Source organism: Pristiophorus japonicus, chromosome 10 (genome assembly GCF_044704955.1).
Source record: "Pristiophorus japonicus isolate sPriJap1 chromosome 10, sPriJap1.hap1, whole genome shotgun sequence".
NCBI classification, from domain to species: domain Eukaryota; kingdom Metazoa; phylum Chordata; class Chondrichthyes; family Pristiophoridae; genus Pristiophorus; species Pristiophorus japonicus.
Genome location: NC_091986.1, coordinates 180,941,159 through 181,011,113, shown reverse-complemented (window position 1 = coordinate 181,011,113; position 69,955 = coordinate 180,941,159). Strand labels below are relative to the sequence as shown.

The 69,955-nt window shown below is 47.5% G+C and overlaps 1 long non-coding RNA gene across 1 annotated transcript; it reads left to right on the top strand.

Moving 5' to 3' along the window:
- The first annotated feature begins 9,663 nt into the window (after positions 1-9,663).
- On the top strand, positions 9,664-16,832 carry LOC139274860 (uncharacterized). Its single transcript, XR_011595630.1, has 2 exons — positions 9,664-10,065; positions 15,402-16,832. It is a non-coding gene; the product is annotated as an uncharacterized lncRNA (long non-coding RNA).
- The last annotated feature ends 53,123 nt before the right edge of the window (positions 16,833-69,955 follow it).

Sequence of the window (69,955 nt, the reverse complement as noted above, 5' to 3'; positions counted from 1 at the left end):
TTTCCCGCATCACATACGGCACCGCTCTGGCCTTGTGGTGTACTGGCCTGGCATCCGGGTTTATGTGAATCACTACCTTGGCCCCCATGAAAGTGCCAATGCCGGGTTGAAATAATGAGTCAAATTTGTCCAGGATCTGTGAGCATGATACTCGCTCCACAGAGGAAATTGCATTGACATCGCCCCATTTCCAGTTCATGACAGCAAGCCTCCCCAGTAGTGCGGGACCGTCCACCGGGACAACCCAGAGTGGCAACCTGTTCTCCGAATCTTTGTGAGTCACGACTACCGTGGCGTTGCCTAGCACCGGAATGATCTCCTTTGTGTATGTCCGTAGCTGTGCGTCAATCGGCGATAATTTTGGCCTCCTGGCCTTAGACGCCCACAACCTTTCGAACTGTTTGATACCCATCAGGGACAGACTGGCCCCCGTGTCTAGCTCCATTGATACTGGGATGCCATTGAGGAGCACTTTCATCATTATCGGTGGCGTCCTGGTGTATGAACTGTATACGTGCTCCACATGAACTCGCTGAACTTCAGCTTCCAGCGATTTCCCCCAGCGTTCATTTCTGCAGGTATTTTGCTCATCTCTGCAAACTCCGGCTGAGTGTGTGCCTCCACACCTCCAACATGAGCTGTTGTTGGAAACAAAAGGTCCCTTGCCAGTCGATCGTCCCTGACTGCCCCTGTTATTGTCCTTGAGTGCACCATTAACAGGTGTTGATGGCCCCATTACTGGCCGCATTGTCCCTTGCAATGGCGTGAATCGCCGTTCAGCTTGCTATTGTCTCTGTTGAACTCCCCCTCTGGTTTTGACTACATGTTGGGCCATGCCCGATTGCCCTTGTCTGCCTGGAGAACTGTGTGCTGCTTTAACAATGTTGAATCTCTGTCCCAACCATTCCTTAACACGGTACCTCTCGTCTGTTCTGCTAGTGGCCATGCTCGCGTGGTTTAAATCCCAGTTTCTTGTCGCCATTGATACGTCCTTACTATACAGTATAAATGCACACGAGGCTCATGCTTGAGAGAAGGTCAGCCTGTGACATGTCCTTTATTCCTTAGCACTCAAGTGCAGGAAGTGGGTGGAGCTTCCCCTTTTATATCTGAAGGTCCAGGTTAGGAGTGTCTCCCACAAGTTCACCACCTAGTGGTCATTGTTCTCACAGTGTACAACTTATGTCAGATTATACATGGGTTACATTGCTGGTTGAATACATGACACAGAACACTACTTTAAAATTTGCAGATGACACAAAACTTAGTGAACAGTGAGTAGGATAGTGATAGACTTCAAGAAGATATGGATAGGCTGGTGGAATGGGCGGACATGTGGCAGATGACATTTAACGCAGAAAAGTGCGAAGTGATAGAAAGAACAAGGGGAGGCAATATAAACAAAAGGGAACAATTCTATAGGTGGTTCAGGAAAAGAGAGAGCTGGGGGTATATGTGCATAAATCATTGAGAAAGTGGTTACAAAAGCATACGGGATCCTGGGCTTCATAAATAGAGGTATAGAATACAAAAGCAAGGAAGCTGTGATGAACCTTTATAAAACACTAGCCTGATATCAAGTGGAATATTGTGTCCAATTCTGGGCACCACATTTTATGAAGGATGTGAAGGCCTTAGAGAAGGTGCAGAAAAGATTTTGAAGAATGGTTCCATGGATGAGGGACTTTAGTTACATGGATAGAGTGTTGAAGCTGGGGTTGTTGTCCTTGAAGCAGAGAAGGTTGAGAGGAGATTTCATAGAATCTCAGAAATTTACAGCGCGGAAGGAGGCCATTTCAGCCCATTGTGTCCACACCGGCCGACAAACAGCTATCCAGCCTAATCCCACTTTACAGCTCTTGGTCCGTAGCCCTGCAGGTTATGGCACTTCAAGTTCACATCCAAGTACTTTCTAAATGTGGTGAGGGTTTCCCTCTACCACCCTTTCAAGAAGTAGTTCCAGACCCCCACTAGCCTCTGGGTGAAGAAATCTCCCCTCAAATGCTCGCTAAACCGCCTACCAATTACTTTAAGTCTATGCCCCCTCGTTGTTGACCTCTCTGCTAAGGGAAATAGGTCCTTCCTATCCACTCTATCTAGGCCCCTCATAATTTTATACACCTCAATAAGATCTCCCCTCAGCCTTCACCGTTCCAAAGAAAACAAACCCAGCCTATCCAATCTTTCCTCATAGCTAAAATTCTCCAGTCCAGGCAACATTCTCGTAAATCTCCTCTGAACTTTCTCTAGTGCAATCACAACTTTCCTGTAATGTAGTGACCAAAACTGCATGCAGTACTCTAGGTGTGGCCTAACTAGTGTTTTATACAGTTCGAGTCAAACCTCCCTGCTCTTGTATTCTGTGCCTCGGCTAATGAATGCATGTATTCTGTATGCCTTCTTAACCACCTTATCTACCTGGCCTGCTACCTTCAGGGATCTGTGGACATGCACTCCAAGGTCCCTTTGTTCCTCTACACTTCTCAGTGTCCTACCATTTAATGTGTATGCCCTTGCCTTGTTAGCCCTCCCCAAATGTATTACCTCACACTTCTCTGGATTGAATTCCATTTGCCACTGTTCTACCCACTTGGCCAGTGTTATGTATGCAACATCTTGTAACCAGCCACCAGAGGGCGCATCTGTTGGAGTCCCAAGGGATCCCAGCATCCCTTGGGAGCACTGCATATAAGCAGGCCTCCCATGCTGTGCCAGCACTCTAGAGTCAGAATAAAGAGACTAAGGTCATACTTACTCAAGTCTACAGTACTCAGTCATATTGCTTTATTTGAGACAACAACTGGCGACAAGTAATAGATAACGAACCATCACGCAAAAATGCAGAGAACTGTTGGTATCCTGGAGAAATTCTCAGAAGGTGGCGATTGGGAAGCCTTCGTGGAGCGACTCGACCAATACTTTGTGGCCAATGAGCTGGAAGGGAATGAGAACACTGCCAAATGAATGGCAATCCTCCTCACTGTCTGCAGGGCAACAACCTATGGCCTCATAAGAATCTTCTTGCTCCAGGGAAACCCACAACTAAATCGTATGAAGAACTGTGTACGTTGGTCTGGGAGCACCTAAATCCAAAGGAGAGTGTTCTGATGCTATAGCCAGATCCCATGTGTAGTGGCCCAGTATTGACTCAGATTTGGAGTCTTGCGTGCGTCAATGCAACACTTGCTCTCAACTGAGCAATGCACCCAGGGAGGCACCGCTAAGTTTGTGGTCATGGCCCTCCAAACTGTGGTCTAGGATCCACGTTGACTACGCAGGCCCATTTCTAGGCAAAATGCTTTTGGTTGTTGTGGCTGCCTATTCAAAATGGATTGAGTGTTATAATATCTGTAAGCACGTCCACTGTCACCATCGAAAGCCTACGAGCTCTGTTTGCCATGCACTGATCTCCTTAGAAACATAGAAACATAGAAAATAGGTGCAGGAGTAGGCCATTCGGCCCTTCGAGCCTGTACCGCCATTCAATGAGTTCATGGCTGAACATGCAACTTCAGCGACAGCTCCTTGTCAGTGACAATGGGTCGTGCTTTAGCAGCGCTGAATTCAAGGAATTCATGACCCGCAATGGGATCAAGCACATCACATCTGCCCCGTTCAAACCCACATCTAATGGCCAGGCCGAACGGGCGGTCCAAACCATTAAGCAAGGCTTGAAATGCGTGTCGGAAGGCTCCCTGAAGATCCACCTGTCCCGGGTCCTGCTCAGCTACCACACAAGATCCCACTCACTCACCGGAATTCCCCCTGCCGAACTGCTCATGAAAAGGGCACTCAAAACAATGCTCTCTCTAGTCCACCCTGATCTCCATGATCATGTCGAGGGCAGGCGGCATCAACAAAGCATGTACCATGATCGCGCAAATTTGTCACGTGATATTGAAGTCAATGACCCTGAATTTGTACTCAACTATGGACCTGGTCCCAAATGGCTTGCTGGCACTGTCGTAGCAAAGAAGGGAGTAGGGTGTTTGAGGTCAAACTTGCAAATGGACTAACTTGCTGAAAGTGTTTGGGCGAAACCAAACTGCGATTCACAGACAGCCACGAGCAACCTGAAGAGGACACCACCAACTTTGACCCTCCGATATATACACAAGTGGCAACCAACATCACGGTTGACTACGAAGCTAAACTCATCAGCCCCAGCAGCCCAGCAAGGCCAGCTGCGCAGCAGCCCAGCGAAGGCCCAACCAACTCACATGCACCTGTGTTTGTACCGAGACGATCGACTAGGGAGCGGAAAGCCCCAGATCGTCTCACCCTATAAATAAGTGTACTATTGACTTTGGGGTTGAGTGATGTTATGTATGCAACACCTTGTAATCAGCATTCTACCACCACTAGAGGATGCATCTGTTGGAGTCCCAAGGGATCCCAGCATCCCTTGGGAACACTGCATATAAGCAGGCCTCCCATGCTGTGCCAGCACTCTAGAGTCAGAATAAAGAGACTAAGGTCACACTTACTCAAGTCTACAGTACTCAGTCAAATTGCTTTATTTGAGACATAACAACCAGTTCTTTGATATCTTCCTGCAGTCTGCAGCTTTCCTCTTCAATGTCAACCACACAGCCGATTTTAGTATCATCTGCAAACTTCTTCATCATACCCCCCTACATTCAAGTCTAATTCATTGATATATACCACAAAAAGCAAGGGATCTAGTTCTAGCTCTGCAGAACCCCACTCGCATAAACACCCATCAACCATTACCCTTTGTTTCCTGCCTCTGAGCCAATTTTGGATCCAACTTGCCACTTTGCCCTGGATCCCATGGGCTTTTAGTTTCGTGACCAGTCTATCATGCGGGACGTTATCAAATGCCTTGCTAAAATCCATATACACTGTATCAAACTCACTACCCTCATCGACCCTCCTTGTTACCTCAAAAAATTCAATTAAGTTAGTCAGACACGGCCTTCTCTTAACAAATCCATGCTGACTGTCCTTGATTAATCTGTGTCTTTCTAAATGAAGATTTAACCTGTCCCTCAGAAATTTTTCCTATAATTTTCCCACCACCAAGGTTAGGCTGACTGGCCTGTAATTATTCGGTCTTTCTCCCTTGTTAAACAAAGGTACAACATTAGCAGTCCACCAGTCCTCCGGCACCACAACTGTAGCCAGAGAGGATTGGAAAATGACGGTCAGAGCCTCTGCTATTTCCTCTTTTGCTTCTCTTCACAGCCTCGGATACATTTCATCTGGGCCTTAGGATTTATCCACTTTCAAAACTGATAAGCCCCTTAATACGACCTCTCTCAATATGTTTATTTCATCTAATATTTCACACTCCTGCTCCTGATTGCAAATGTCTGCATTGCCCCTCCCTTTTGTGAAAACAGACGCGAAATATTCATTAAGAACCAGACTCACGTCTTCTGCCTCCACTCACAGATTACCTTTATGGTCTCTAATAGGCTCCGCATCTTTAGTTATCCTCTTGCTCTTAATGTATTTATAAAACATCTTTAGGTTTTCCTTGATTTTAAAGGGCCACATTACGGCAAAATTCTAAAGTGACAAAGTGTGTTAAAAAGACAACCCTGAAGGCTCTGTGCCTCAATGCGCGGAGTATTCGTAATAAGGTGGATGAATTAACTGCGTAGGCAGCTATTAACGAATATGATATAGTTGGGATTATGGAGAAATGGCTCCAGGATGACCAAGGCTGGGAACTCAACATCCAGTGGTATTCAACATTCAGGAAGGATAGACAGAAAGGAAAAGGAGGTGGGGTAGCGTTGCTGGGTAAAGAGGAAATTAACGCAATAGTCAGGAAGGACATTAGCTTGGATGATGTAGAATCTGTATGGGTGGAGCTGCGGAATACCAAAGGGCAGAAAACGGGAGTTGTGTACAGACCACCAAACAATAGTAGTGAGGTTGGGGACAGCATCAAACAAGAAATTAGGGATGCGTGCAATAAAGGTACAGCAGTTATCATGGGCGACTTTAATCTACATATAGTTTGGGCTAACCAAACTGGTAGCAATGTGGTGGAGGAGGATTTCCTGGAGTGTATTAGGGATGGTTTTCAAGACCAATATGTCGAGGAACCAACCAGGGAGCTGGCCATCCTAGACTGGTGATGTGTAATGAGAAGGGACTAATTAGCAATCTTGCTATGCGAGGTCCCTTGGGGAAGAGTGACCATAATATGGTAGAATTCTTTATAAGATGGAGAGTGACACAGTTAATTCAGAGACTAGGGTCCTGAACTTAAAGAACGGTAACTACGATGGTATGAGACGTGAATTGGCTAGAATAGACTGGCGAATGATACTTAAAGGGTTGATGGTGGATAGGCAATGGCACACATTTAAAGATCACATGGATGAACTTCAACAATTGTATATCCCTGTCTGGAGTAAAAATACAATTGGGAAGGTGGCTCAACTGTGGCTTTAACAAGGGAAATTAGGGATAGTGTTAAATCCAAGGAAGAGGCATATAAATTGGCCGGAAAAAGCAGCAAACCTGAGGACTGGAAGACATTTAGAATTCAGCAGAGGAGGACCAAGGGTTTAATTAGGAGGTGGAAAATAGAGTACGAGAAGAAGCTTGCCGGGAACATAAAAACTGACTGCAAAAGCTTCGATAGATATGTGAAGAGAAAAAGATTAATGAAGACAAAGGTAGGTCCCTTGCAGTCAGAATCAGGTGAATTTATAATGGGGAACAAAGAAATAGCAGACAAATTGAACAAATACTTTGGTTCTGTCTTCACGAAGGAAGATACAAATAATCTTCCGGAAATACGAGGGGACCGAGGGTCGAGCGACAAGGAGGAACTGAAGGAAATCTGTATTACTCAGGAAATTCTGTTAGGGAAATTGATGGGATTGAAGACCGATAAATCCCCAGGGCCCGATAGTATGCATCCTAGAGTACTTAAGGAAATGGTCCTAGAAATAGTGGATGCACTGGTGATCATTTTCCAACAGTCTATCGACTCTGGATCAGTTTTTATGGACTGGAGGGTAGCTAATGTAACACCACTTTTTAAAAAAGGAGGAAGAAAGAAAACGAGTAATTATAGACCGGTTAGCCTGACATCGGTAATGGGGAAAATGTTGGAATCAATTATTAAAGATGAAATTGCAGCACATTTGGAAAGTAGTGACAGGATCGGTCCAAGTCAGCATGGATTTATGAAAGGGAAATCATGCTTGACAAATCTAGAATTTTTTGAGGATGTAACGAGTAGAGTGGACAGGGGAGAACCAGTGGATGTGGTGCATTTGGACTTTCAAAAGGCTTTTGACAAGGTCCCACACAAGAGATTGGTGAGCAAAATTAAAGCACATGGTATTGGGAATAATGTATTGACGTGGATAAAGAACTGATTGGCAGACAGGAAGCAGAGAGTCGGGATAAACGGGTCCTTTTCAGAATGGCAGGCAGTGACTAATGGGGTGCCGCAAGGCTCTGTGCTGGGACCCCAGCTATTTACAATATACATTAATGATTTAGATGAAGGAATTTAGTGTAATATCTCCAAGTTTGCAGATGACACTAAGCTGGGTGGCGGTGTGAGCTGTGAGAAGTATGCTAAAAGGCCGCAGGGTGACTTGGACAGGTTAGGTGAGTGGGCAAATGCATGGCAGATGCAGTATAATGTGGATAAATGTGAGGTTATCCATTTTGGTAGCAAAAACAGGAAGGCAGAATATTATCTGACTGGCGACAGTTTTGGAAAAGGGGAGGTGCAACGAGACCTGGGTGTCATGGTACATCAGTCATTAAAAGTTGGCATGTAGGTGCAGCAGGCGGTGAAGAAGGCAAATGGCATGTTGGCCTTCATAGCTAGGGGATGTGAGTATAGGAGCAGGGAGGTCTTACTGCAGTTGTACAGGGCCTTGGTGAGGCCTCACGTGGAATATTGTGTTCAGTTTTGGTCTCCTAATCTGAGGAAGGATGTTCTTGCTATTGAGGGAGTGCAGCGAAGGTTCACCAGACTGATTCCCGGGATGGCAGGACTGATATTTGAGGAGAGACTGGATCGACTAGGCCTGTATTCACTGGAGTTTAGAAGAATGAGAGGGAATCTCATAGAAACATATAAAATTCTGATGGGACTGGACAGGTTAGATGCAGGAAAAATGTTCCCGATGTTGGGGACGTCCAGAACCAGGGGTCACAGTCAAAGGATAAGGGGTAAGCCATTTAGGACCGAGATGAGGAGAAACTTCTTCACTCAGAGAGTTGTTAACCTGTGGAATTCTCTACCGCAGAGAGTTGTTGATGCCAGTTCGTTAGATATATTCGAGAGGGAGTTAGATATGGCCCTTAGGGATAAAGAGATCAAGGGGTATGGAGAGAAAGCAGGAAAGGGGTACTGAGGTGAATGATCAGCCATGATCTTATTGAATGATGGTGCAGGCTCAAAGGGCCAAATGGCCTACTCCTGCACCTATTTTCTATGTTTCTATGTTTACTTGCAAAAATATTTTCATGCTCTCTCTTTGCTTTCCTAATTTCCTTTTTAATTGCACCCCTGCACTTTCTATACTCCTCCAGAACACCTGTAGTATAGAACCCTCTGTATCTGTTCCCTGACATCCAGGGGGCACAAGATTTCTTCGACCCACCCTTTTTCTTTTCGGGAATATATTTGCTCTGAACCTTTAGGATCTCCTCGTTGAATGCCTCCCACTGCTCTGACACTGATTACCTTCAAGTAGCTGCTTGCAGTCCACTTTGGCTAAATCACATCTCAGCTTAGTAAAATTGGCTTTTCCCCAATGGAGAACTTTCATTCCTGGTCTATATTTGTCCTTTTCCATAACTACCCTAAATCTTACTGAATTATGATCATTCGCACCAAAATGCTCGCCCATTTCCACCTGCCCAGATTCATTCCCTAAAACTAAGTCCAGAACCACCCCCTCCCTTGTTGGGCTTGTTCCATATTATTTAATAAAGTTCTCCTGAATGTATTTTAGGAATTCTGCACCCTCTATACCTTTCACACTAATTCTATCCCAGTTAATATTCGGGTAGTTGAAATCTCCTACTATTACTGCCCTGTCGTTTTTGCCCTCCTCAGAAATCTGCCTACATATTTGCTCTTCTATCTCCCTCTGGCTCCCTTTGGGGCCATGTGGAAGAAAACGATCTATGTCCTATGGTAAAGAAAAGGGTTAAATTCACTTTTTGCTGATTTTGTAGAATTAATGGGGCTAGAAAAACACCCAAACTTCTCAGCCTTGAAACAAAGGATGTTGTAAATATATGACCATCTGGTGTTTGTATAAGTTTCAAGATACCCTGCTTATCAGGATACGGACAGGGAGAAAGTATGCAAGGACAGATAAAGTGTGCCTTCCGGGATGACCTTTGTATTCACAGAGTGAATGATTAATGTTCATGCGTGGTATGTTTAAGAAAAATTCCTGTTTTGACTGTATAAATATAGAGCGGGTTTGCTTATAAAACTCAGAGTATTTGCCTCGGTGCGGACTGAGCAAGCTCTCCGAGATATCTCGCTTGTAAAATAAAATTCTCTCGAAGCACGACTCTGAAAGCCTCCGCCTGAGTTAATTTAAGCTAAAATTTCCTCGACAGATTCTGGCATAGTCGGCAGGATCTCTAAAGACGAGATCCAAAAGAACCAAATTTAACTTTGAAAGAGGAATTTTAAGGACCTTCCTAGCTGAAAGGGGGAAGGTGCCTAGGCCGTCCTAGCTGAAAGGGGGACGAGCCGCTACGATCCCCTGAGGGGGGGGTGAGGCATAAGGTAGCTACCGCAAAGAAGCTAAAATAACAAAAAGGCAAGAGGAGACCCCGAGCTGAGCGGAAAAGAGAACACCGGTGAGCGCTTTGTAAATTACTGTATATTTTGTAGGATTGTCCTAACTCTCATTTCAGAAAAGATCGCGAGACGTTGCACCCAGAAGAATGGGAAACGGCTCTAGTCGAGCAGGGCGCTTGCGCCCAGCTCCTAGAAAAGGAAAGAAAGACGACCTCGCGACTGAAAGAATGAAAGTACATCCTAAGACTGAGAAAAGAATCCGCAAGGTAGCAAAGCAACGAGAGAAGGTAGGAGATCCCATTGTGCCGCCCGGCTCGCCGGCGGACACTGTAATTAAAGAAACAGGAGATGACAGATACGCGGTAACGTTTAGCAGCGATTTGTACGGTTGGTCTGATGGGGATTGGCCATATGGAGGAAGTTTTAAGTTATCTTTGATTGAGGAATGGAGAAAAATGAAAAACCTCCCACTTATAGTCTTCCGGGCCTTCCTATCCCCTCAGCACCAGCAGTAGGACTCTATCCCCGTATAGAACCCCCAAAACAAGATAGTTGGCAGGAAATTATCGAAATAATCGCTGCCCATAGAAATCAAGCTCCGAGGGAATCAGCAGCCTCTCCGGCTCGGTCACCTAATGAAGAAGCCGGTGGAGGAGACCCGGGAACCTCAGAACCAGGGGAAGCCGAAGCGGTAAAGGGAGGGGAAGTAAATCAGGATCCAGGGAGGAGAGATAGGCCCCAAACAAGACAACAAACGGCAAGAGAAGAAGCCGACTCTACTTCTCCCAATACCCTCCAGCAATATCCTAGGGTAATGATAGGAACTACGGCAGTTCTGAAACCATGGTCTCCTGGAGAAGCCAGAGATATGATCTCAGCCGCCCCAAATCCGGTAAAGAAACCGGTAGCATTTCACAACTGGCTTGAGCAAACGTGTACGATTTACAATCCGCTGCCGGGAGATGTTAAATTATTATTGCAAGCAGCCTATGGATCTTCCTGGCAGGGAGTAAAAGATATGTTCCCCATCCCACCAGGGGAAAATGGGGACTGGAGAGTTAATGATGACTTGCTGGCTGACGGCAATGAGTCATTAACCCATTGGCTGCAAAACAGAGGAAAGAACGCAATTCTGCAAGGGTCTAAAAAGCATGGGGATATAGGGGAAGTCACCCGCTGCTTGCAAAAAGCAGAAGAATCAATGATAGATTTTGCAGGCAGATGGAAAAATAGTTGGGACGAACATGCAGGAATACCTATGGATCAAAATGAACCTTTGGCAGTGCAAACCTTGTTAAATTGTATGTTGCCACAACAAGCCAGAACATACAAGATAAAGGTTTTGGACTGGCAAGGAAAAGGTTGGAAAGAGACAATTACAGTACTGGCCAATATGGATAGGGAGGGACTATTCACCTATAAAGACAGCAAGTCTAAAATAACAGATCAATACTATCAGCAAAAGGGAAGAGGACAAGCACAGAATAATAGAGGAGGGTTTGGGGGAAGAGGAAGAGGCAGAGGACAGTGGCCCCAATGCGATCGCTCCCTAGATGAGTGTAGAAATTGCGTAAGGAAAGGGCATTGGGCTCGAGATTGCAGATGCCCACCTAAACAGCTCGGAGGATTACAAGGGGATTTCCCCGAACCTCCACCTTCATTGGCCCCTCAGTTTTCGTTCTCTAACCCCAACCCGCCCCGATCAGCATAGGGATGCCCCGGAGGCTTAGTGGTACAGGCGGCAACCCTCCGCTTATCAGCAGACATAGAAGAAAGCCCTTTAGCAGTAGTAAAAGTGGGAGACACTTATGTGAAATCCCTGGTTGGTACCGGTGCTACTATGTCTTCTGTACCATCCTCTGTGGGATTACCTGTAAGCAACACCACCGTCTTAAGTATGGGTGTGGCCGGTATCCCCATGAAATAATTTTTATCTGAACCTACCAAATTGATAATTGAAGGACAACAAGTTAATAATGAGACTTTGATAGTCTCTAAAACAACACCTCTCCCTTTATTAGGAAGACCGACTTTGTGCAAACTAGGAGCCACAATTTATTGCACAAAGGAAGGGATGTTCATGGAGCTCCCTCCAAATAAAATCCATCAGTTCTTTAATGGGATTGAAGGGGAAAAAAGGGAAGATAACAAGGAAAAGGCTACCCTCTATTGTTGGCAATTGAAGGGCAACTTCTATTCCCCCTGGATACATGAAGTTATACAAAACTTAAAAGCTAAATTTGACTAATACTGAAGAATTGATGTATATAATTTTGACAAGCTTTGAGGCAGTTCAGCTTCACTGTACAGCCTGGTACACTCGACAAAAAGCTGAAACTTACCAGTGTTTGGTACAATCCTTTTTAAATAGAGAAGAAATAGTAGAAGCTACGCCCCGTATTTATTTTGGACCAGAAGGATTGGGGGTAGCCATGGATTTGACACCCTTACAGCAGCAGCGGTTTAGAGAAGAGAACTCGACACCCCATCTGACATTGGCTGTAAAACCGCCAGCGAAACCCAAAGATATGGGTCCGATGATTATAGAAATAGAAAAGGAAAAACAGCAACAAGGCTATCAACCTTGGGCAGTAATAGAATTGCAGAATGTTCAGATAGAATTTATTACCCGCACCAGGGGGATTCTCCAGTGGAAAGGTAAAAATCATGCCTCCACTTTTGAAAAACAGCAACCCCCTGGACAGCCAAGCCCTAAGCTGCCAATGGCATTGAATCAAGTATCTTCTGAACTTTGGGCAAAACATAAGAATCATGTTGGGCAAGTACATTCTGCAGTACCCCATCGGGTACAACTGATAAAGAATGCCATGTTACCAAGCATGAGGCAGTACAGACTGCCTCCAGAGGCAGAAGATGGGATAGAGCCAGTCATTTCTGCATTGTTGGAACAAGGAGTTCTAGAAAAGACACAGAGCCCATGTAACACTCCGATACTGCCCATACCCAAGGTTAATAGGCCGAATGAGTGGAGATTTGTGCAAGATCTGAGAGCTATTAATAAGATAGTAGTCCCTATCGCCCCTGTGGTACCGGACACCAACATTATACTATCTGCTATCCCACCAACAGCAACTGTCTTTACTGTGGTAGATCTGTGTTCAGCCTTTTTCTCCATCCCATTAAATCAAGAGAGTCGGTATCTGTTTGCTTTCACCTACAAGAAACAGCAGAACACATGGACCAGGCTGCCCCAAGGATACACCGAAAGCCCCGCAGTATATGCAGCAGCAGTAAAGAGATACCTCGAAGACTGTTCATTATCGGACCAGTCTGTGCTGTTGCAGTATGCGGACGATTTGCTTGTGGCTTCTAGCCACGGATACAGGTGCATGCAAGATTCCCTGAAACTACTACAACACCGATGTGAAAGAGGGCACCGAGTGTCGTTACAAAAGTTACAATTTTGTCAGACTCAAGTCCAGTACCTGGGTTTTCACATATCTCAAGGGTAGAGGCAGCTAGGACCAGAAAGAATTCAGACAATTATCGAGAATGGGATGCGGTCCTAAGATCAGCTACCCTAAATGATGCCCCACCCAAGGTGGAGTGGACCCCAGAGAGAGAGGAGGCATTTAAACAGTTAAAGAAAGCTATCACTAATGCTCCGGCGTTGGGACTTCCGAATTATGGAAAACCTTTTCAGATGTATGTGAATGAGAAAGAAGGATTTGCAACAGCAGTGCTAACCCAAGAACATGGTGGGGGAAATAGACCAGTTGCTTACTATTCAGTTTTGCTGCCTCCAGTAGTAAGAGGAATGCCAGCATGTCTACGTGCTGTAGCTGCTACTGCGGTCATGGTGGAGAAGTCAGTACCTATTGTTTTGGACTATCCATGTACTGTCATTACAGCCCATGCTGTGTTATTACTTTTGAATTCAGCTGCCACACAACACTTTACAGCTTCTAGAAGAACAGGTTATGAAGTGTTACTGCTGTCACACCCTAATTACACCTTTCGACACGCACCGGTAGTAAACCCAGCCACTTTTCTTCCTACTAAAGAAATAGAGGATCCAGACCAGCATGATTGTCTATTAACAGTGGAAATAGCCACCTTACCAAGACCAGATTTGCTCACAGAGCCCATGGACAATCCAGATCTTATTCTCTATACGGATGGATCATCACATAGGCCGTCGGATGATTTGCTTTTGGCAGGCTATGCTATTGTAAATCCCCACGAAACTGTTGAAGCATTTGTCCTGCCTCCCGGAACCTCGGCTCAGGCTGCTGAATTGTTTGCCCTCACTAGAGCTTGTGTAATAGCTAAAAATCAAACTGCTAATATCTATACTGATTCTAGATATGCATTCGGTGTGGTCCATGATTTTGGACAACTGTGGAGAAACAGAGGCTTTATCACCTCTGGTGGAAAGCATATTAAGCACTCTCAACTGGTGCTTAATCTATTAGACGCCATTCAGTTGCCAAGTAAGGTAGCCGTTATCAAATGTGCAGCTCACAACCGGTGAGGATGAGGTATCAGTAGGAAATAGGAGGGCTGAAGAAGCAGCCAAACAGGCTGCTTCGGCGCAAGTAGATTGCCTTCAAGCAGTCGCAGTCTCCGCTCCACAGATACTAGACATCCAACAACTTAAAACAGCCCAACAACAAGTTACTATACAAGAAAGAAGGACTTGGGAACACTAGGGTTGTTTTCTCAAAAATGACATTTGGTATCACCCTGATGGGCGAACTGTTTGCCCTAGGTCTCTATTCTTGGCCCTGTCTCGCCTAGCACATGATCAGGCTCACATGGGCAAAGGAGGGATGATACATGCTATTAATGCACAGTGGTATGCACCATGAATAACGGTAGTAATTGAAAAGGTTGCTAGAACATGCCAAATTTGTCAACAAAATAACAGAGGTAAAACACCTGCTGAATATGATCATCTACCCCAACCAAGTATGCCCTTTGAAAATTTGCAAATTGATTTTGTCCACATGCCTCCAGTATCAGGTCTTAAGTACCTATTAGTCATAGTAGATATGTTCACAAGGTGGGTAGAAGTGCACGCCACCAGGAGAGATGATGCCCGAACAGTAGTAAAAATTCTATTTAAAGAAATAGTACCAAGATATGGGATACCTATGGGAATCAACAGTGACAGGGGAACACACTTCACTGGAAAGATAGTGCAAAATCTTGCAGAAGCATTAGGTTTCCAGTGGAAGTTACATATACCATATCAACCACAGTCCTCGGGAATGGTAGAGAGAGTAAATGGGATAATAAAATCTACCCTCACCAAGGTATGTCAGGAGACAGGACTAAAGTGGCCAGATGCCTTACCATTGGTACTGTATACAATGAGAAACCAAAAAAAACTAAATACTGGTTTGACACCACATGAAGCCTTGTTGGGACGACCAATGCCTACCAGCGTAAAACCACCACTGGTAGCTGAAAAAATAGCATTAATTTGGAATGATGAAAGATCACTAAGGTATGCTCAGGCCATGTGTGAAATAGCGAGGAGTCTGCACGAACAAATAAAGCAGACACAGGTGCCCCCGTCGGAAGGAAATATGCGCCCTTTCAGGCCTGGAGACCAAGTGTTAGTAAAAACATTAAACAAAGAATCCTTTTCTCCTAGGTGGAAAGGACCGCATCAGATAATTCTCACAACACGAACTGCTTTGAAGTTGGAAAAGCATCCAAACTGGGTGCATGCAACCCGTTGTAAATATTATTTCCCCGACGAATTACAGCCGAAAGGAAAAGCATTGAACCAGGACGTGCTACGGTTGCCCGAATAAGAAAACAGCCACCTTCTCGCTGAAGAACTGTACCTGCTCTTATTTTGTGTTCACTCATAATTGTGTATTTTGGACTTAAAAGTATCTATAATTACCCAAAAGTCCAGGGACGAATATCAGAACTCATTTGTGTGCCAGTCTGGGCCTTTATTATTTGGGTTACTGTTACTATTGTGCTTGCGTGTTGTTATTGTAGCGAATTAGTTCAAGAGTGTTAAAGAAATAAACAGAAAAGGGAAAATGAGGCGGGACTCTTGGAAAAACTATAAGCGGACATTGGGCATTCTGATTATTTTAGCAGTAAAGAAAGTCAGACAGGAAGAAGAATTACTTGAAGAAAAGAAAATATGGAAGGAAGACATGACGTGGGAAAAAAGTAGTAAAATGAGCCACCAAGATAATTTTACATGCCCAGCAGGCCAAAACTGTAAAGTAGGGAATTTTACGGTACGGTGTGAGGCATGTGGAATGAAGGCGGAAAGAGGGGAATTCCAGTTTATATTGGGAAAAGGGTATCGGTTGACCCTAGAACACCAATCGGTTGTGTGGATGAAGTGTACAAGAGACAACGTGACGTGATGGGATATAGGAGGGCCAAAAGAGAGAAAAGTTTTTTCCCGTTATACATATACATCTTTGCTAGAGGGGCAACGGATATTGTGTATGAATAACACCCCTGTGAATGGAGGAGACCCCTTCGTGGTAAGCTGGTCAGTTAAAGAACCAGGCCACAGATGAAGAGGAATGTCTCAAAATGCGACCCTACCCTGAGGGGTATGAACCCCCTTTTGAACAAGAAAAGAATATATAAGAAACTGTGTTGATCTAGCAAAAGATCAACAAGGAGGGAATTGTGGAAGAAAACGATCTATGTCCTATGGTAAAGAAAAGGGTTAAATTCACTTTTTGCTGATTTTGTAGAATTAATGGGGCTAGAAAAAGACCCAAACTTCTCAGCCTTGAAACAAAGGATGTTGTAAATATATGACCATCTGGTGTTTGTATAAGTTTCAAGATACCCTGCTTATCAGGATACGGACAGGGAGAAAGTATGCAAGGACAGATAAAGTGTGCCTTCTGGGATGACCTTTGTATTCACAGAGTGAATGATTAATGTTCATGCGTGGTATGTTTAAGAAAAATTCCTGTTTTGACTGTATAAATATAGAGCGGGTTTGCTTGTAAAACTCAGAGTATTTGCCTCGGTGCGGACTGAGCAAGCTCTCCAAGATATCTCGCTTGTAAAATAAAATTCTCTCGAAGCACGACTCTGAAAGCCTCCGCCTGAGTTAATTTAAGCTAAAATTTCCTCGACAGGCCACCCCAACCTGCGAGAAGACACCACCGCAGGTCGGGAGTATAAGAGCTGGAGCAAGTCACTGCAGCTTCCAGTGCGAGCCAACATAATTTTGCGACGGCTTTGAGGTGGGCAACTGGGTGATGTCATCAGGACCCAGGTTGCCGTTTGGAGTTTGGGGAGGAGCATCGGCGGGGTCCTGGTACAGCGGAGGAGCGGGAAGGTCATGGCGGACTTGTGACAATTGATTGGGGCAGAGGAGTGATGTGGGATCGTGGCTGAGATTTGGTGGGTGATCGTGGCAGAGGTGCGGCGAATGTTTGTGGTGGAGGAGCGGTGAGAGTTTGTGGCGGAGGTGCGACGAGAGTTCGTGACGGAGGTGCGGCGAATGTTTGTGACGGAGGAGCAGCAAAAGTTCGTGGTGGAGGTGCGGCGAGATTTCGTGGCAGAGGTGCGGCAAATGTTTGTGGCGGAGGAGCAGCGAGAGATTGTGGCGGAGGTGCGGCGAATGTTTGTGACGGGGGAGCGGCAAGAGTTCGTGGCGGAGGTGCGGCAAATGTTTGTGGCGGAGGAGCGGCGAGAGATTGTGGCGGAAGTGCGGCGAATGAGGGTACAGGGCCTAGAAGAGCCAAGGGCCCAGGGGCAGCTCGAGCCTGTCCACACTGCGATATGTGTGTGCACTAGGTCCGGGCAGCAGAGCAGGTCTCCAGTCGTCCTGGTTAACCCTTACCCTTGCCACTGGATAAAGGCCTAGCTCTGTCAAGCCCATGTAGTAACTAATATGCAATGGTCACCACACATTAAAAAAATCCACACACAGGCATCTTCCATCCTTCCATTGGAGTTCAGGACTGGAACATCAGGTCCTTCATTAAAACATCTGTGAATTCATGGAAGCAAGTCATCCTCGTTCGAGGGACCGCCTATGATGGGTTCCCTTTGGGGATCTATAGTACACTCCCAGCAGTGTGATCGTCCTTTTTTTGTTCTTCAATTCAACCCATATGGCCTAATTTGATGACCCCTCTAACGTATCATCCTTCCTCACAGCTGCAATTGATTCTTTAATCAATACTGCGACTCCCCTCCTTTTTTATCCCCCTCTCTATCCCATCTGGAAACCCTGTATCCAGCAACATTGAGCTGCCATACCTGCCCTTCTTTCAGCCATGTCTCAGTAATAGCTATAATATCATACTCCCAAATGTCTATCTATGCTCTCAGCTCATCTGCCTTATTCCCTATACTCCTTATATTGAAGTGCACTGCCAACTCACTTATTATCTATTTTCTAGGTCTTGTTTCCTCTGTCCAAATTCATTTTTTACTTTCCTGCTTTCCAATTTCAGCTTTGCTTCCCTTCCTTCTGAATCTATTCTCAGGTTCCAATCCCACTGCCAAGCTAGTTTAAACCTACCCCAACAGCACTAGCAACCCCCGCACCGTGAGGATATTAGTCCCGGCTCTGTTGAGGTGCAACCCGTCCGGTTTGTGGAGGAGGTCCCACCTCCCCCAGAAGCAGTCCCAATACCTCGGGAATCTAAAGCCCTCCCTCCTGCACCATCTCTCCAGCCACGCATCCATCTGCTCTATCCTCCTATTTCTGTACTGACTAGCACGTGGCACTGGGAGCAATCCGGAGATTACTATCTTTGAGGTCCTGCTTTTTAATCTCTCTCCTAGATCCCTAAAATCTTCCTGCAGGACCCTCATCCCTTTTTCTACCTATGTCATTGGTACCGATATGGAGGCATGGTTGGTGGTATTTCTCCAGCGACTTGAGGTGTCTACTGTACATGGTCCATGTCTCTGATCCATACAGGAGGGCGGGTATTACTACAGCCCTGTAGACCATGAGCTTTGGTGGCTCCGCAAGATCCTACAAATCGCCTGGGAGGACAGATGCACCAACATTAGCGTCCTCAACCAGGCCAACATCCCCAGCATTGAAGCACTGACCACACTTGATCAGCTCTGCTGGGCAGGCCACATCATTTGCAGGACATGAGACCTCCAAAGCAAGCATTCTACTCAGAATTCCTTCACGGCAAACGATCCAAAGGCGGGCAGAGGAAACGTTACAAGGACACCCTCAAAGCCTCCCTTAAAAACATGCAACATCCCCACTGACACCTGGGAGTCCTTGGCCTAAGATCGCCCTAAGTGGAGGAAGTGCATCCAGGAGGGGGCTGAACACCTCGAGTCTCATCGCCGAGAGCATGCAGAAATCAAGCACGGGCAGCGGAAAGAGTGCACGGCAAACCTGTCCACCCACCCTTTCCCTCGACGACTATCTGTTCCATCTGTGACAGAGACTGTGGTTCTCGTATTGGACTGTTCCGCCACCTAAGGATTCATTTTAAGAGGGGAAACGAGTCTTCCTCGATTCCAACGGACTGCCTATGATGATGAGACTGATATGGACCATGACCTCTGGCTGTTCACCCTCTTTCTCCCCTCTTCCCCCCCCCCTCCCCCCCACGAATGCCCTGCAGCCACTTGGTGGCATCCTTGACTTTGGCACCAGGGAGGCAACATACCATCCTGGAGTCACGTCTGCGGCTGCAGAAACGCCTGTCAGCTCCCCTGACTATCGAATTCCCTATCACTATTGCTCTACCACTCTTCTTCCTCCTCCCCTGTGCCAGCTGAGCAACCCATGTTGCTGTGGACTTGGCTCTGGCTGCACTCCCAGAGGCACCATCGTCCCCACCAGTACTCAGAACAGAATAAGGTCCCACACAAGAGATTGATGTGCAAAGTTAGAGCACATGGGATTGGGGGTAGTGTACTGACATGGATTGAGAACTGGTTGTCAGACAGGAAGCAAAGAGTAGGAGTAAATGGGTACTTTTCAGAATGGCAGGCAGTGACTAGTGGGGTACCGCAAGGTTCTGTGCTGGGGCCCCAGCTGTTTACACTGTACATTAATGATTTAGATGAGGGGATTAAATGTAGTATCTCCAAATTTGCGGATGACACTAAGTTGGGTGGCAGTGTGAGCTGCGAGGAGGATGCTGTGAGGCTGCAGAGCGACTTGGATAGGTTAGGTGAGTGGGCAAATGCATGGCAGATGAAGTATAATGTGGATAAATGTGAGGTTATCCACTTTGGTGGTAAAAACAGAGAGACAGACTATTATCTGAATGGTGACAGATTAGGAAAAGGGGAGGTGCAAAGAGACCTGGGTGTCATGGTACATCAGTCATTGCAGGTTGGCATGCAGGTGCAGCAGGCGGTTAAGAAAGCAAATGGCATGTTGGCCTTCATAGCAAGGGGATTTGAGTACAGGGGCAGGGAGGTGTTGCTACAGTTGTACAGGGCATTGGTGAGGCCACACCTGGAGTATTGTGTACAGTTTTGGTCTCCTAACCTGAGGAAGGACATTCTTGCTATTGAGGGAGTGCAGCGAAGATTCACCAGACTGATGCCCGGGATGGCGGGACTGACCTATCAAGAAAGACTGGATCAACTGGGCTTGTATTCACTGGAGTTCAGAAGAATGAGAGGGGACCTCATAGAAACATATAAAATTCTGACGGGGTTAGACAGGTTAGATGCAGGAAGAATGTTCCCAATGTTGGGGAAGTCCAGAACCAGAGGTCACAGTCTAAGGATAAGGGGTAAGCCATTTAGGACCGAGATGCGGAGGAACTTCTTCACCCAGAGATTGGTGAACCTGTGGAATTCTCTACCACAGAAAGTTGTTGAGGCCAATTCACTAAATATATTCAAAAAGGAGTTAGATGAGGTCCTTACTACTAGGGGGATCAAGGGGTATGGCGAGAAAGCAGGAATGGGGTACTGAAGTTGCATGTTCAGCCATGAACTCATTGAATGGCAGTGCAGGCTAGAAGGGCCGAATGGCCTACTCCTGCACCTATTTTCTATGTTTCTATGTTTCTATGTAATACTGATTTTAGAGCGAGATGCACTCAGGGGACTCCTGCACTACCTGCCTCGTCCTCCTCCTCTGCCTGGCCTTCACACTCTTAAGCTGCGGGGTGGCCACCTCTAGAAACATGCTATCCATGAAGTTCTCAGCCTCGTGGATGCACCGCAGTGACTCCAGCCGCCGCTCAAGTTCCGGAATCCGGAGATCAAGTTGCTGTAGCTGCCGACACTTCCTGCACATGTGGTCGTACAGGCTACGCGAAGCGTCCAGGACTTCCCACATGGCACAGGATGTGCACTCCACGGGACTGAGCTGCCCTGCCATGCCTTCGGTTATTAGATTAATTAACTAAAGTTTTTAGTATACCCCTCTGCCCTTAGTTAAAGACTAAAATTGTTTGAACTGGAGCACTTTACTCTCCTGTCGTGTGACAGTTTGAACTGGCGCTCTCCACTCTCCCTTATGTCGGAAATGCTATATAAGTGGAAATTGTTGATAGATGGAGCTGTTCAAAATCATGAGGGGTCTAGACATAGTAGATCGAGAGAAACTGCTCCCATTGGTAGAAGGTTCGAGAACCAGAGGACACAGATTTAAGGTGATTGGCAGAAGAACCAAAGGTGACATGATGAAAAACTTTTTAATGCAGCGAGTGGTTATGATCTGGAATGCACTGCTTGAAAGGGTGGTGGAGGCAGATAAGTACCTGAAGAAAAAAAAATTGCAGGGCTACGGGGAAAGGGCAGGGGATTGGGACTAGCTTAAGTGTTCTTGCAGAGAGCCTGCATGGACTCGACAGGCTGAATGGCCTCCTGTGCTGTCACCATTCTATGATTCTGGTATATTTTATTTTAAATTGTAAAATCAAGGTCACCCACATTCCTGCTTTACCTCCTTGTTATCCCCAACTAAGTTCCCATTTTATTTATCATGCTCCATATTTTCTCTCCTATCCTAAACACTTTTTTTGCACAGAGTGGTTAGGATCTGGAATACACTGCCTGAAAGGGTGGTGGAGGCAGACTCAATCATGGCTTTCAAAAGAGAATTGGATAAGTACTTGAAGGAAACAAATTTGCAGGGCTACGGGGAAAGGGCAGGGGAATGGGACTAGCTGAGAGTCGGCACGGGTTCGACGGGCCAAATGTCCTTCTTACATGGTGTCACTTCTATGATTCTATCTTTCCCAACAGGCCAGCACTCATTATACTCAGCCTGGCCACGAGGCCAACTATCTGCCCGTTGATCTTCACCCATCCTAACTCCTGACCATTTAACTTCTTAATCCAATGCTCTCAGATGTCATCAACCTGCCTCTATCCTTCAATCTTGCTACTTCCTTCATGACTGCGATTATCACCCTTCTCCAAAAAAACCCCCCAGCCCCTCCATTACTGCCGTTTCCCTTTTTCTCCAAAGTCCTGCCTAAAACTATGCTTCCAGCATTCCCTGTTTGAGAGTATATAATCTGGTTTTCACCCTGCCAACTGCACTAATCACAGATGTTATGTATTGATTTGTGTATCGTCCTGGTACCTTAAATGTAATATAAGCACAATGGTACACCACAGAGGGCGCTGTGGTGGGAAACCTGGAAGTACCTGCAACAGGCAATATAAAAGGCTGACCACCACACCTGAGAGGCACTCTGGAGCTGAACAATAAAGGACGAAGGTCACAGCAGTTAGACTTACACCAGACCGTGTGGAGTCAGTGATTTGTGTGCTACATACACCACATTGGCGACGAGGAAGCGGACGAACTCCACACAACCATGGCTACTCTGGGCTCGCTAAAGGATTTTACCGTGGGCAATGATTGGGAGGCCTTTACGGAAAGGCTCGAGTACTACTTCACAGCAAACGACCTGACGGAGGACATGGACGCAATGAGAGAGAAGCGTAAGGCGATATTGCTCTCCAGTTGTGGCGATGAGGTTTACTGTCTCGTCAGGGATTTGCTGGCACCCGGGAGCGCCAGGGACAAGTCATACGAGGAGCTGACTGAACTCATTCGTGACCAGTTGAAACCGAAGGAGAGCATCCTCACGACCAGATACAAATTTTACCATCACTGCAGACCTGAGGGCCAGGATGTCACCAAATATGCTGCGGACCTCAGGAGACTCGCGGCGCCGTGTGATTTTGGGGTACACCTTGACGAGGCATTACGGGACGTTTTCGTTATGGGGATTGGCCACGAGGGCCTCCTTCACAAGCTGCTAGCCACGGAACCCACAGTCACTCTGACAAAGGCCATCACCATCAGTCGGGCATATATGACCTCGACTTGCAGCACCAAACAAATGATCCACACAGTCTCGAACCCGGCAGGCACTGTCCACAGGATAGTGCCCACCACGGACAAAACTGCAGAACGTGGCTCTGCCCGGGGCAGAGAGCACGGACCTCGGGGTCCTGGAACTCAGAGTCCGCTGAGGGGGACCAATCAAGCAGCACCATGCTGGCGTTGTGGAGGAAGCGATGTGGCTCACCGGTGCAGGTTTGTGGAGTACACGTGCAATACCTGCCACACGAAAGGCCACCTTCAGCGTATGTGTAAAATAAATCAGACTCACCATGTCGCTGAGGAGATGGGGGATGATCCACCATCCAGCGAGGAGCAGGCAGAAGATGATGAGGTGTTGGGACTGTACACGTGCACCAACGATTCGCCCCCAGTGATGAGGGAAGTAAAAATCAGCGGAGTCCCTGTGAGTATGGAAGTGGACACGGGCTCGGGTCCGTCGTTGATGAGTCGGAGAACTTTTGATAAACTGTGGATTAACCCAGCTGCACGACCCAAGCTGGTCCCGGTCACGGCGAAGCTGCATATCCACACCAGGGAACTAATACCTGTTCTTGGCAGAGCGATGGTGCAGGTATCCCACGGGGACGAGACGCACGGTTTACCTTTGTGGGTCGTTGCAGGCGATGGGCCGACGCTCCTCGGCCGGATGGGGACGGTCCGTGGGAGCTGGGAAGTTTTCACCACTCCACAGGCTGCTGCTCCCCGGGGGGGGGGAGGGTGAGCCGGCGGGGTGCGAGGGATCCAGGATGGCCGGCGGATCAGAGGGGCCCATGCAGAGGGAGAGTCGGGCGGCGGCAGCAGCTGGAGGTTGACGGGCGCAGAGGAGGCCGTTACGGAGGCCGCGGGGGAGGCGGCAAGTGCGGCCGCTGGAGAGACCACGACGGCTGCAGGGGAGGCGGCTACGGTGGCCGCCGGAGAAGCGACGACGACGGCCGCAGGAGAGGCGGCAAGTCAGGTGGCAGCAGAGGGGAGCGGAGGCTGTGGCGGCGGAGGGCATCCGGAGCGGCGGAGAGCAAGATGGCGGCGGCCTCGGTCCAGAGCAGCAGAGCATCAAAGATGGCGGCACCCAAGGAGAAGCCTCGTGGAATCCTCCTGCATCAAAGATGGCGCCTTAAAAAGGAAATGCACTGGGAGTCTTAAAAGGGCTTTACTATGTGGTGGTCCCACAAAGGACTTCTGTAAGGCAGAGCGAGTCTAAAATGAGCTATGTTAATGTGAGATGGCGAATTTATAATAAGAATTAATATTTTAATGCTGAATGGCCACTGTATTTGTGTAAAATAATGTATATGAAGTACAGTCAATGATAAGAGCTAACAAGGAAATCAGGAATCCGTTACCAGTCAATAACTAGTTAATGTACCAGATAACATGTACCATACTAACGCACTGTCTATGCCTACCTGCCTTTCGTTGGACAAGAGTGATGTTATGTATTGATGTGTGTATCGTCGTCCTGATACCTTAAATGTAATATAAGCACAATGGTACGCCACAGAGGGCGCTGTGGTGGGAAACCTGGAAGTACCTGCAACAGGCAATATAAAAGGCTGACCACCCCACCTGAGAGGCACTCTGGAGCTGAACAATAAAGGACGAAGGTCACAGCAGTTAGCTTAACACCAGACCGTGTGGCGTCAGTGATTTGTGTGCTACATACACCACAACAGACACAAATCACATCTTGTGTGATGTGATCGTAGCTTACTGGTTCTCACTTTTCTGTTACCATTGACCACTCCATCCTTTTCCAATGTTTCTCCTCTACAGTCCAGCTCCCTGGTACTGCCTTGTCTTGCAAACACTCAAGCCATTCACATGATTGAAGTATACCTGCTGTAACCACACCTCGAGTGTTCCTAGATCATAGAATGATAAAACATAGGAGGCCACTCGACCCATCGTGCCTGTGCCAGCTCTTTGGAAGAGCTATCCAATTAGTCCCACACCCCTGATCTTTCACCATAGCTTTTCAAATTTTTCCCCATCAAGTATTTATCCAATTCCCTTTTGAAGTTTGCTATTACATCTGCTTCCACCACCCTTTCAGGTCATGCGTTCCACGTCATAACTCCACCCTTTGTCCTTTTCTGTTCATCACTTTATATGCTTACATTACGAAATTCAGGGGGTTGGCTTCCCCATGTATGCTGAAATGCCCAATTCTGCCTCTCTGCCTCCTCAAACAATCATGGCTTTCAAAACGGAATTGGATAAGTACCTGAAAGGAAAAAAGTTGCAGGGCTGTAGGGAAAAGGCAGGGGAATGGGACTAGTTGAGAGTTGGCACGGGCTTGACGGGCCAATTGAGCCGTCTGTGATGCTGCTTTGCTGCTCCCAAGTTGGGTTGTTGTTTAAGGCTCAGAAATGCCCTGTGCTTGCGATCTATTAGCTCTTGGATCTCCTGATCATTATCATCAAACCAGTCCTGGTGTTTCCTGGTTGAGTGACCGAGCATCTCTTTGCAGGCACTGGTTATGGAGGCCTGGAGGGCAGACCAAGCACTCCAGTGCAGCCTTCGGCCGCCTGAGGAAACAAGTGTTTGAAGACCAGGCCCTCAAAACTGCCAGCAAGCTCATGGTCTACAGGGCTGTAGTAATACCCGCCCTCCTGTATGGCTCAGAGACATGGATCATGTTTTGTAGACATCTTAAGTCGCTGGAGAAATACCATCAACGATGAGTCCGCAAGATCCTACAAATTCCCTGGGAGGACAGATGCACAAATATTAGCGTCCTCGACCAGGCCAACATCCCCAGCATTGAATCACTGACCACACTTAATCAGCTCTGCTGGGCAAGCCACATCGTTTGCATGCCAGACATGAGACTCCCAAAGCAAGCGTTCTACTCGGAACTCCTTTACGGCCAACGAGCCAAAAGTGGGCAGAGGAAATGTTACAAGGACGCCCTCAAAACCTTCCTGATAAAGTGCAATATTCCCACTGACACCTGGGAGTCCCTGGCCAAAGACCGCCCTAAGTGGAGGAAGTGCATCCAGGAGGGCACTGAGCACCTCGAGTCTCATCGCCCAGAGCATGCAGAAATCAAGCACAGGCAGTGGAAAGAGCATGCGGCAAACCAGTCCCACCCACCCCTTCCCTCAACGACTATCTGCCTCACCTGTGACAGAGACTGTGGTTCTCATATTGGACTGTTCAACACCTAAGAACTCATTTTAAGAGTGGAAGCAAACCTTCCTCGGTTCCGAGGGACTGCCTATGATGATAATGATGATGACGGGCCAAATGGTGGGGGTTTTGCGGCGGCGCTAACAGGTAGCACCTCGCTCGGCTGCATCCGGCGATGATGGCACCATTGCCGTGCGCAGCGTCCCGTTACTACCTCGGAAGCTAAATTCGGTCGAGTCCCCTGTTTTCCTGCCATCTTTGAAAATAATTTTAGTCGGCCATTACTCTTTGGAGCTTGCTACCATGTAGGCAGACAAGCTGTTTGACAGATTTCAGCAATTTTGAATTGAAGGAGTGCTCTGGCTGTTAAACATTCCTGTCTTTCATTGAGGACAGGTTTGAAACAACATTTATATCGTTTCATGGGGGCTGTGTTGTCATTCGACCTCCTGCTGTGACGTCACCGTCCGAGGCAGCTTAGGCAGGGAGAAGGTGGGGAGAAAGACAAGGAGAAAGACAGCAAGATGTGGCCAGAGGAAAGAAGCCCAATCGGGCTGTCAACAGGAGACCTTACCCTCCACCCGACATGAGCCTCCCAAAGCAAGCACTCTACTTGGAACTCCTACATGGCAAACGAACCCCAGGTGGGCAGAGGAAATGTTTCAAGGACACCCTCAAAATCTCCTTGATAAAGTGCAACATCCCCACCGGCACCTGGGAATCCCTCGCCCAAGACCGCCCTAAGTGGAGGAAGAGCATCCGGGAGGGTGCTGGGCATCTCGAATCTCGTTACCGAGAGCATGCAGAAACAAAACGCAGACAGCAGAAGGAGCATGCGGCAAACCAGACTCCCCATCCACCCTTTCCTTCAACCACTGTCTGTCCCACCCGTGACAGAGTCTGTAATTCCCGTATTGGACTGTACAGTCACCTGAGAACTCACTTTTAGAGTGGAAGCAAGTCATCCTCGATTTTGAGGGACTGCCTATGATGATGATGATTACCCTCCCAGAGTATTCTGGCAGCAGTTCCCTTACATCAATTTCACTGAGGAAAAGTGTGTTTGAAGGCAGCACTTCAGCAAGGACGCGGTCACAGAGCTCTGCCATCTCCTGCAACCAGACCTAGAGCCTCAGACTAGGGTAAGGACGGCTCTCAATGGTCGTCAAGATCACCATCGCGTTCAATTTCTACGCCAGCCGATCCTTCCAGTTTGCAACAGGAGACATCTCTTAACATCTCCCAATTTGACATCCATTGCTCCATCCGCGAGGTCACAGAAGCTCTGTACAGAAGGAGAAGGAAATACATTTCCTTCCCCATGACCAGAGAGAAGGAGCTGGAGCATGCATGTGGCTTTGCCAGCATAGCGGGCTTCCCCATGGTGCAGGATGCCATTGACCGCACCCACGTCGCTTTGCAGACGCCGCATCACAATCCTGACCTATTCCGTAACCGCAAAGGCTACCACACACTGTGCAGTTGGTGGGCACACGCCGAATCCTCACCGTCAATGCTCGTTATCCTGGCAGCAACCATAATGTATTCATCCTGCGCCAGACCGGTGTGTCAGCTCTGTTCCAGCCACCACATCGAGCTCGCAGCTGGCTGGTCGGAGACAAGGGCTGTTCCTTCTCTACCTGGCTCATGACTCCCCTCCGCAACCCCAACACTCCTGCCCAGCACTCATATAATGAGAGCCATGCCATCACCAGGAACATCACTGAACAGACCATCGGAATGCTCCAGCAATAGTTCTGCTGCTTAGAAGGCTTGGGAGGAGCCCTCCAGTACTCGGCTGAGCGGGTGTCCCTTTTTGTCGTCATCTGCTGCATGCTGCGGAACTTGGCCATCGTGAGGGCGCAGCCATTGTCACCAGGCATAGCTCCACCTCCTCAGGAGGAGGAGGACAAGGAGGAGCAGGAGCAGCAACACCAGCAACGGAGGAGGCAGCCACTCAATCGAGATTTTGCAAGGGCAGACGCAACCGTCTCATCAGACTTCGGTTCCAGTGAATTCCATTCCACTTCCCGGTTCCTCTGCACATCCCCATCATAACATCTATTTCCCCTTCCATACCACAGCCCCAAACCTGTAATGAGAGACACCACCAAAGATGCAACATTTCAATTAAAATTTACCTCATAACATTTAACAGTATCATAAACAACAAATATATTTAACAATCATCCTTGTGTAATTCCTTATATCCCCCCTTAACACTCGGTTTAACTAATCTAAAACTCCTCCACAGTGTGTCCCCTGTGACTGCAGCACGCTGGTGGAGGACCAGACTACAGATGGCTTTGCAGGATGCTCTCGACCAGCTCTGGGCCTGGAAGGCCTATCTGTAGACTGCACCACCTCAGGCTGGGCGGCGGCAGTCTGGGCTGGCTGGGCGACAAGCAGCAACAGGTGCAATGGCGGTGGTCGGATCAGGAATGCTGTCATCCTGAGAGAGGACAGCATGTTCCTGCTCCACTGACCCACTGCCATTCCATCAACCATCATCTGCATTACAGCACTAAGATGTTGCGTTGCGTCTGCCTGTGCTGTAGTGGAAGCTGCCACATCGCCCATGACACGCGTCATGCATTCTCGATCCGCACGATCTCTCAGGGAATCCACCATCCTCTGCAGACTGGAAATAATGGACTCCATGGCATGCGCAGAGCTCTGTGCAATGCTGGAGGTGAACTCCAGGCTCCTTACCATAGCGGAGAGGCACTCGGGCGCCTTTAACAATGCACTTATCATGTTGGAGTGCATGTCCATCACCCTTCCTGTGAACGCCTCACCATCGAGGTCCTCATCTGAGTCCTGTGCATCAGAACCCACGCACGAGTTCTCCCTCCGGGGAGCTGGCTCCCAAGGTACTCTTTCCCCTTGACCTTGCTGCAGCCTGCTAGGCCCCAGTGCATCGCCCAATGCAGACTTTTCTGCTAAGCCAACCTCTAAGGACCACATAGTGCCAGTCTCTGTGTAAAGTCCTGTCCCCTCAGTACAGATTCACACGAGGCATGTAGTGAAGTCAAAGGTCACTCTGGACCTGCACCTTTATTTCACAGCTCTGGAATGCTGCACTTGCCTGAGACCTGTGCTTATATACCTGTCTCTTGCAAGTGCACCCCTGGTGGTAAGGTATGCTGGTGGTTACAGGTCATATTTTATTGCAGTCATGTACAACATGTTGGGATACAGTTATATATAATAATGTAAGATACATGACATCACCCTCCCCCAAGGTCTTATTGTCTTTATAGGTTCAGTTTCACAGGTGGTCTACGCTCTCGCGTGGAGCGTCTGAGTTGTGGTTCAGTTGTTTGCCTTGGTGTCTGTTTTCCTTTGGGTGTGGTTGCTGGTATCTCGCCTGGGCTGTCTGTTTAGATTGGTGTGATTGTTGTTGACTCGCCTGGGTTGTCTGTTGGGATTGCCCTTTCCTCAGGTTGTTCTCTCTGTCTGTCCACCAGGTATGGTGCGAGTTCCACATTGTAGTCTGCCTCTGGTTCCACAGTGTTGTTGGTAAATCTGCTTTTGACTTGGTCTACATGCCTCCGGCAGGTTTTGCCATTGTCCATTTGTACTACCAGTAGCCTGTTTCCTTCCTTGCCCGTTACTGTCCCTGCAAGCCATTTGGGACCCCTGCCATAGTTTAGTACAAACACTCTTCCCCTATCTCATTCCATCTCCCCCTCGAATTTCTGTCATGGTACTCAGTCAGCTTACGGCACTTTGCCTCAATGATTTTGTGCATGTCTGGGAGGATTAATGAGAGCCTGGTTTTTAAAGTCCTTTTCATCAACAGTTGCGCAGGGGGGATCCCAGTCAGTGAGTGCGGACGAGATCTGTATGCCAGCAGCAGTCGCGACAGACGACCCTGCAGCGTGGGACCTTGGATTTTAAGCATGCCTTGTTTAATGATTTGCACTGCTCTCTCCGCCTGGCCGTTGGAGGCCGGCTTGAACGGTGCCGTCTTGACGTGATTTATGCCGTGGTCAATTATAAAATCTTGGAATTCTGCTCTGATGAAGCACGGACCATTGTCACTGATCAATATGTCAGGGATTCCGTGCGTTGCAAACATGGTTGCGAGGCTCTCCACAGTGGTGGAGGTTGTGCTCGAGTTTAAAATGGTGCATTCAATCCACTTTGAAAATGCATCTACAACTGCGAGGAACATTTTGCCCGCATAGTCTACGTGCACCCGCGACCACGGTTTGGTAGGCCAGGGCTCAGGGGAGCCTCCCTGGGGGCATTGCTGAGTTGGGCACAAATGGTGCACCTTCGGACGCAGAGCTCCAAGTCCGCTTCAATACCAGGCCACCAGACGTGGAATCTGGCTATGGCCTTCATGAGAACGATCCCCGGGTGCTCGCGGTGGAGCTCCCGGACAAATGCCTCTCTGCCTCGCAGAGGCATGACTACCCGGCTGCCCCACATCAGGCAGTCTGCTTGTAATGATAGCTCATGCATGCGCCTGTGAAAGGGTTTTAATTCCTCGGGGCAGGCATCGCGAGCCTCTGCCCAGTCACCGGTTAGGACACATCTTTTTACTAAGGATAACGTGGGGTCACTGGCCGTCCAGGCTATGATTTGGCGAGCCGTCATGGGTGAACCTGTGGACTCAAAGGCATTGATTGCCATGACTATCTCACAGTCCTGTTCATCAGACCCTTCCGTGGTCGCCAGGGGTAGCCTGCTGAGCATGTCGGCACAGTTGTCTGTGCCTGGTCTGTGCCTTATGGTATAGTCGTAGGACGCCAGCATGAGTGCCCACCGTTGAATTCGCGCTGAGGCGTTGGCATTTATTGCCTTGCTCTCAGAGAGGAGGGACGTGAGGGGCTTGTGGTCGGTTTCTAACACGAACTTGGCCCCGAAAAGGTATTGGTGCTTCTTTTTGACACCATGCACGCACGCGAGCGGCTCCTGCTCTAACATTCCGTACCCGCGCCCCGCCCGCGAAAGTGACCTGGAGGCATAAGCTATGGGTTGTAATTTGCCCGCACTATTGACATGTTGCAAAAAGCATTCAACCCCATACACTGACGCATCGCATGTGAGAACTAGTTTTTTACCTGGATCAAAGAAAGTCAAAACACTGTTGGAACACAGAAGGTTGCGTGCCTTATTGAAGGCGCGTTCCTGGGCATCCCCCCAAAACCAATCGCACCCCTTCCTGAGTAGCACGTGGAAAGGCTCCAGCAGCGTGCTTAAGTTCTGCATAAAGTTCCCAAAGTAATTGAGTAGCCCGAGAAAGGCGCGCAGTTCTGAGACATTCCGGGGCCTGGGTGCCAGGCGAATTGCTTCTGTTTTGGACTCTGTTGGGCGGATTCCATCAGCGGCAATCCTTCTTCCCAAAAATTCAACCTCGGGTGTGAGAAACAGGCACTTGGATTTCTTGACTCGTAGGCCTACCCGATCCAACCGCTTTAGTACTTCCTCCAAATTACAGAGATGGGAGTCGGTGTCCCGGCCCGTGATAAGTATGTCATCTTGAAATACAACCGTCCCCGGGATGGACTTGAGCAGACTCTTCATGTTGCGCTGGAATATGGCAGCTGCCGACCTGATGCCGAATAGGCATCGTTTGTACATGAAAAGGCCTCGATGTGTGTTGATGGTGGTGAGTAACTTGGATTCCTCGGTCAATTCTTGCGTCATATACGCAGATGTGAGGTCTAGTTTTGAGAAAAGTTTACCTCCAGCCAATGTGGCAAATAAGTCCTGCGCTCTGGGCAGCGGGTATTGGTCCTGTAGGGAGACTCTGTTTATGGTAGATTTGTAGTCCCCACAGATTCATATGGATCCATCAGGCTTCATGACTGGGACGATGGGACTTGCCCAGTCGCTAAATTCCACAGGTGATATAATGCCTTCCCGCAGAAGCCTGTGTAGTTCGTGTTCAATCTTTTCTCTCATCACATAGGGTACAGCTCTGACCTTGTGATGGACCGGTCTAGCATCCTGTGTGATGTAGATTTTGACTTTAGCCTCTTTGAAAGTGCTCACACCTGGCTGAAAGAGATGTTCAAATCGCTTTATAACTGTTGAGCAGGAGGTCTGTTCCTCTAATGACATGGCATGGACATCATCCCATTTCCAGTTTAGTTTTGCCAGCCAGCTTCTCCCCAGCAGTGCTGGGGGGTCTCCAGGGACAATCCACAGGGGAAGTCGGTTCACTGCACTGTCCCTTTGTGTGTGACAGAGAGCATGGCGCTGCCGAGGACTGGTACGATTTCTTTGGTATAGGTCCTTAGTTTGGTTTCGACCCTTGAGAGTTTTGGTCTGTCTCTTTTATGCGGCCACAGTTGTTCAAATTGTTGAGCGCCCATGAGAGATTGACTCGCTCCCGTATCCAGCTCCATGTTGACAGGTATCCCGTTGAGTAGGACCCTCATCATTATTGGAGGCATCTTGTTGTAGGAGCAACGGCCATTGATTATGTTGACCCGCTGTACATCGGTGTCCCGGGTACTGTCCCCACCGTCTTCTGGTCTGCTTTCCGACCCATCCGATTCGTAGACCAGCCGAGCTGCTGTTTTTTTGCACATGCGGGCCAAATGCCCTGTATATTCACAGTTCCTGCAAACAGCCTGCTGAAATCGACAACCCATTGACATGTGCCCACCCCCACAACTCCAGCACAGACTGCAAACATTTTTCCCAAAGAATGAGCTGCATCTGGCTGATCTCTCTTGTGCTTCTCTCAGTTTGTAGTTGATTGCTCGCATTGTGGGTTGATGAGGTGTGAACAACCGTTCCTGTGGCCCTTGATGACTTCTGGTGCCACTGCCTGCTGTCGAGAGCCTGTTCTCCCGGTTTTGTCCGTGTGTGGGGGTAGCAACTTGTTTAATGCTGTGAACTTCTTGTTCCGATATTTCGTTAGTTGTCGTACCTGCATCAACCTCGTTTCTTCTTCTCCTACCAAGAATGTCTGTGCAACCAGTGCTGCTGCCTCTCAGATCAGGTTCTTGGTCTCTATGAGCTTTCGGAATATGCCCGCGTGGCCTATTCCTTCAATGAAAAAGTCTCTCAACATTTCTCTCCTCATTCCATTGGAGAACTCACATAAACTAGCCAACCTCCGAAGTTCCGCCACGAAGTCGGGTATGCTCTGGCCCACACAGCGTCTGTAGTTGTAGAACGTGTGTCTGGCCATGTGTAGGCTGCTCACTGGCTTCAGATGGTCTCTTACCAGTGTATTCAATTCTTCAAACGACTTGCTTGCTGGTTTCTCGGGTGCCAGCAGATCCTTCATTAAAGCGTATGTTTTCGAGCCACAGCTGATCAAGAGATGGGCGCTTCTCTTGTCTGCTTTGTCGTCTCCGAACCAGTCTTTGGTTACAAAGCTTTGCTGGAGCCTTTCTATAAAGTCCTCCCAATTGTCTCCCGCATTGTACTTTTCATCTGATCCGTTGTTTGCCATTCTGTGGATTCTGTAATCCCATAACTCGTCGCCACTGTAAAGTCCTGTCCCCTCAGTACAGATTCACATGTAGTGAAGTCAAGGTCACTCTGGACCTGCACCTTTATTTCACAGCTCTGGAATGCTGCACTTGCCTGAGACCTGTCCTTATATACCTGTCTCTTGCAAGTGCACCCCTGGTGGTAGGGTATGCTGGTGGTTACAGCTCATATCTTATTACAGTCATATATAGTATGTTAGGATACAGTTATATATAATAATGTAAGATACATGACACTCTGAGCTGGTGCCTGCAAGTGAGAGATGCAATGATGTAGTGCTTGGATCCTCTTCCTCTTCCTCCTCCTCCTCCTCCTCCTCCTCTTCCTCCTCCTCCTCCTCCTCCTCCTCTTCCTCCTCCTCCTCCTCAGAGTGTACCTGAGCAGGCTGCACATCTGCTTGCTGATTATCTGAAAGCATAAATGGCACAAGACACACGTTAAGGTGAGGGCAGGGGGGCAGGAATGGAGCAAGGAAGGCAGAAATTATCCTGGAAAGTGATAAAGCCTTCTGGTGTGACGGGGAAGTGGGATGAGAAAAGGAGGGGTTAAAGATACCGTTGTTACCCCCAGTGGGGTCGACGTCTCCACCGGCCACGGCACCCACCATCTGCAGGCCAATGAGCCACAGCACTCGCTCCTCCAGGTCAGACAGCTCCTGCAGCTGAGGGTCACCTCCTGCAGTTCTCTGCTGCTCCCTCCTATTATGTGCCATTTTGGCCACAAAAGAAAGGAACTTGTGCGAGTAAGAGTCCAGCTATGGATGTGGGAGATATGCCTGCCATCGTTGAATAGCTGTGAATGTAGGCAAGACATGAGATGAGGATGTGAGTTTGAGTGGCTTCATATGTTTGGTGGGTGAATTGTAGTTTGCTCAGTGTGCACAGAGGTTCAGAGGCTGGTATATAGGAGGTGTGGAAGCATCTACTCACCTTGACCATCTGACTGAGGTCGCTGAACTTCTTGCAGCACTGTGTCATAGTTCGATCGACTATTGTGCTGGCCGACACCTCCTCGGCCACTTCACTCCACATGGCCCTGAAGACCTGTGGCAATGGCCTCTTTCCAGTTGTGGGGGACAGAACATCCCTCCTTCTCTCCACTGCCCCCACCAATGCCTTCATTGCCACATCATTGAATCGTCTTGCCCTCTCCCTTGCAGCAGGATTTCCAACAGCCATCCCAGAAAGCTGTTTCAGTAGCTCATAGCTCTCCCTCAGATGCAGCACTCCTGAAAATGAGCAGGTGCAGCTTGATATAACCTCCCCTTTAAGAGCTGGAATCAGCCAGTGTGAAGAATTGAAGAATGATTGCTGAATATAAGTCATCTGAAATTGGGTAGCACTCTGCCATTAGCACCTCTTCAATGCCCCACTGAGGTAATTAGCACCTCATTTACTACCTCCTTCCTTCCTGGGGCACTATAGCCCAATTTAGCAAAAGTTAGCAAACGTTTGAGCCTGGCGCTAACGTTTCAAAATTTTAAAAGTTAACGTCCCAAACGGGGCACTACCGAACTTTAGCCCATGGACTTACACTGATGGTTTCCTGTTCATTGAATGTGGAATCCATCGATGTAAGGATCTTTTTAAAAATCTTACATGGTGTCAGAATTTAGCTCCTGTTCATTATCGACAAAAGGAAGCTGATAACCTGAGCTGCTAAAGTGTTGACAGCAAGCAAAAACTGAAAATAAACATGAGTCAGTGCAAGCATCAAGCAAGAAAAATCAAATCTATGTGAACTTCAGAGAGACAGTGTTAGGATGTTCCAAAACATGAGTTGATTGTCAAGCGAAACTAAATATGACAGAAGGTCATAATGTTATAACTTCTCCAGATACATTTACTTTTTTCAAGTTTGAGGAATCGACAAGCTGGAAAAAAACATTTGGTACTGCAGGGGAATTATCGCTTCAGTGCATTCGGCACATGACAGGAGGGCATATCAGGAACCTCTGGATCATCAACCCATAATTTTCTGACAAGAAAAGTGCCACATTGCATTAGCAGCTAGCAAATAGAACACAAATTAGACAAGTAATCACATAAATTTATTGAATGAGCAAAAAAGCAAATTACATTCACAGATCACTCCACTGTGAAGAGCCACATATACCCCAGTTAATAGAATCTTCAATTTCTTCCAGACACAGCTCCAAACACAGAATTTATTTAATAATATGTAGGAATAATGGGCCCAAGTTTCCGATATCCGCTAGAACGGCGTACCTCCAAGAGGCCCGCCTATTTTGTGGGATGAAAATTGCGACAAAAACTTACCTCGCGATTCTCCGAGTGTAGCTGACCTGTTCAGCGCAACGCAGCACAACAGTGGGCTGGGGCGGGGTGGGGGGAAGCTACAGCCCTGGGCCAAAAAGAGTGCTGGCAGCTGCATACGTGCGCAGTGGAGTCTGAGCGCATGCGCAATAACTCCTGGCCCCCAGATTCTGTGTGCATGTGCTGCTGGCTGTATGAGAGGGGCCCGAAGCACGTCGATCGAGCCTTGGCCGAATGGGCTCCTGGAGTGCGCAGAGTGCCATTTCCAGCCTAAAGCACGCAGCCCCTAGCCCTGGCCGGGCTCCTAGTGCCCCTGAATGGGTATGTGAGGTCAGAACTTTTTATTTCTTGACTTATTTATCATTTATTATTGATTGTTAGATCTCTTAATTTCCAATGAAATACGAACTACGATGGTAGTTTTAACTTTTTAATCTTGGCAGAGAGCAACAAACTGCTGGCTGATTGCCAGTTTCTTTGTCTTGCTGGAACCACATGGCCAAAATGGCTGTATTTATACCTGGATCAATTTACAGAAAAGAACTCGCCTTCTTTGACCTTATTGGCTCAATTGAAAGTCTTTTAATGTTTTAATTGGCTCGCTAACCAAGGTCCGAAAATGTCAAGTTGATTGATGACTTAATGCAATGTGGCCTGTGTTTTTTCACAGCCTGTCTAAATGCAGCCTGTTTGAATTCTCTATCAATTCCCCCTTTGATTCTTTCACAAACTGAATCATAAAACATCAGGTATCACTGGTTAAACATTCTACAAAATAATTTCATACATGTTAATAGAGTTTCCTTCTAAAATTTGTTGATGTGTTTCGCCACATGTCTGGACTAATAGCTTCCACACAAATTTACACCAACCCGAGTTCCATCATGGCCACAATGGAAGTCTGGTTTTAGTAGGTTAATTAACCTTATTCCAATTTAATTCAAATCAATATCTTAATTCAACCAGTGAACAACCTTTCCTTAAGCATAACATACCCCTCTGCCATGTACAGACGGTCTGCTGGGACCTGCAAGGTGTCTCACCTGCGGGACAGCAGCTACAGCCGCCTGGTCGCAATAACATTTAATCAACATAAACAAACAATATAAAAGTAAAACAATTACAACAAATAGAATTAAACCTTCCACCAATGAAGTTCCTATTGAACCTAACCATTCAGTGGCTCCACTCCACAAAATGAATGATGGGGGTTGCTTGAGTTTTTCTACCTCCTTTTGGATATGCTCCGCTAAGTGGGTAATTTCTTCGGAGCTATCTGGGATATATGTGCAACACTCAGTTCCGAGTAGGGCGCAAGTACCTCCCTTTTCAGCCAGGATGTAATCAAGGGCCAGTCTATTCTGTAGGGCTACTGTGCGGATTGCTACCATTTCTCATTGATTTTAACTAGGGCCTCTGAGGTATCATTGGCTACTCGTTCCACAACGGATGCCATGTTAATGGATTCCCTTGCCAGTTTGGCGGTCCCATACCCAGGGATCAGGATGGCAAAGAACCTCTCTGTTTCTGTGATAGCTCTCTTTGGACGGTGTAAATGTTCCGACAGTGACTTTATATGATACATATAAGGCACAATGTAGGCTAAATAGCAGGATCCCATCCAATTCTGGGGCAGCCAAGGGTAGGCCTTGTGGCCACACACCCAATAGGTGCCATTATATGCAATGAATGTTAGCTGTTTCTTTGTCAGCAACACTCCGGGGCCTGTCCAGGCTTTTCCATCTGTTTTATTCAGAATCCCCGTTACGTTAAAAATTTCCACATCGGCCCAGTTTGGACGGTTCCGTGGCTTGATTATATTATAATTCCGGGATCAGTTACTATACCCCATATTTTGGCCTCCTTTGATGTTTCTAATCAGACAGACCGATTCCCCCGGTCTTCCTATTCCCGTTGTATTAGTGATAACAAAAAATGGGGGCCGTTTGGAATTATCGTAGCACGGTTGGTATCCCCCTTCAAAGGTAGTCAGATTGTAACCTGCTGACTTCCATTTACGTGCCCAGTTTTCCGTATCCTGAAACGCATTGCCTGTTTTGTTTTGATTAATTATCCACTCAGCCATTTCCAAGATATTCAAGGGAACTGGCCTCAAGGGAATCCCTCCCTTTGAGTGAATAGGAATATGCGTACACACCCAACAACTAGAAATGTTACCTTGCTTGGCATAAATGTATGACATATATAAAAAGGTATTTACATGTAATTCCCTTGCTACCCTATTTCCCTTTGGTGCAGAGGGTCGGCTAGTAAGAAGTAGGCCTATGCCTATAATACCTACAATCAATAATACAGTAAATTTATACATTTTCGCAAAAAGTAATTGTCCTTATTAGATTTCAGCTTCAGTTATGGGTGCTCGTTTAACGCGTGAAGCGTGGATCCAGGCTTTCTTTCCTTGGACTTTAACAGCTGCCTGGGTGGTCAATAACACTTGATAAGGTCCCTCCCACTTGGCATCCAAAGGTTCTTTATGCAACTTTTTCACATACACCCAGACTCCCGGGATGATGTCGTGTCCTCCTTCGGGTGGATTACCCCAAGCTGCCGATACCTGTCGGGAAACAGAACTAATAGCATTGGTTAAGTTCTGACAGTATGATAACAAAGTGTCACTCATTAAGTGAACATCAGCTTTCTGTAAATCGATAGTTCCTGGCAGCGACATGGGTCTTCCTGTTATAATTTCAAATGGGCTTAGACCTGTAGTTCTGTTCGGGGTTGCCCTAATGCTACATAGCACTATTGGTAGTGCCTGGGGCCATGGTGTTCCTTCTTGGTGATATCTGGCAAGCCGTTGTTTCAGAGTTCGATTCATTCGCTCTACTTGTCCTGATGATTGTGGATGATAAGGACAGTGTAAATCCCACAGAATGTAAATGACACAGGCTCCATCTGGAGTAGGCCACAATCGTTCTTATCTTTAGCCCATATCGGATGTTCCTTCAATTCTTCTTTCTTCAAAGTTCTAATTGACCATGTCACCCGACCATCCTCGAAATGCAACGATGAGTCTACTTGGATTAGAACGTCCATTCCCAAAAGAGGTTGATCTACTGGGCCTATCCAGACCGGCGTGGTTAGTTCATGTGGACCCAGCCCTACAAGTACCGGTGTTGTCCTTTTAATTTCCATTTTATGGCCTCCAACTCCATAGGCTGTACATGCCCTACCATCCAACGGCAAAAAGTCTCCATATTGTAGGGGTAAGCATGTTAATTCCGCCCCTGTGTCTAAAAGACAGTCCACATCCTTATCGCCCACCCTCACAGTTATATATAGCCCATCTCCCCTTTGTTGTATTAGTGCGAGGAGGTGGGCCAGGGTGGGCTCTAATCGTTTTTTGCTATCCCAAGTAACTCCTTCTGTTGTTGTATTGTCAGTCGCTTAAATGCTTCTATGAGGTCGTTATCTTGTGACAAGCCTGGCTTGTTGGCTGAATTGTATCCCTGGCTGCGTCCTCTTCCCCAGCCATGACCTTTCTGTTTTGCCCTGCACGTCTTGGCCCAATGACCTTCTTTCCCACAATAATGACATTTTCCGGGTAATTTTCCTAATAACTGTTTATCGGAATCCTGGGATTTCCATCCCATAGCCTGTACAGCTCGGACTTTAGCTCCCATATCCCTGTCTAATTGGTTACATCGATCCACCAATGCTGCAAAGGTAGTTCCTCTACCTTCCCAGTCCGGTAACACTGCCTTAAGCATTTTGGACAGTTCTGGCTTTAGACCTGCCATGAAAGCTGCTTTCAGGGGTCCAAACACTTGTTCATCCATTTCCTCATCCGTATTATTCATACCCGAATGTTCTAGCCACGTGCATCGAAACCGCTCGTCATACTCCAGGACCTCCTCTGTTCCTTTCTGTTGGAAAGCTACAATTTTTCCCCAGTCTGTCTTAGCTGGACTGAAGGCTTGCAGCCAGTGTTTAATCGCCTCCCATCCTGCGTCTAATTCTTGCTCATTCTGCCCCAAAGCTTCATCTACCTTGTCGTGCAATTTTCTTCCCTGTGTTTTTGGCACCGTTATGGTCAAAATTTGCACTCCGTCCCAGGGATGAAGTTGATATATATTTCTTAAGCGGTCCAATTGGTCCCACGTTTTTACTCCCCCTTTCTTTGGATTGGGCAATTCCTTGGACCATTTATCAATTTTCTCTGGGTCTGCCGGAGCATGAACTAAATATTCTGCATACACCCTTCTCTTTGTTTTTTTGGTTCTGCCCTCATCCGCAGTCTCTTCTGATTTGACTACAACTCGTCTTTTTTTAAACGGGGCAAAGCGCACCCCTAATTCTTCAACATCCTCCAAACACTGTATTGTCGGAGGATTCAGAATCCGTGTCTATTCCTCGGTCGTGTCTTCGGGTTTGCGCTTTTAATTTATCCAAACATGGGTACCCTGGGAATTGATCAATACATTTTCCTTTTCCTATTACTGTCTCTTGACCTAATGATTTTTTCCATTCTTTAATTTCACCTTTAAGATCTTTAACTTTCGCTTCCAGCTTTTCAAGTTCAAGCTTTTTCTGTCGCAGCTGTGCACAAACTGCTTGCAATTGATCCTTTGTACTGGTCAGTTCTCGATCATGTTGGGAACGCATTATAATTTCATTCCGGTTTCGGATCTGGCCCATAACCGCTAGGGACCATCTAGTTCGCTCTTTATTTTTCATATGGGTCGTTTTTCCCCAGACCCTTTTAATCTTGTCCAAGGACCATTGTCCTTTGAAGGTTCCGTACTTTTGTTCAATCTTAATACAGGTTTTAGATAAGTTGAATTGTTGCTCTATGTATTCTTTCAACTGTTCAAGAATTAAATCTAGCGAAACTTCAGGTGGTGCCTGCCCACCTTTAACAGTTGTAGGCAATTCTTTGCCCTTATCTCCTGCTGCCATTTCTTTACTGAGTTCTTTACTGGGGTCTCGAGTCGTAGGCCTGCTTGCCGATCAATAGGTCGATGATTAATTAACTAACACACCGCCGAAGTTTAGACATCTATGGGACCTCGAGCCGACTACCAACCGGAGGGTTCGCAAACTGGAGGCTTTCGGAATCGCGTAGAAGGAGAGGCGAATTTAGACTTTTGACCGAGGACTTTTTAAAAAGAGGAGTCCTTACCTCAATATGTAGGTCCGATGTCCAAAATTCAGTTTCTTTCCTCAGCGATCCTGTTTGCAGTGCCAAAATTGTTAGATCTCTTAATTTCCAATGAAATACGAACTCCGATGGTAGTTTTAACTTTTTAATCTTGGCAGAGAGCAACAAACTGCTGGCTGATTGCCAGTTTCTTTGTCTTACTGAAACCACATGGCCAAAATGGCTGTATTTATACCTGGATCAATTTACAGAAAAGAACTCGCCATCTTTGACCTTATTGGCTCAATTGAAAGGCTTTTAATGTTTTAATTGGCTCGCTACCCAAGGTCCGAAAATGTCAAGCTGATTGATGACTTAATGCAATGTGGCCTGTGTTTTTTCACAGCCTGTCTAAATGCAGCCTGTTTGAATTCTCTATCATTGATGATGGCTCTTTATTTTTAAAAGTGAAGTGTTTTAATGCTTTGAAAAATCACCTAACTTCCCTCTAACTTCCCTTCCCCTCACCGCCCCCCACCACCCCCCCTCCATCTCTGGATACCTGCGCCTAATTCTAAAGTGTTTTTCTGAGTGTACAAAAGTTGACACTTACTCTGTTCTAAATTAGTTTGGAGTAACTTTTCAGTGCCTAAACTTGAAAAACAGGCATAAGTGGCCGGTAATGCCCCCTTTTGAAAAAAAAACTGAACCAAAACTAAACTAAACTAACTCACCAGAACTGGAGCAAACTAAATGCCGAGAATTGCGATTTCTAACAAACTGCCAACTAAACTAATTGCTCCAAAAAAATAGGAGCAACTCCACCTGAAGCTTGGGCGCAATGATTCTCTCTACATTGTTTTTCTCTCTCTTAATTTTGCCTTAAATATCCAATTCCCCTCTCCCACATACCCTCCCAAGGGGTGGGTGGAGCTACAACACCACCTTCCTTGCAAGTGTCAGCCATGACTCAGTTATTGGCACTCTTGCCTCTGAGTCAGAAGGTTGCAGGTTCAAGTTCCACTCCAAAGACTTGAGCGCAAAAATCTAGGCTGACACTCCAGTGCAGTACTGAGGCAATGCTGCTATGTCAGAGGTGCTGACTTTTGGATGAGATGTTAAACCAAGGTCCCATTTGCTCTCTTGGATAGATGTAAAACAGTCCCATGGCACTATTTTGAAAAAGAGCGTGGAGTTATCCCTGGTGTCCTGGCCTATGTTTATCCCTCAATCAGTATCTGGTCATTGTCACATTGCTGTTTGCTGTTAATATCTATTAAATTGAGTTGAATTGAAAGTCTCCTACATTACAACAGTGACTACACTTCAAAAGTACTTCATTGGCTGTAAAATGCTTTGAGACATCCTGAGGTTGTGAAAGACGCTTTATCAATGCAAATCTTTCTTTTCCTTTTCCTTTCTTCCATAAGCCCAGTCTTTTAAAAATTAATTCTGAGGATGTGGGCATCGCTGCCAAGGCCACCATTTATTGTCCATCCCTAGTTGCCCTGAGAAGGGCCTTTTTCTTGACCACTGCAATCCCCGTGGATTCTTTGTACCTGTAACAGCTTGATACAACTGAGTGGCTGCTGGGCCAGTTCAGAGGGGAGTTAAAAGTCAACCATATTGGTGTGGGCCTGGCACCAAATATAGGCCAGACTGGGTAAGGAAGGTAGGATTACTTCTCTAAAGGGCATTAGTGAACCCGTGGGTATTTACATGATGAAACTAAAAAGCAAAGATATGAGAAAGTTTGGTTGACATTTCAGCATCAAGTGGGTCACTTTTACTGATACCAGTTTTGTTCAAAACTGAATTCAAATGCCATGGTGAGATTTGAACTCACCTTCTTTGGAATAGTAGTCTAGGCGTCTGGATTATTGGTCCAGTAGCATAACCACCTCGCTTCAATACCCACTGTTAGGGTCATGAATCAGCCTGAAAGATGATGAAAATAAAAAGCAAAGTGAAGTGGAAGTTTGACTGACATTTCAGCATCAGGATGTCCCACCACAAACTAAGGTAACCAGAGATGCAATCAAGCACACAGACAAGTAGACAAGTATACAATTACCATCACAAGTAGAACAGTAATAAATCTGGCAAGTGTAATAGATACATTCATCTGCTGTACACCAGGGGAACCTGACCTGTCACCATTGTTAAATGCTAGAAGTCTGATAAAAGCAGAGATTTTGCAAATAAATGTTATTCAAGCAAAAAATGATGTATGATCTGGAAAATGGCTGATTAAAAAATAAAAAGAAAAGAAAGACTTACATTTATATAGCGCCTTTCACGACCACACATCTCAAAGCGCTTTACAGCCAATGAAGTACTTTTGGAGTGTAGTTACTGTTGTAATGTCGGAAACACGGCAGCCAATTTGCACACAGCAAGCTCCCACAAACAGCAGAGTAATAATGACCAAATGGTCTGTTTTAGTGATGTTGATTGAGGAATAGATATGGCCAGGACACCGGAGATAACTCCCTGTGCTTCTTTGAAATAGTGCCAAGGGATATTTTTCATTATTAGAAGAAAGAAAAACTTGCATTTATATAGCAACTTTCAATGACTACCAAACATCGCATAGCCCTATTACAGCCAATGAAGTACTTTTGGAGTGTAGTTACTATTGTAATGTAGGAAATGCGGCAGCCAATTTGCGCACAGCACAAAGAGCAATGTGATAATGACCAGATAATCTGCTTTGGTGATGTTGATTGAGGGATAAATACTGGCCAAGACACTGGGGATAACTACCCTGCTCTTCGAAATAGTGCCATGAGATCTTTTAGGTCCATCTGAGAGCAGACGGGGCCTCGATTTAACATCTCATCAGATAGACCACACCTCTGACAGTTCAGCGCTCCCTCAGCACTGTTCTGGATTGTCAGCTTAGATGGGACTTGAACCCACAACCTTCTTATTCAGAGGCGAGTGTGATACCCACTGAGCCACAGCTGACACTATATGAATGAACTGTGTATCAATACTCTGTTAGAAGTAGTAGTGGTGCAAGGTAATGCTGATTAAGTTGAAGACATCGCGGTCAACAACAATAAAATCAACTTTAAACTCAACAGTGATGCGCAATCCGATATCATAACACAGAAGCAGTATGGCAAAATACAGTTCAAGTACAAGCCATCAGAGGTGTGGCCCATTAAAATGGTACAATTCAACAAATGCATTCTTAAGAGCTGATCAATCATTTTTAGAAATAGCGCAATGCTCTGCTCTGCTCACTGGGTCCTGAAAGGAAATTCATGGGCTGCATTCAAGTATATTCAAGTCTTAATAAATAGTATGGAAATCACTTATTCAAATAGACTCCATGACAGATTACCAGCTCTATTGCACAGGAAGATTAACTAATGAACATGATGATAGCTTTCAAACCGAATTATACACTAAGCGATTCCATGTTGCTGACCATGGGAACCAGATAATTGACAGATCAACACACACCTTTTGTGGTTGGGAAAATTTATCGAGAGGGAAAGAGATTTAATCATTTCTATTATTTTATTGACCAGAAAATTGAAAGGGCTGCAAATTGGTTGCACTGTCCATAATGGCCCATTTGTCCAATCTGCCTTTCTATTGAGCAAGACTCCATGCCGGGTGTGCTAATGTGTAAAGACTTAGCCCAATAATATCTATTATAGTGAGTTGAATTGAAAGTTTAAAAATTACATTGCAAATGAGATTATCCATGTCATTTCTGTGCCACTGCTTTTACACAAAGAGGACATTCATAATATGGATACTGCAACTGTTTTTAGATTTTATTAATTAATAATGAACTTTATGTACCAATGGGCAGTATGTTGAGGAAACAAACCATTTATTTAGTTATTGATAATTGCTATTTTAATTATAGAAAACTCTGACAAGTAGTTAATTGTATTATTGTTCTAATAATTCAAATTCGAAGTTACATGTAATTGTGTTATATATAGGTTATTGGTATTGTTGGATCTCCCATGGCATTAATCACAGCTAGCTGGAGGATATGGTAATTTGTGCTTTGTAATGGACATTATACTATCAAGGACATTCATTTATGGAGATTGAATAAGGCATATTGCATTTATATTACAAACTATTTGAAGGTTCTAATTTCACCCTATAATTCTATGATTAAGTACAGTTTTATGGAACCTTTAAATCAGAGGGCTTCATTACTATTATATGTCAGTTTAACAATGTAGATATTTTTATTTCTTTTTTTTTAATATACAGGAAGGTGGTAGAGAAATTGTGGAAGAGCGAAGCTGTAAAAACTGCATGCAGCAATGGTGGGGACTTGGAAGGACAGTGTGGGTTGATAGTGCTGGGAAATGGTACTGGGGATTGGGAGTGGGAGTCATGGGATGTGGGACGTGAACAGGGCTGCAAGAATGTTGCAGAACCAGAAGGGAGTTGTGGGAAGTAGAAGCACTAGGAGGGGCAGTGATCGCATTTGAGAGCACTGGAAAAAAGATGACTAGGGTCTGGTCAGAGAGAGATGGGACTGTCAAAAACTGAGGGACTGTGTTGATGTGGGAGAAGAGTTACAAAGACGTGGGGATGCCATATGGGGGTCCTGTGAATAGCGCTTGGGTGTGGCGGTACTGACAAGTAGATTGGGTGCAGATGATCATAGGGGTTTTTGGGGTTGGGTTGGCAGTAGGGAGAAAGGTGGGAGAAAGGTTGTGAGGCCCAGTGGGATCGCTGAGAGGTAGCAAAAGGGAATATGTTAGAAATAGATGTGCCCAAAGTTCCCTCCAAGGTGTGCACACGCGTGGCCATGCACCATCATAAATGAACCGCGCATTAAAAGAATAAGGCCGCTCACAACAACTGCAGGGAGCGGGCTTCTATTGGCCAATACCAATACCAACACCTCTACCACTCGAACGTTATTGGCTGCCTCAATACGACCAATCATTGGCCGTTTACAGAACAGGCTCGCTGCTCATTGACACTTATGTATTGTCCATTTACATTAAATGTATAATTACAATGGTGCGCCACAAGGGGCACTGTGGTGGGAGACCCGAAAGTACCTGCGAGACAGTATAAAAGGCTGTCCACCACACCTGAGCGGCACTCTGGAGTTACACAATAAAGGACCAAGTTCACAGCAGTTACTACAACACCAGACTGTGTGGAGTCAGTGATTTGGGTGCTACATACATCACAAATTGGCGACGAGGACACGGACGAGCTCTTCAAGCAACCATGGCTACTTTGGGCACGCTAAAGGATTTCACAGAGGGTAATGACTGGGATGCCTTTACGGAAAGGCTCGAGTACTATTTTATAGCAAACGACCTGACAGGGAACACGAACGCACTGATAGAGAAGCATAAGGTGATATTGCTGTCCAGTTGTGGCGATGAGGTTTACCGTCTCGTCAGGGATTTGCTGGCACCCGCGAACGCCAAGGACAAGTCATATGAGCAACTGATTGAACTCATTTGTAACCAACTAAAACCAAAGGAGAGCATCTTCATGACCAGGCACAAATTCTACCACCACTGCAGACCCGAGGGCCAGGATGTCACAAAATACGCTGCGGACATCAGGAGACTTGCGACACCGTGCGATTTTGGCACACACCTTAACGAGGCGTTGCGAGACGTCTTTGTTATGGGGATTGGCCATGAGGGTCCCCTTCACAAGCTGCTATCTACTGAACCTACAGTCAGCCTGCAGCAAGCCATCAACATCAGCCAGGCATTTATGACCTCGACCTGCAGCACCAAGCAGATGATCCACACGGTCTCGAACCCGGCAGGTACTATTCACAGGATAGCGCCCGTCACGGACAAAACTGCAGAACATAGCTCTGCCCAGGGCAGAGAGCACGGACCTCAGGGTCCTGGAACTCAGAGTCCGCCGAGGGGCGCTAATCGAGTAGCACCATGCTGGCGCTGCGGAGGAAGCCATGGGGCTCACCGGTGCAGGTTTGTGGAGTATACGTGCAATACCTGCCACACGAAAGGCCACCTTCAGCGTATGTGCAAAAGAAACACGACTCACCGTGTGGCTGAGGAGATGGTAGATGATCTGCTATCCAGTGAGGAGCATTGCGGTTTGGCTCGATGGGCATCCCAGCCCCAGGTAGAAGAAGATGATGCGTTTGCACTGTATACGTGTACCGACGATTCGGCCCCAGTGATTATGGAAGTCAAGATTAACGGAATCCCAGTGAGTATGGAAGTGGACACGGGGTCAGGTCAGTCGCTGATGAGTCAGGAAACTTTTGATAAACTGTGGATCAACCAGCTGCATGACCCAAGCTGGTCTCAGTCACGCCGAAGCTGCGCACCTACACCAAGGAACTGATACCTGTTCTTGGCAGAGCGGATGTGCAGGTATCTCACGGGGGCGAGACGCACGGTTTACCTTTGTGGGTCATTGCAGGTGATGGGCCGACACTACTCGGCAGGAGATGGACGGGGAAGGTCCATGGGAGCTGGGAAGACTTCATTCCTCCACAGACCGCTGTCCCCCGTGTTCACAGGCAGAGCAGGCCTCCACCTTCGGATCGGATGGCAGCGAAGGAAGCGTGTGTGGGGTTGGGCAGAGCAGCGGCGGCCGTCGACTCTCCCCTGCAAAGTCTGAGAGTGAGAAAGAGGCGCTGGAACCAGCAGCAGCACCGACCGAGCTGGAGAAGAGAGAAGGGCTTCGACGGGCTGCTCCAGCAGGCACCGTCGGCCCCGCAGGCAGAGGCGGCCGTTCGCGGGGCTTGCAGCGGGAGGAGCGGTGAATCGGCAGTTCCAGGAGCAGGACTCGCTCGGCGACGTTGTGAGGGCCAGTGCTCCGAGGAGCGGGGCTTGTCCAGGATCGGCTGCGGCAGTAAGGAGGTCGGCTCCGGAGGACGTGTGTGTGTGTGTTTGGCGGCTCCCGGGCAAAAAGGTCAGCTGCGTGGGGTGCTCCGGAGGATGCGGCGGTACGGGGGCCGGTGCGTTACAGCTCCCGGTGCATTCAGAGTGTGGCGGCTCGAGAGAGAGAGGGAGAGCAGGCAGCAGCACAGCGAGTTCAAGATGCAGCAGAGTTCTGCAGAGAGAGGCAGGCAGGCACCAGCAGAGCACCTAAAATGGCGGCACCCAGTAGAAACCTCGTGGGAAAAACAAAATGGTGTCTTAAAAGGGAAATTTACCCGGGAGTCTTAAAGAGGCCTTACACCATTGGCGGTCCCCACAAAGAGACTTTTGTAAGGGCAAGAGTGAGTCAAAATGATTACTGTGATTTGTATGATGACGTGATTTATGACAAGAGTTAATATTTTGATGCTAAAATGATTACTGTGATTAAAATGATTGATATGATTGGTAAAAAGAGTTAATATCACAATGCACAGTTAAAAGGGTTAATGGATCTGTGACTAACATGACTAATGGATTCATGCGATTTCTGATTTTATGTGATTTATGCAATTGTTCAGCGGCTGCAGACAAGCCGCAAAGGCAACTATTTTCTGAGAACAGAGGCAACGCACTAGTTGCGATACCCTGTCTCAGAGCAGCCCATTACCTCGGGCAAAAAGGGGCAGTATGCCACCACCATACCTCACCCAGTGGAGCTGGGATTTAATAACTGTTCAGTGTACCTGCAACCTTTTCATATAACTCTTCAATGCATCTATATGTATCATACAAATGTACTGTCTGTGTACCTGCTTTCTACTGGAGATTATGTTTGTCTATGTATCACCCATGTAAGGACTGTAAATACCACATGCTTGCACTGGATCGCAAGCATAATCTCTACATGGGGGGGGAGGAGGGAGGTGGATGGTCATGGACTCACACTCACAAATCAACCAGGATGAACAAGGCCGAGGTTACCGGCAATTTGCTTTTGGAATTGCGGGGGGAGGAGTGAGATATTATGTATTGTCCATGTACATTAAATGTATAGTTATAATGGTGCGCCACAAGGGGCACTGTGGTGGGAGACCCGAAAGTACCTGCGAGACAGAGTATAAAAGGCTGCCCACCATACCTGAGCGGCACTCTGGAGTTACACAATAAAGGACCAAGGTCACAGCAGTTACTACAACACCAGAGTGTGTGGAGTCAGTGATTTGAGTGCTACATACATCACAGACACGATGCAGACTCTGGAGGGAGCATTGAAAAGGACGAGGCTCACAGTGAGAGAGCAGGGCAAGACCCACAGTGGGAGAGCAAGGTGAGGCCCACAGTGAGTGAGCAGGATGAGGCCCACAGTGAGAGAGCAGCGCAGAGCGAGGCCCACAGTGAGAGAGTAGAGCGAGGCCCACAACGAGAGAGCAGGGCGAGGCCCACAACGAGAGAGCAGGGCGAGGCCCACAATGAGAGAGCAGGGCGAGGCCATATTGAGAGAGCAGGGCGAGGCCATATTGAGAGCAGACTGAGCCCCACAGTGAGAGAGCAGGGCAGAGCGAGGCCCACAGTGAGAGAGCAGGGCAGAGCGAGGCCCACAGTGAGAGAGCAGGGCAGAGCGAGGCCCACAGTGAGAGAGCAGGGCGAGGCCCACAGTGAGAGAGCAGGGCAGAGCGAGGTCCACAGTGAGAGAGCAGGGCAGAGCGAGGCCCACAGTGACAGAGCAGGGCGAGGCCATAGTGAGAGCAGACTGAGCCCCACAGTGAGAGAGCAGGGCAGAGCGAGGCCCACAGTGAGAGAGCAGAGTGAGGCCCACAGTGACAGAGCAGAGTGAGGCCCATAGTGAGAGAGCAGGGCAGAGCGAGGCCCACAGTGACAGAGCAGAGTGAGGCCCACAGTGAGAGAGCAGAGTGAGGCCCACAGTGAGAGAGCAGAGTGAGGCCCATAGTGAGAGAGCAGGGCAGAGCGAGGCCCACAGTGAGAGAGCAGAGTGAGGCCCATAGTGACAGAGCAGAGTGAGGCCCACAGTGAGAGAGCAGAGTGAGGCCCACAGTGAGAGAGCAGAGTGAGGCCCACAGTGAGAGAGCAGAGTGAGGCCCACAGTGACAGAGCAGAGTGAGGCCCATAGTGAGAGAGCAGGGCAGAGCGAGGCCCACAGTGAGAGAGCAGAGCAAGGCCCACAGTGACAGAGCAGAGTGAGGCCCACAGTGAGAGAGCAGAGTGAGGCCCACAGTGAGAGAGCAGGGCAGAGCAAGGCCCACAGTGGGAGGGCAGAGCGAGGTCCACAGCAGAGTGGACAACTTTGAGGCAGGGGACACTAAAAAAGGGTGCAGCTGGGGGCGGAGCCTTGAAAGGGGCGAGGCCGGAAGTGGAGCACTGAAAAGGGTGAGGCTGATAGTTCACTGTGTTTGCATTTCCGCCTAATCAATTACCATGTCCAATTGCAAGGCAGAAACCCAGGTACCACCAGTGTCTCAGTAAAAATGCTGTTCAACATTTAAAGAGGATTGTTTTTTGGAAATTGTGGAAACCTAAACAACCAATGTTTCTGGTAGGTGCTTTTTGAAACTGGGAGACATGTTTCAGTATTCAGTGAATGACGGGCTGTGTTTAAATTATGTTCTGAAGCCAAAGTTAATGGAGAATTTGCAAATGGTAAAAAAGGGACTGAATGCAAACTGGACTATCTGAAACGTCACTTTGTTCAAAAAGCTCCTGTTGATATAGTTAAAAGTTTATGCGACCGGAAACCTGGGCTGGAATTTTGCCTACCTGGGTGGGTCCGGTGTGGGCGGTGTCTGTGGTGGGTCCGGACCCCGCTGCTGGCTCTATCCCGTTGCTGAAAATGAACTTACTTTAATGGGGCCTATTAAGCTTGTCCACCGCACTACCTGGCCTAATTAGATGGAGCGTGTCAGGTGACGTCATTCATGATGCGTTTTTAGCCGGATCTTTAAAGGGACCATGGCCACATTACATTTGAAGTTTAATCTAATGAAGTGGGTATTGAATCTTTACTCTACATTAATATAATAAAAGTTATATATTTGTGACAAAGAAATATTTAGGTAATAGTATCATTAAGTAATATGATACCGTCTACAAATACAATCAAGAACTTAATTTTAAAAAGTACATTAATTGGGAAGTTATTGGTGCTTAAGTCACAAATCTATAGGCTAGAATTTCCACTATTATCGCTATCGCCCAAAAATGGGTGATATTTCCGGCCTTAGTGCTTTTTTTATTTTTCAGGATCGCTGGAATATCGGCCATTTTAAAAACTGCTAGTTTCGCCTCTTTAATTTGGGCAATAGCATTAGCGATGTGAAATGGGCGATAGCGATGTATTCAGTTTTGCAAGGCTGGCGTCCATAGCAACGGCCGTTCTGCGCATGCGCGGTTTTTTTCAGGCAAATAAGTTTTCCCGCGATTCGGGAGGTCAGGGGTCATCTGCGCATGCTCAGAGGCAAAGGGAGGGAGCGAGAGAAAGAAACTTTTCAGCGAGGATGCATTTTGAAGGAATGCTGAACATACTACATGATGGAGATATCCCATGAGGATTAGGGAGAGAGTCTGCAGGAGATTGCAGGGAGGAGGGCACAAGCCTTCTCAGACGAGGCTAATGAAGCATTAGTCAACGAGGTCACGACTCGGTGGGGACAATTAACCCGGGGTGGGCACGAGAAACCTCCACCCCGGAATTACCAAACTATATGCGCGGATATCGCCGCTCTCGTCTCATAAGCGTGAGGCAGATCAGTGCCGCAAGCGCTGGAACAGTCTTGTTGCATCGGCAAGAGTAAGTATTACATTTGTAATTGTAATGATGCACTGACTCATTAATTAGAAAGTAAATCTGCTGGATTGTAATTAAGCTCAGTAATCTTGGGTAGCTTGCCTGTTAAGTTTTGGACTGTGGTCGGGACCTGCGCATTTTAACTCGAATTTTGCTGAGATGCCTTAAACTTAATCGACAATATTAATGATTATTTAAAGGCTTTAATCAAAAATTGGGGCCAAAGGAATGACCGGAAACAGACAGACTGCAAACACTTGACATTTCTACCACTTTAGTTTAGAAGGAGAATTATTAAATTATATCGCTGCTTGTGTGCTGTGAGCAACTCTTTAACTTGGGCACCGTCTCCTTTTTGGTTAGGTTGGTGGATGGGGGCACTACTGAGCACTGAGGGGTCCGGTCAACTTTACCCAGACTGTGTGAATCTCTCCGGCTGCTGTCAGTCACACAGTGACCCAGCCTGGACTGGGGGAGAGCTGCCCTGGCTCACTGTAAGCCCTGGGACACTTTGGGACACACAGAGGTATCCGAGCACAAGCCCAGGGACACGGTGCCCCCTCCTATTATGGTCCTGTCATTGCCGAACTCATCAGGGATTCTGATTTCCCCCCATCCCCCCCCCGGGGACCATCATCGATTCCAATAAACCACCTCCCTTCCCTCAGGCGCCAAATGGCACGGCCCGTGGATGGGGCCTTTCCTGGAGATTGTACGCGAGATGTTTGGTGTCAAACATTAGTTCCTAAACACGATCCTATTAAATATTTTCTTTGAACGTAGATGTTATAACCATGCATCCATTGGATACAAACCGTATTAGCATATAACGTTAATGATGAATAGCATGTGGGGTGACTAATTGTGGATTACAATATCTGTTGTGTTTCTGTAATAGTACCTAGTCAATTAGCTTATACCTTGTTCTCATCACATTTGCAGAGGAAGATATCTAAGAATTAGGTGGAGCGGAGGCGGACCGGAGGAGGGCCTGCTGACCTGCACCCTCTCACTGACCTGTAGGAGTGTGCTGCAGCCTTAGTGGGCCGACATAATCGTTCTGCCACCCGTGGTGGTGCAGATCCTGTTGTTGCACCACGTGAGCAGTGGTAAACCAGTGGTAATTTAAAGTAATTTAATGTCATTTGATTATAATATATGAATGAAGTAATGTTATGCATGCAGCTTCTGTATTCTTCTGTACTCTCACGTTAATCATATGTAATGTCTCTCGTTCACATTTATTGCAGTAGATATGCTCGTACATATGCCTGCGCAGCGCAAGCATTCTCATGTCTCCCCTTCTCTTCTACTAATCTCAATTATGTTTTCCAGCTCCCCGGGCGCAACGGGAGACGCTTGAAGCAACACCAGTGCTGCTGGAGATCATACTCACCACGGGTGATGAAGAGCAAAGTGAGGAGGAGGAGGATTTTGAGCCCGAACTGTCATCTGTGGTACCTGCGGCCATCTCATCCTCAACGGATGAAGTAGCAGGGCCAAGCGGCTTGCAGCAGACCAGTCATCCAGTGCCAACGCTGACCCCGCGGAGATTGAGTCAGCGAGGTAGGCATGTGCTGCGACAGACAGATGTCAACAAGGACATGGTGTCATTGTCGAGGGCGAGCGTCGACATAGGTCAAGAGCTCCACCAGGCGCTTGTTGGGTTAACCGGCAACATTGCCACACTGACTGCCAGACTATCTGAGGGCATGGGGCGGATAGTTGCGGCAATGGGGTGAGCGACCGACTCTGTCGATGCCTTGCGGCACGCAATAGTCTCAGGATGCAGCATTGCCCCTCAAGGTGCCGTACCACCAACCAGCACGACAGATGCGAGACAGGAGGAAGAACTTCCTTCTGACTCAGAAGATGTTTCTTCGCAAACGTCTTCTCCTCGATCCACTGAGGTCATTCTGCTGACATCACTCGCCCCTTCTCCCACAGCAGCAGCCCTGAGGTGCTCTGCTGCAAGATGCCTTGGTCCCGTTACTAAGGGATTACGTGGGAAACTGGGGGTTACAACGAGGGGGAGTAAAATTGGAGGAGGGAAGTGTGGCCGCAGATAGGGAGGTGGGGGGGGCGCGTATGTTATTGTTTTGTTATTTTAAAAACATTTTGATTATTGACTGTTGGAGATGGTGGGAGGGTGTTCTCGTTATTTTGCTGTGGAATAAATTTTGTTCACTGTTGGGGTTGGGGGGTGTTATATATATTTGTTAAAAATAAATTAAAACCAGCTGTTAGGTTAAATAACATTTTTAAATAATTTAACAATTGTTGTGAAGTGTCTTCTAATAACGTAAAGTAAAACATTAATACAAGGTTTGAAAACAATGGCCATGGCCAGGCCAGGCAAGGATGAAACGTAATGCAACTGTAACTGTCACCAACATAACTTCATGCAAAGTGTTAATTTATGAGCTGCTCACGCAAGAGTTTTGCAGCTGTGTAACTACCACGGGGCTTTTCCAGTGGTGGTGGTGGGGGTGGGGGGAGGGGGCCCATATGGGTCCATCGCCAGGCTGATCGTCCTCCCTGAGGTCCTCATCCTCCTCTTCGTCCTCCTCTTCCGCCTCCCCTCTCTCCTGATGTGGTGGACCGGCAGCCCCATTTGGCAATTGTTGTCTTCTCCTGATAGCTGGGTTATGCAACATGCAACACACCACAATGAACTCAGCGACCTGCTCAGGGTGGTATTGTAGGTTGCCTCCTGAGTGGTCCAGGCATCTGAAGCGCTGCTTCAGAACTTGTCTTTTCGATGATATTTCCTGTGGCTATATGGCTTTCGTTGTACCGCTTCTTGGCTTCTGTCTGGGGCTTACACAGGGGGGTCATGAGTCAGCTGGCAAGGGCATATCCTTTATCCCCCAGCATCCAATCGTGACCTTGTGGCTGACTCTTATACAGGTCAGAGACAATGCTCTCAAACAAGATATGCGCATCATGGATGCTCCCTGGAAAATTTGCATTTACTGCCATGATTATTTGCTTGTGGTTGACAACGAACTGCAAATTCAGGGAGTGGAATCCCTTTCGGTTCCGAAACACCTCTGCATCCTGTAAAGGTGCTCGCAGGGTGATGAGCGTACAGTTTATTGCTCCCTGCACCTTGGCGAAGTTTGCTATTCTGGAGAACCCAAAAGCCCCCTCACTCTGTGCCTCCCTGGTCATAGGGAAGTTTCTAATCCATCCTGCATGCGTAAAGGGCTTCAGTCACCTGTCGAATGCAGCAATGTGTAGCGTGCTGAGAGATACCGCAAATGTCGCCAGCTGAGACCTGAAAGGAGCCCAATGCGTAGAAGGAAAGTGCCACAGTAACCTGAACCTCAACAGGCAGTGCGGTCCTGATGGTTCTGGTAGGCTGCAGATCTCCATTAATTAGCTGGCATATCTCACTGATGACCTCCTTTCGGAATCGCAGCCTTCTAATGCACGTGTTATCGGACAAGTCCAGGTATGATCACTTATCCCTGTAAATACGTTGGGTGTAACGTCTCCTCCTCCTCAGCCAACCTCTTTGATTGTGCACACTCTTCAATTAATCTTCTCCCATCTCTATTCTGCAGCATGCGAGTAGTCATCAGTACTGGTTGAGAAATTACAGGCCCCGTCACTATAAATCTATAAATGCCCTAATCTGTCTTCTTAAATTGTCCTGAACAAATACAGTGATTAGATGATTAGCAAGATTCAAAAACGCCCTTAAAATCACTTACAAATTACTTCTCCCAACCACTTCAAGCAGCCTTTTATAAAAGATCCTCTGTGGCATCCATAGTGCCATTAAGATCACGTGAGTGCAGCTTTTCTTGAGCGTCTTTTTGGGCAAGCGATCATTTGGGCGAATTATGAGCGAAATGCGCTCGGCGATAATCTGGGCTATAATCGGGCGCTAGTTTCCATTTTTCATCAAATATGGACGATAGCCTGAATCTCAGCGCTTATATGAGCGCTAAATAGGCGATGATGTGCTGAAAGTCTAGATTTTTTATCAGTAACTGGTACAAATAAAAGATGTGTGTGTATAGGTAATGTATAAAATTAAGCAGATTTTAAATGTAATTGTAAAGGGGTGGATTTACAATCTTGTGCAAGTTCAACAGAAGAGTTGCGGAATCCCTGACAACCAGTGTATGTGGTGCTTACAATGTGTTTCTGGGATTTCTGCAGCTCTTCCGTTGAAGTTAACAATGGACAAATGAGAGAAACTCCGTAGAAATTCATCCCCAAAGTCTCAGACTGAAAAAATAAATAGTCATATTCAGGGTCTGAAAGCAAATTGAACCAATGGAATGAGTGATGAGAATGAAATTGTTATGGTTGATGACTTGATTTAATGTGTAACTGGATAATCACAGCATACTGTGAGAAAACCTGACCAGAAACAGCACAAAAATGTACTTAAATGGTATATGTCATTGTTGTAGTGCGGATCAATTACTGTTGAGTTTGGAAAGCAAAAGTCGAAAATGGCCAGTGAAAAATATATTTTCCTCACCATCCAGGGTAGGATGGGAGCCTTCAGCACTCCTATCCCTTCAAGAATTTCTGAATTAACATTTACCAGTAGCTTTTCAAGTAGAACAGATTATCCAACATCTGTTAGCTGATGTAATCACTTTGTTTTTATTTTGGTTTGTTTTCCATGCTGTCAAGTAATCAGCTGGAACAGTGGCCACAGAACTCATGCCTCAGGTTGACAGGTGTGATTCCTGAGCTGTGTGAATCCCGTGGTCCTGCAGGGAAATTTAAAAACTATGCAAAAAAAGGCTCTTCAGTACCTGTAAAGTACCTGATAATCATCTCAATTGTGTCGCCCACGCTTCCGGTCGGATTGGCTCTGCGATGACAGATGCACCTGTGGGAAAGGCACATGGGAATGAGATGTTAGCGGGTTCCCGACTTGCTGTCAAAAATATCAACTTTCCCAGCCGACCTGCCACCAATCTTTCCTGCTACCACTCCGGAAAATTCAGCCCATGGATTTGGAATTCAGTGTTTATTTGCTAAAAACTGACAGAAGCGCATTGAAATGGGGAACATCAGCAAGAAAATCCGGACAAAATAAAAATTTTGATTGACAATGTGCTTCTTGCTATAAAAATAAACGCATCGGTGCAGAAAATTAATGATCACGTAACAAAATATGTTGATGTTCCTACTAACTGGAGAAGCATGAACTACGCCTTTGAATTTGTACAGTCTAATAACACTGGGCAGGCCACATAGTTCGCATGCCAGACACGAGACTCCTAAAGCAAGCATTCTACTCGGAACTCCTTCATGGCAAATGAGCCAAAGGTGGGCAGCGGAAACGTTGCAAGGACATCCTCAAAGCCTCCCTGATGAAGTGCAACATCCCCACTGACACCTGGGAGACCCTGGCCAAAGACCGCCCTAAGTGGAGGAAGCGCATCCGGGAGGGCGCTGAGCACCTTGAGTCTCGTCGCCGAGAGCGTGCAGAAATCAAGCGCAGGCAGCGGAAAGAGCATGCGGCAAACCTGTCCCGCCCACCCTTTCCCTCAATGACTATCTGCCCCACCTGTGACAGGGACTGTGGTTCTCGTATTTGACTGTACAGCCAGCTAAGAACTCATGTTAAGAGTGGAAGCAAGTCTTCCTCGATTCGGAGGGACTACCTATGATGATGATAAAACCAAAATGAAGTAATGGCAGCTGTACGCAATTCCCGAGTTCATCTGTTAGTTGATGAGAGCACCGACACTGCTGTGCATAAAATGTTAATTCTGTACATCAAGTTTTGAGAGCAGATCAATGTCACCCACAAGGCTGTGTTTGCTGGCATTATCCAGTTAACTAGATATAATGCTCAGAACATTACAGATACTATCAAGCAATTCTACATGGATCACAATCTGGATCTACAGAGAATGGTGATTCTGACTTCAGATGGCGCATCTGTCATGCTAGGTAGGAACTGTGCAGCTGCTCAGCTTAGAGAACAAGACTGTGTTGCCCATAGACAAGATTGTTGACGCTTGGAAAGATGTACCAATAATGAGAGAAGTGGAAACACTATTACGAACTGTATGTGCAATATTTAGCCAATCATCAGTTAAGAAAGCTAAGTGTGAGAATTTAGCCAGTGTTTTGGAAGTTGATGCATTGTCATTCAGGCCTTTGGATGAATTGCACTGGTTATCATGTAAATTTTCTGTAAATGCCCTTCTGAGAAAGATGATGTACTAGCAGACTACTGCAAGGTGGAAGCCAATGATAATACTGGTCCGATAACGAAGTACTCTCTCAAAAAGCTTACAGATCCGTTGTATCATATGGCACTTTCGAAGAAGTAAGCCTGGATTTTCCTGGGTCCCACCTGCATGGTACGGTGGGGGACTCGGGAGACAGCGGTAAACACAGATCGGGTTTCCCGGCACAATGTAATCCCACAGCGTACGTGGGACTTCAGGGGCAGACACCAAGTTTGGTCCCCTGGCTTGATGGTAATGGTAGAGTGAGGGATTTGCTATGCCATGAGGTTACAGATTGTGGTGGCATACAGTTCTGCTGCTGCTGATGACCCGCAGATGGATCGTTGGTCCATGTCATGTATTTAACTGTCATTGTAACCCATGTATAAACTGACCTAAGTTGTACACCGTGAGAACACTGACCACTAGGTGATGAACTTGTGGAAGACACTCCTAACCTGGACTCTCAGGTATAAAAGGGGAAGCTCCATCCACCTTCATCATTTCAGTGCTGGCTAATAAAGGTTACTGGTCACAGAGTGACCTTCTCTCAAGTATGGGCCTCGTGCGCATTTATATTGTATAATAAGGACATATTATTTTGTGGGCCGATGCATTTGCATTTATGGCCTTGTTGTCGGCCAAAAGGGATGTTAGGGGTTTGTGATCTGTCTCCAGCTCAAATTTCCTGTCAAACAGGTACTGGTGCATTTTTTTTACAGTATATACACATGCAAGCTCTTCCTTTTCTACCATCCCATAGCCCCGTTCTGCCTGGGACAGACTTCTGGAGGCATAAGCTACCGGCTGTAACTGACCCTTGGCATTAACATGCTGCAACACACACCCGACCCCATAGGACGACGCGTTGCGCGTTAAAACGAGTTTCTTACATGGGTCATATAGCGTTAACAGATTGTTGGAGCACAACAAATTGCGTGCTCTATCAAAAGCCCTTTCCTGGCTGTCCCCCCAGACCCATTCACAACCTTTGCGTAGGAACACGTGTAGCGGCTCTAACAGCATGCTCAATGTGGGAAGAAAGTTACCAAAATAGTTCAGGAGCCACAGGAACGAATGCAGCTGCATCATGTTTTGGGGTCTGGGTGCTCTCTGGATTGCTTCTGTTTTGGACGCATAGGTTTGATCCCGTCTGCTGCTACCCTCATCTCCAGGAATTCTACCTCTCGAGCTAGCAAGACGCACTTCACCTTTTTCAGTCGCAGACCTACCCGGTCCAGTCTGCGTAGCACCTCCTCCAGGTTGCGGAGGTGTTCTTCAGTATCACAACCCGTGATGAGAATGTCGTCTTGAAAAACCACTGAACTTGGAATCGACTTGAGGAGGCTTTCCATATTTTGTTGAAAGATCGCGGCGGCCGAGCGAATCCCGAACGGACATCTGTTGTACTCAAACAACCCCTTGTGTGTCGTGATGGTGGTCAGCTTCTTTGACTCACTCGCCAGCTCCTGGGTCACGTAAGCTGAGGTCAAGTCCAATTTTGAAAAAAGTTTGCCACCGGATAGCGTCGCAAAGAGGTCCACCGCTCTCGGTAGTGGGTACTGGTCTTGGAGTGACACCCGATTGATTGTGGCCTTGTAATCACCACATATCCTGACCGACCCATCCGCCTTGAGCACCGGCACAATCGGGCTCGCCCAGTCACTGAATTCCACTGGCGAGATGATGCCTTCCCTCAGCAGGCGGTCCAATTCGCCTTCTATTTTTTTCCGCATCACGTACGGCACCGCTCTGGCCTTGTGGTGTACTGGCCTGGCGACCGGGTTTATGTGAATCACTACCTTGGTCCCCATGAAAGTGCCAATGCCGGGTTGAAATAGTGAAACAAATTTGTCCAGGACCTGTGAGCATGATATTCGCTCCACAGAAGAAATTGCATTGACATCACCCCATTTCCAGTTCATGACAGCCAGCCAACTCCTCCCCAGCAGTGCGGGACCGTCCCCCAGGACAATCCAGAGTGGCAAACTGTTCTCCGAATCTTTGTGGGTCATGACTACTGTGGCGCTGCCTAGCACCGGAATGATCTCCTTTGCATATGTCCGTAGTTGTGCGTCCATTGGCAATAGTTTTGGCCTCCTTGCCTTGGACGCCCACAACTTGTCGAACTGTTTGATACTCATCAGGGACTGGCTGGTCCCTGTGTCTAGCTCCATTGATACTGGGATACCATTGAGGAGCACTTTCATCATTATCGGTGGCGTCCTGGTGTATGAACTATATACATGATCCACATGAACTCGCTGAACTTCAGCTTCCAGCGATTTCCCCCAGTGTCCATTTGGCCTCGTAGGGCTTACATCGTTCCTGTCCTCCTCATATATAAACCTGGCTGAAGGCTTCCACACATCCTGCACATACGTGCCAACTGACATTTCTGCAGGTATATTGCTGATACCTGCAAGCTCTGGCTGTGTGTTTGCCTCCACACCTCCAACATGAGCCGTTGTTGGAAACAAAAGGTCCATTACCAGTCGATCGTCTCTGACTGTTTCTGTAACTGTCCTTAAGTACACCATTGACAGGTGTTGATGGCCCCATTACTGGCCGCATTGTCCCTTGCGATGGCATGAATCGCCGTTCAGCTAGCCATTGAATTCCCCCTTTGGGTTCGACTACATGCTCAGGCATGTCCGATTGCCCCCGTCTGCCTGGAGAACTGTGTGCCGCGTTAACAATGTTGACTCCCTGTCCATTTGCTGCATTTAAACCAAGATTTTTGTCAAACATCATTCTGGTCTCTTCCTCCCCTGAGATAAATGTCTGGGCCATCAAAGCCGCCGTTTCCAGGGTCAAGTCTTTGGTCGCAATCAGTTTCCTGAAAACCCCAGCGTGCCCGATGCCCTCAATAAAAAAGTCTCGCAGCATCTCCGCTCTGCATGCATCTGGGAACTTACATAGGCTCGTCAGTCACATGAGGTCTGCCACGAAGTCTGGAACGCTTTGCCCTTCTCACCGCCGGTGCGTGTAAAACCAGTGTCTCGCCATGTGCATGCGGCTCACCAGTTTAAAGTGTTCCCCGATCGACTTACTGTGCTCTTCAAAGGTCTTGTCCGCCGGCTTCTTTGGCACTAGAAGATCCTTCATCAGGGAGTACGTCCTGGATCCACAAACCGTCAGGAGATGAGCCCTGCGTTTGTCGGCCGAATCCTGTCCCAGCCATTCCTTAGTGACCGAAACTTTGCTGTAGTGTCTCAATAAAGTCGTCCCAATCATCACCAACACAGTACCTCTCGTCTGTGCTGCTAGTGGCCATGCTCGCGTCGTTTAAATCCCAGTTTCTCGTCGCCAATAATATGTCCTTAATATACAGTATAAATGCACACGAGGCCCATACTTGCGAGAAGGTCACTCTGTGACCTTTAGCCAGCACTGAAATGATGAAGATGGGTGGAGCTTCCACTTTTATACCTGAAAGTCCAGGTTAGGAGTGTGTCCTACAAGTTCACCACCTCATGGTCAGTGTTCTCACGGTGTACAACTTAGGTCAGTTTATACATGGGTACAATGACAGTTAAATACATGACAGTCCAGACCTCTGGATTACTAGACTAGTAACATAACCGCTATGCTACCGTACCCCCTAAATTCATTATTGAAACACATATTTTATAACATAGAGTCATGTTCCTCTTTAAATATGCAGTTAACAAGGCCCTACCCTTGTCTACATAATTGACCATAATTTGCTGTTGCTTATAAAATTTGGTTCAGCTATAAGCTGTTTGGCCTTTGGCCAAATGCTCCATAATAATGTTTATGAGATAATAAATTACATGTCTAAGGGCACAAAAATTGCTGTTGAAAACCAAAGCGTACCAACCCTGGCTATGAAAATTAATTGTGCAGCTAAATTGTTACCAATCATATCTGTTGTTTGGTTCCAATGTGTTTTCTCGTGGCCACCTCAAACCTCCACTAAAGTAATTGGAGCTGGCAGTTTGATGTTGCCACGGCGTTCATGATTATTTATACTCTCCATCTGATGCTACAGTCAACATTTCTTTGAATTTCAAAAAAGGATGCCCCTCAGAAAATTCAGCAGAAATCAATTGAGCAAAAAAGAAGAGCTTAGCTTCGGTAATAAATTACTGATTTATAGTCAACTTGTTAATCCTTTCTTTGGTTCCCAGAATCAATAAGGAGTTCAGCTGGATTTGCTTTGTCCACCTCACACTAACATAAGACCTAATTGAGAAAAGAGACTTTATAATAAATTCTGCACTACAGCACAGAACAAATTGGAACTGTGTATAGTTTTTACCAAATTATCTGTTTACCTTCATTATGAACATTGACATCTACTTATATCATTAGAGCATTCAAAATAGATAACAATTGTACTTCAACCAGATAAGTTATTCACTAAAATGGTAATGCTGCAATTTGCAACTGTGTTATAGCGTGGGATTTATCAGGACTAATTTTCTTGTCTTGCCACCTAACTTGGTGCGGGACAGAAGCAGCACTATTTCGGATCCTGAGCCATTAATATCGAGAGATCATCATCATAGGCAGTTCCTCGGAATCGAGGAAGTCTTGCTTCCACTCTAAAAGTGAGTTCTCAGGTAGCTGTACAGTCCAATGTGGGAATTACAGTCTCTGTCACAAGTGGGGCAGACAGTGGTTGAAAGAAAGAATGGTTGGGGAGTCTGGTTTGCTGCACGTTCCTTCCGTTGTCTGCGCTTGATTTCTGCATGCTCTCGGCGATGAGACTCAAGGTGCTTAGCGCCCTCCCGGATGCTCTTCCTCCATTTTGGGCGTTTTTTGGCCAGGGATTTCCAGATGCCGGTGGGGATGTTGCACTTTATCAAGAAGGTTTTGAGGGTGTCTTTGAAACGTTTCATCTGCCCACTTGGGGCTCGCTTGCCGTGTAGCAGTTACGAGTAGAGCGCCTGCTTAGGGAGTCTCGTTTTGGGCATGCAGATGATCTGGCCCACCCAACGGAGCTGGTCAAGTGTGGTCAGTGCTTTGATGCTGGGGATGTTGGCCTGAACGAGAACACTGACGTTGGTGCCTCTGTCCTCCTAGTGGATTTACAGGATCTTGCGGAGGCAGCCTTGGTGGTACTTCTCCAGCACTTTGAAATGTCTGCTGTATATGATCCACGTTTCTGAGCCATATAAGAGGGCGGGTATCACTACTGCCCTGTAGACCATAAGCTTGGTGCCAGATTTGAGGTCCTGGTCTTCAAACACTCTCTTCCTCAGGCGACCAAAGGCTGCGCTGGCACACTGGAGGCGATGTTGGACCTCGTCAGCGATGTCTGCCCTTGCTGATAGTAGGCTCCCGAGGTATGGAAAATCGTCCATGTTGTCCAAGACCGCGCCGTTGATTTTGATGAATAGGGGGGCAGTGCTGTGTGGTGGGTTCAGGTTGGTGGAGGACCTTTGTCTTACAGATGTTTAGCGTAAGACCCATGTTTTCGTATGCCTCAGTGAAGGTGTTGATGATGGCTTGGAGTTCGGCTTCTGAGTGTGCGCAGACGCAAGCGTCATCTGCATACTTTAGTTCGATGACAGAGGACGGGAAGACCTTGGATCTAGCCTGGAGGTGGCAAAGATCGAACAGGTTCCCATTGGTTCTACAGTTTAGTTCCACTCCAGCAGGGAGCTTGTTGAGAATGGTATGAAGCATTGCAGCAAGGAAGATCGAGAAAAGCTTTGGTGCGATGACGCAGCCCTGCTTGACCCCGGTCCGGACGTGGATTGGGTCTGTGGTGGATCCGTTGGTCAGGATCACAACTTGCATGTCATCGTGGAGCAAGCGGAGCATGGTGACAAACTTTTAGGGGTAGCCGAAACGGCGGAGGACGCTCCATAGTCCCTCGCGGTTGACAGTCAAAGGCCTTTGTGAGGTCAAAGAAGACTATATACAAGGGTTAATGCTGTTCCCTGCATTTCTCTTGTAGTTGTCGTGCAGTGAAGATCATGTCCGTTGTACCCCTTCATGGACGGAATCCGCATTGCAACTCTGGGAGGAGCTCTTCAGCCACGGGGAGAAGATGATTGGGCACTTTCCCAGTAGGGAGATTCCTCTGTAGTTACCGCAGTCGACTTGTCCCCTTTTTTGAAGGTCACATTTGTGGCATCTCTGAGATCTCATGGCATGCTCTCCTCGTTCCAGCTAAGAGAGATGAGGTAATGCATTTGTGCCAATAGTGCTTCTCCACCATACTTTAATGCCTCGGCAAGGATTCCATCTGCTCCCAATGCCTTGTTGTTCTTGAGCTGACGGATGGCTTTTTATACCATGTGCAAGAGTGGGGTTTTGCTGAGATGATGGCGGGTAGCATGCTGCGGGATGGAATCAAGGGCACTCGCGTCAAAGGCAGAGTCTCGGTTAAGGAGATCTTCAAAGTGTTCCTTCCAGTGGGCCCTGACTGCCTCGGTGTCTTTAATGGGTGTCTCTCCATTCTTGGCCAGCACTGGGGTGGGGCCTTGGGTGCTTGGGCGGTAGGTGGTCTTGACTGCGCTAAAGAATCCTCGCATGTCGTGGTTGTCAGCCAGCTACTGGATCTCTTAAGCTTTCTCCACCCGGCAACTATTCTTTAGGTTGTGGGTTTTGTGTTGGACCTCGGCCTTCAGCCACCTGTAGAGCTGCTTTGCTGCTCCCAAGTTGGGTTGCTGCTTTAGGTTCAGAAAAGACTTGTGCTGGCGGCTTATTATCTCCTGGATAGAAACATAGAAACATAGAAAATAGGTGCAGGAGTAGGCCATTCGGCCCTTCGAGCTTGCACCGCCATTCAATGAGTTCATGGTTGAACATGCAACTTCACTACCCCATTCCTGCTTTCTCGCTATACCCCTTGATCCCCCTAGTAGTAAGGACTACATCCAACTCTTTTTTGAATATATTTAGTGAATTGGCCTCAACAACTTTCTGTGGTAGAGAATTCCACAGGTTCACCACTCTCTGGGTGAAGAAGTTTCCCCATCATCTCGATCCTAAATGGCTTACCCCTTATCCTTAGACTGTAACCCCTGGTTCTGGACTTCCCCAACATTGGGAACATTCTTGATGAGACCAAAGAGGAATTCTATTCCAGCCTCGAACATTCCCTGTCCCGAATCCCTATGGACAACTAGTTGATCCTCCTTGGCGACTTCAACGCAAGCGCTGGTTATGGAGGACTTGAGGGCAGACCAGCTGCTGTGGGCACTCTGCGTCTCGGGGTCATCGAGGGTCGTCAGGTTGGCATTGAGGTGTTGGCTGTATAGGGCTTTTTTAACTCGGTCCTTGAGTGTCCCAGCGTTGATTTTTCTGCGGCATTGTTTCTGTTGTCATCGCTGATTTGGGGCTATATTGATGTCAATGATGGAGTGGATTAGGCGGTGGTCCATCCAGCAGTTGTCAACTCCTGTCATGCTCCCGTATGAGTACATTCACTGTCTGTGCATATTTTTCCAGCTCAGCCACTATTTCCTTTAAATGGACAGTCATAGCCTGGTCCTCATGTAGTTCTGAACCTACTACTGTATTCTCTTGTTGCAGGATTTTTCTCAATTGGTTCATTAAACAGTTTATCTGTGTTTGCAGTTCTATGTCATCTAGGCTATTTATTACAGAGGATGTTGTATTGTAGGTAGTGAAAACGTCATTTATGATTCCCCTTCTAGATCTCCCCGAGCCCATGGTGTCCCTAGCATTTAGGGTGTATAGGTCTGCTTTGTCTACATTTCCAAAGTCTAACTCATAAAATCTCTTGAACATGTCTCTAAGTAGGGCCTGGTATAGCAGCTCCATGCAGGTAGGTGTACCTCGGTAAGGTTTAAAATTACTGAAGCTACTGCATAATGTAACTCCTGATATAACACCTTCTCGGTTGGTACCAATACTAATCCGTTCCCTGGTCACTTGATTGTGGTAGGACACCTTTCTATTATTGTGCGTATTGGTGGGGTTGTGGGCAGGGGTTTCTTAATGTGTGCTCTTAGTTCGGTGGCGTTAATTGGGAGTGGGGAGTGTGGGACCGTGCACCCGTGTAGGCTAGAATCCCACCCCATCCCTTCCCCTTCATCTTGCCATTGCCTGGCGAAGGCGATCGATATGCCTGAGGGACAAATACTCTCTGATCCCTACATGCAAACATAAATTCCTTGTTCAGATTCCCACCATTTGTCCCAACACACTTTTACTCTCCCCATGTCTCCATGATGGTGCAGTACGTATCATTACCGAGTCTTTCCCAGTCCGATTCCTGGTCCCATGCGTCCTTGCTGAGTTTTCTGAGCCACCACCATCTTCCCAGGGGAATGTTTCCTTCGCAAGTCAAACATACACGTTTTCCCTTTGTAACACTGACTCGGGCAGCGATGTTCCATATCCGGGGGCATGGAAGTGAGGCCTCCCCGTAAGTAAAACCTTCCTGGCTGGAGTAGCGGGTAGAGTTAGATCCCAGCCACACTGGCCATCTTCCCTCGTGGGCGTAAACGGCAATTTCTTCCACGCCTGGTGTGCCACCCCCGGCGGTTACGATCGATGCTCTCCCTCCTGAACACCCGTAAATGAGGGATTCTTCCCCGTCTCCTCGGTCGCTGCTGCTCATCCTTATCAGGGCAAGCAGGAACAGGACCCTTCTCATGCTGACCTCTTTCCTGTAGGGGCACATGAAACAGATTGTCTCGACTTGAGAAAGTTCTCTGACTTGACAAAGGTGACCGAGTTCCAATTTGGGCTCATAGCCTTTAATTGACTGGCTGTCTTATTCAGTTCCTTGTGACTGATGTCTGCTGCTAACTTTTATCTCACAGTCATTTTACTTGTTATCTCACCGGTGCTTCCCTTAATAGTTATACCGGTAGATTCTTCTCACTCCTGGGTATTACCCGGCCTGTGCCTCTTTTAATAGCTGCACAGGTAGATTCTTTTCCTTACCCCAGTTAACTAATAGATATATACTTATCATCACACATAATCTTACACTACTCTAAATTATTCACTAGACATTCTTAAATTCATATCGCTGTTATATATGTACATCTGCCACCAGGTTAATTCCTGCCTTCTTTTTTTCTTCCTCCGCTGGGTGTCCAGCGAGGTCGATAATAGGTCGGCCTGCACCACTGGACCCGGAGTGTCCTGACCGGTCGTGGGTTTGAGTCCCACACTTTGGGGGAACGTCCCCTCTGGTGCTGCAGCACACCGCTCCTTTGGGGGTGGCTGCCTGGTTCGTTTCTTCCCCTGGGGGTTCTGCCTGGTCGAGGGCTACGGGCTGGGGACTCTCACTTGGTGGCTGGTCCACCGCTATCTCTGCTGAGGGTCCTTCGTTGCCCGAGGCTACCGGCTGGGAGTCCCTGCTCGTGGGCTGGTCTCTGACCTTAGGTGCCCTTTTGTGGCTGGTCCCTTTCCCGGGGCTGAACCATTCAAATTGGTGCGCTGGTGACCACGGTGTCTTTGGCCGTGGTGTGCAGGGAGTCCTTCTTAAGGCTCTGGCTGCTGGGGGTGCGTCCGAGTCCCAAATGATTGGGGGACAGCTCCTCCAGTAACACAGTCCACCACTCCCCTAGGTGCAGCCTGTGGGTCTGCCACGTCCCCTGTGGGATTTCCACCGTCGGGGGCTGTTGGCTGGGGGTCCTTGTCTTTAGCACGGTTTACAGGGTTTGACTGTCCCTTACGTTTTGCTGCTGCCCTGGGTTGAAAAGTTTGCACTGATTTATGTGGAATCACTTTGTTCGGCGGGGCAATTTTATGGCATAGACCATGGGGCTTGCCTTGTCGACAATGTGGTACGGTCCCATGTACAGTGCCTCAAAGACCCCTACTCTAGCATAGTTCCTTACCATAACCTGGTTCCCTATCTCCCACTCGTGGTGTTTGTGGGGTTCTAGCAGCAGTTGGTTGCTCCGATGCTGTTTTCCCATGTTGCTAGCAGCTTGCCAGTGAATCCGTTTAGGGTGTTTGAACAGATTCCTGGCAAAGCTGCCCCGGTTCGCTTCCCTAAGCTGACCTTCTGTGAGTACTGGGGCTAACACATGGGTGGGGGTTCGCATGGCTCTGTCGGTCATGAGCTCGTATGGGGAGTACCCCATGCTCTTTGACTGGCTGGCCCGGATCCCCATGAGGACTAGTGGTAGGACCTCTGGGTGAGTCCCCTGTCTCTTTGCGCAGCCTTTCTTTGATGGTGTGGTTTAAACGCTTCACAGGCTCGGATGACTGCGGGTTGTGGGCGACATGCCATTTTCCTTTGATGCTGAGTACCTTAAGGGTCTCCTGCATCACCTTCCCGGTGAAGTGATTCCCTTGGTCGGACTGCACGTATTGTGGTCGTCCCCATCGGGAGAACACTTCTCTGACCAGGATCCTGGCTGTTCCCAGGTCAGTGGTTGTTCGGCATGGGAAGGCTTCCACCCATTTGATGAATACGTCCACCAATACGAGGCAGTACGTAACCTCCTTGGCCAGTGGGTAGGGGCCCGATGTAATCGATTTGGATCGACTGCTAGGGTCCCTCTACCCTCCTGATATGTCCCATAGACACCTTTCTTTTCTGGGGGTTGGTGGTTGTTGGTCGCGCACACCAGACAGCTAGCACAGAACTCGCGGGCGTCTTCCATGAGTCCTGGTCACCACCCTGCCTGTTCCACTCGTTGCCAAGTGGTCTCAGGTTCGGGGTGTCCTGCTCCTGGACCCTCATGGGCCAGCTGGAGGAATTCTCTCCGGTGTTGTTGCGGTACCACCCATTGCTCCCCCCTGAACAGCATGTCTTCTTTAATGGCAATTGCTGCAGTGCCGTACGGTCCATCTATCCTGTCCCCTTTAGCTAGCGTGTTCAAGACAGTTTTGAGGACGGGGTCTTGGGTCTGAACCATTTTTAGGTCCGGGGGCAAAGCTATCCCTGCCTTCCCTGCCGTCCCTATCCTGCCCTGACTGCTGTGACGGATCCCAGAGCTTGCCCGTGTGGGCCCCCTGTTTGGCCGACATGTCAGCCTGCTGGTTTCCCTCGCTACGGGGTTCAGTGGTGGAATGTGCCTTCACCTTAAGTACATAGATATTCCCTTCCTCCCCTACAGCTTTCATGATCTTTTCCAGTAGGGGCATAATTGCCAGGGGTCTCCCTTCTGCGGATGTGTATCCGCAGCGGGACCAGATAGCTAAGTACTCCGTACACGAATTGCATGTGAACATACTGTCCGAGCAAATCGTGTATGGGGTAGGGAATTCTTCGGGGTGTGTGACTACATACACCACCGCAGACAGTTCAGCGTGCTGAGCGCTCATAATACTGGGCAGTTTCATCGCCAAGGCAATGCCTGCCTCGGGGTCATAAACTCCGCAGCCTGTGAGCCGTTTATTTGCAGATACTGTGCTTGAACCGTCCACATAGATCCCTCGGCCTGTGGGGTGTAACCCAGCCCGAAAGCTTATGTTAATTTCCCTTACCCCTTCTACGGAACACCGGTGAGCTGTCCCTGGATTGATCATGTTGGCTGCGAGTCTTGGCTTGCAGAGACCCTTTACCCTTAGGTCCATTTGGGAGAGGAGCAGGGTCCAGCGAGCAATGCGGGCATTGCTCACTGTCCCGTCCTTAATTCTCCCATCCAGGAGCATTTGGGTGGTTGTATGGTGGGTAAGGAGTGTGATAGGGGAGCCCCCCCCTGTGAAGATCAGTAATCTTTTCACAGCCCAGTGAGTGGCTAGGTGGAGCCGCTCAGTTGGAGTATCCCTTCTCCACACCCGTGAGTATCCTGGAGGAATAGACCACTGGTCTCAGCCGGCCGTGCCGCTCTTGGAGCAGTACTGTGCTCAGGCTGTCCCCACTGACGGCTACCTCCAGGAAAAACTCTTTACCCGCATCTATGGCCCCTAGAGCTGGCGCGGTCTGCAGGTCTTTCTTGAGTTGGATAAATGCTGCCTCGCAACCTTTGTCCCAATCCCACTCCACTCCCTTGTGTAGGAGTCGGAGCAGACGGGCTGCGATGGCTGCATAATCCTCAATGAAATCTCTGCAGTACCCGATCAGCCCGAGAAAAGATCTTACTCCTGTTACTGTGTTGGGGTCTGGTAACTTCT